This window comes from Temnothorax nylanderi, unplaced genomic scaffold (genome assembly GCF_030848795.1).
Source record: "Temnothorax nylanderi isolate EJ_2023f unplaced genomic scaffold, tnyl_v1.0 TNYL_tig0184_pilon, whole genome shotgun sequence".
Classification (NCBI taxonomy): domain Eukaryota; kingdom Metazoa; phylum Arthropoda; class Insecta; order Hymenoptera; family Formicidae; genus Temnothorax; species Temnothorax nylanderi.
In genome coordinates, this window is record NW_027249246.1 from 65306 (window position 1) to 137394 (window position 72089).

The 72089-nt window shown below is 43.0% G+C and overlaps 3 protein-coding genes, 1 long non-coding RNA gene and 2 pseudogenes across 4 annotated transcripts; 2 read left to right on the forward strand and 4 right to left on the reverse strand.

The window, feature by feature from the left end:
* Window positions 1-3100: 3100 nt before the first annotated feature.
* Window positions 3101-5952, reverse strand: LOC139778454 (uncharacterized). The gene is made up of 2 exons (XR_011719569.1): window positions 5701-5952; window positions 3101-3507 (listed from the first exon to the last, which is right to left on the reverse strand). It is a non-coding gene; the product is annotated as an uncharacterized lncRNA (long non-coding RNA).
* Window positions 5953-15111: 9159 nt separating this feature from the next.
* LOC139778463 (uncharacterized) lies at window positions 15112-15834 on the reverse strand. The gene has a single exon (XM_071716397.1). It carries the CDS (start codon window positions 15832-15834, stop codon window positions 15112-15114), a length of 723 nt encoding a protein of 240 aa, XP_071572498.1.
* An 8951-nt stretch (window positions 15835-24785) lies between these two features.
* Window positions 24786-26906, forward strand: LOC139778464 (uncharacterized). Its single transcript, XM_071716398.1, has 2 exons — window positions 24786-24915; window positions 25528-26906. Exons 1-2 carry the CDS (start codon window positions 24786-24788, stop codon window positions 26904-26906), a joined length of 1509 nt encoding a protein of 502 aa, XP_071572499.1.
* An 11497-nt stretch (window positions 26907-38403) lies between these two features.
* On the reverse strand, window positions 38404-40401 carry LOC139778465 (uncharacterized; annotated as a pseudogene).
* Window positions 40402-44155: 3754 nt separating this feature from the next.
* LOC139778466 (UBX domain-containing protein 7-like) lies at window positions 44156-49334 on the reverse strand (annotated as a pseudogene).
* Window positions 49335-52978: 3644 nt separating this feature from the next.
* Window positions 52979-53890, forward strand: LOC139778459 (uncharacterized). Its single transcript, XM_071716392.1, has one exon. It carries the CDS (start codon window positions 52979-52981, stop codon window positions 53888-53890), a length of 912 nt encoding a protein of 303 aa, XP_071572493.1.
* Window positions 53891-72089: the final 18199 nt, after the last annotated feature.

Sequence of the window (72089 nt, forward strand, 5' to 3'; positions counted from 1 at the left end):
GCTTATTCACTGTAATTTTGCTGGTAGTTTCGATAAGAGGTGAGTAATATAATATTTACATTACATAATTAAATTTGACGCATTTGATAGGCTAAAACACTATAAAATTAGATTGCAAAATGATTTTAGAAACACACGTTTCTTTTCTATATATTTTAAGGTTGTAAAGTGAAATGATTGAGTTTGATAATTTCGCGCCCAAAGTTGAAATTTTGAAACTGATTGAATTTTGGAGACTGATAAAATTTTAAAGTTGTTTTTGTAATTCATAGACAATAGGTATAACGATAACTGTGTGTTAAGAGTTACCAAGACTGTTTAGTTTACAATGTAAGGTGCTTGCAGAAAAAATCGTTGCTTAAGTTTTGATTTGAATTTATAATGATCGTTATTTGTTAACACATTCACTTATTTTTATATGTGGGTACTTACTAGAGTCTAGTAATTGCATTTGTCGGTAACTGTTACTTTTAAGTTAATTAATATCTTGCAAATATTTAATTTTATATATACGTATGGGGTATTTTCGTTAACAAATATATTTATATAAAAACTATATTTTATATATTTATTTATGTCGAATAACCTGATATATACGTATATATAAAATTAAATATTTGCAAGATATTAATTAACTTAAAAGTAACAGTTACCGACAAATGCAATTACTAGACTCTAGTAAGTACCCACATATAAAAATAAGTGAATGTGTTAACAAATAACGATCATTATAAATTCAAATCAAAACTTAAGCAACGATTTTTTCTGCAAGCACCTTACATTGTAAACTAAACAGTCTTGGTAACTCTTAACACACAGTTATCGTTATACCTATTGTCTATGAATTACAAAAACAACTTTAAAATTTTATCAGTCTCCAAAATTCAATCAGTTTCAAAATTTCAACTTTGGGCGCGAAATTATCAAACTCAATCATTTCACTTTACAACCTTAAAATATATAGAAAAGAAACGTGTGTTTCTAAAATCATTTTGCAATCTAATTTTATAGTGTTTTAGCCTATCAAATGCGTCAAATTTAATTATGTAATGTAAATATTATATTACTCACCTCTTATCGAAACTACCAGCAAAATTACAGTGAATAAGCAGAAAATCTTGCAGAGCGCAGTGTCTTCACATGGATGGCCGGAACGAACTAACAGCGCATTCGCGGGGGGTATTTCTAATTTTATTATATTCTTCAGTCTTTTTTACCCCTATTTCATATATAATTCCTTAAGATTTGGTTGATTAGAAATAATTGCAAAAAATTCGTCAAATTTGGTTTATTCCGGAATAAAATTAATATAAACGAAAAAATATAATTTAAAAAAGTTAAGGAAGGACAGGGGCAGATAGACTTACAGGAAGACAGCAAGAAGAAGATGCAGCCTGTAAACTTTATGAAAAACTTTAAAAAAGAAATTGTGCAAATTAGAAATTTGCACTTTGCTTCCTCAACAAATTGAGGTGTGCGATTTGGAAATTTGCACATAGCAAAGTCACAATTTTGAAGTGAGAGAGTAGGAAATTAGCAAATTGAATCCACAACGTATTGTTACGCGCAAAAAGGTTCCTCTATGAGGAAGCCAAACTAAAAATTATGCATCTAATAAAATACAAGGTTCCTCAGAAAGAAGCTTTAAACGCGTAACAATACATTGAATTCAATTTGCTAATTTCCTATTCTCTCACTTCAAAATTGTGACTTTGCTATGTGCAAATTTCCAAATCGCACACTTCAATTTGTTGAAGAAGCAAAGTGCAAATTTCTAATTAGCACAATTTCTTTTTCATTTTAAATTTAACCTTTTTATGAATTGAAAAAAGGTCAGCTTAGTAGCACAAGTGGAATTTAACAATTGACGCAATGTTAAATCGATATTAACTTTGGGAGTTCAGGATACATGGTCCATATATGGACTTTTGCATATGGACCTTTTTGATCGCGTATAAAACTGAATCTAATCAACTAAATCTTAAATTATAATAAGAAAAATAGGATCTTAACGATAATATCAATTAGAAATAAAGCCATGCGATCCAAGCCTAGGTCTTTTTGGCAGCCTTATATTAGTTTGTGAATACATATAGACTATATATATACACATATAAATTTTCCAAACTACTGCGCGCCGATTAATTAAATCGAGTCGATTTAATTCCGGGGAGGGAAGGGTTTTTAATTCTAACAATTACTGTGTTTTAAGTCCAAAAATTTAATCGGCGCGCAGTAGTTTGGAAAATTTATGTGTATATATATAGTATATAGTATATATGTATACACAAACTAATATAAGGCTGCCAAAAAAACCTAGGCTTGGATCGCATGGCTTTGTTTCTAATTGATATAAATCTTAAATTGTATATAAAATAGAGGTAGAAAAGACTGAAGAATATAATAAAATTAGAAACAGCCCAATATCTTAAAATTTGCGGAAGTTAGAGCAACCACAAACATTTCAACAAAAATTCTAAATTTTATTAGAAAAGAAAAGTTTTACCAATCATCGCCAAATTCAATCCCAACCTTCCTTACATGATACTCTATCGATTAAAAAAAATGCATCCCGATCCTTTCTAAAAAAAGGCATGTTAAGTCGATAGTCGAATTTATTGTTGCCGCTTTTCCGCGATGCTGATTGGTTTTCTCGCTGCGCTTACTTCATTTGCAGCTGTCATCGTATATTTTGACAGTTGTGTGTATCAAGAAATTAATAGTGTAATAGTAATAGCATAATGTTAAAGCTAAATAGCGCGCGCGAAGCGCGCGTCTGTGGTGCTAGTATCTAAAAAATTACGAAAGTTAGAGCCTAAACGGACAACAAAAGCGTCACACACACACACACACACACACACACACATACATACACACGAACATTTTGTACATAAGTGATTTTTCGACGTTTTAGATTAGAACATTCTAAACACTTTGCCAAAGATACCTGAAAACAAATTTTTTTCACGAAAGCAAAAAGTTTAATATATTTGCAACTTATATTTTATTATAAATTATAATGTATATTGAATAATAATAGACTTAAAGATACGCTGAAGGAAGGGAAAGGGAGCTGAAATAATTTAAAGAAAACAAATAATGACTCAAAATAGGATATTTTATTTGGCAGAATTATTAAAGAAAACCAACATTCGTTGCAAGGGTAAGGAAAACTGCCAAAAACCTTACCAGTTTTCATTAAAAAAAAAATACATTTTTAAAGTACAAAATAAACATATTTTATAAATATTGTCATAAATTAATATAAGTAGAAAAATTTGCAAATTAATACAGAGAAATAGCACATTTAGTAATAAAATAAAAATTATTTGTAATCAACATGTTACAATAAATTTTTAAAACATGTTTAATAACAGAAATAAAGAATAATTTACAAAACACAATATTGCATCTTTGGCTTTTAATCACATACTTATTACTATTTTATATCACATTTTTATCACATATTTTATTAAAAATATATAGATAATATATGAAAAATAAACTCTGAAAAACAAAATAAACATTTAATATGTATATAGTAATTAAACGCTGAAAAATAAAATAAAAATTAATAATAATGTGCAGCATGCAGAAAGAAAATATAGGCTAGATGGGCTAGATGTAAAAATTCAAAAGTATTATGCAAAATAATACAAAAAATATTAAGCATTATCAGATGTGCATTGATTGTTATATAAATTTTGCGCATTATGCAGTTCAAAATGCCTCGCGTCAGGTTGAAAGTTAATACAATTAAAGTTATTAGCTTGAAAACTTGATCGAATTACACAAATTGAAGAAAGAGTATTATTACACAATCGATTTCTTTTCTTACTTTTTACATCTGTAACGATAGAAAATATTCTTTCAGCCTCGGCATTGGAATGAGGATAACAAAGGACTACTTCAATTAATAATTCTAAATTTGGAAACAACTTTTTCCCGTCAAAATTTTTACATTGTAATATATTATTCCACATTTCATCTATTTGTAAAGAAGCTAACTGTATTTTTTGTTGTTCGTCAAAACTTGATGGTAATATGTCCCACTCGAAAGCTAAATCTGATATGTTAACATGTTCTACTTGCTTAGCAATATGAGTTAGATATTTAATTTTATTTCTACCTTCTTTATAAAGAGCAATTTTAGGATCTAGAAAACTTAACTGTTTAAAAAATTCATCGTTATAAGGTAGACGCTTTAGCATTTCTCGAACTGCCGTAACATAGAAGTCCAAACATTTCAATTTAATTTCTTGCGCGCATTCCAAAGATAATGTTTCTAAAAAACTGTCACATTCCGGTCCTATACGTATGTTATCTATATGTTGTACATTATTATCTAACTCTGAAATTGAAATATTTTCGACATTATCGTACTTTAAAAAATTGTCGGCTAATTGACGAATTACTCGTTGACTGCTTTCGTATAATTTATGGATTAAAATGTTACGCGATTGAAATAGTGCGTTAAAATTATTAAAATAATTTAATGCGTATTTGAGAAACAACAAATATGCTTTAATGGAATTATCATTTAAATATTGTAATATATTTTCCGCGGATTTTAATTTATCTTCTACTGTTGCTAACAAAAAATAATTTTTCAAGACTTCCCAATTTTCTAAGAGTCTAACAACGCACTTTTGTAAACAAAGCCATCTAGTTTCTGACAATTTTAATATTTTTTTTCGTTCAATTTCAAAAAAATCTTGGAATTCACCCAATATTGCACATCTCTTCGCACTGCCCGAAATGTAAGTGGCAACTCCTCTAATCAAATCTTCGCAAGAAGAAGGTAACTTTTTGCAAGCTTTACTGGCTACAATCGCGGATGAATGGCAAATACAATTCAGTGTTACTAAATTTGGAACTTCTACTTTAAGACGACTCATAAAAGAATTTTTACGTCCAATCATAACTGACGCATTATCGGATGCCATTCCAACAATATTTTTTATAGGAATATGTTTTTCTTCTAAGCATTTTTTAAATATTTCAAAAATTTTATTCGCGGAACAATCTCTTGCATCTAAAGATAATAATTCTAATAATTGAGTTGTAATTTTTTTATTTGAAGGTGATACATATCTAACAAGAAGGCACATTAATTTAGTATCTGAGATATCCGTACTCTCATCTATTAGAATAGAAAATTTACAAGTTTTTAAATATTTTACTATTGTCTCAATTTCCCGTTTTGCAGTGACATTTTTAACAATACTTGCGCACTTATTTCGACCTAGTGAAAAATCTTGCACAACTTTGGGATCTTTACAAGTATCTTTTATCAAAGGTGATAAATGATCCGCGAGTTGAAAGGCTATATTATGCTCGGCAAAAAAAGTTGATAATTTAATTTCTGTGCGTTTAACGTTATCTTTATGTGACAAACTATTTTCGGTATCAATATTATCAGCAGTCTTATAATTACAAGATTTTATGTTATCGATATGTCTGACCGTTTGTGAATGTTCAACTAAATTTGTTCTGCAACATCTGATAGTTTTATTGCATGCAATACAAAATGCTTTATTTTCTGCAGGATGAGGAGCTAACCATCCTTTAAAGATATCTTCATCTAGCCAGGCATTTTGAAATTCTCTACTTCTACGTTTCTTAATAGCTCCTTGACTAACAGAATCCATCATGCAGCTTGCACAAATATATAAATAAGTGTTATACTTATTAACTTACCTTGTGTAGGTATTGTTGGTCTCTAACCTCCTTCGACGAACCCGTCACTTTCGCGCCAAGACCCGAGACTTTTGCGCCCAACGGTCGCATTGTAGACAGTCGAGCGCGCGAGCTAAGTGAGAGCGACAAGGAGGGAGTAATATTCTCCCTCTCGCTCGGCACTGCCGAGCGCTGCCGACACACCGATAGACCGAGCGTCACTCTGTGTGCGTAGTGGAGGGGGGCGCATGCGCCAAAAACCGGGCCGGTATCACATCACTGCGTCAGCTGCCAAAGGGTCGATAGCACTTTTTCTCTGCGCACATAGCGCAATCGCTTCGTGCGATCATTTGGGTGAAATGTGCAAATATAATCTCATACAGCACAGGAACCTTTCAGAAATATCTAAGAAATGTTTTATTCGATAGAGTTGAAACATCTCATAAATATTTCAAAATGTTTCTGCAACAGCTCTGAGAATAGCTCTGGAATAGCAAAATGTTCGCGATTCTCGCAGCTGAAACCTTTCTAAAAGCGTGCTGAAAGTTTATCAAAATATGTCTGAAACCTTTCAGAGATACTTAAAAAATGTTTCATTCGATAGAGTTGAAACATCTCATAAATATTTCAAAATGTTTCTGCAACAGTTCTGAGACAGCTCTGGAATAGCAAAATGTCCGCGATTCTCGCAGCTGAAACCTTTCTAAAAGCGTGCTGAAAGTTTATCAAAATATGTCTGAAACCTTTCAGAGATACTTAAAAAATGTTTCATTCGATAGAGTTGAAACATCTCATAAATATTTCAAAATGTTTCTGCAACAGTTCTGAGACAGCTCTGGAATAGCAAAATGTCCGCGATTCTCGCAGTGAAACCTTTCTAAAAGTGTGTTGAAAGGTTTCAGAAATATATTGCCGTATTTTATTTTATTCGGGCGGTCACCCATCCAAGTAGTAACCGCGCCTAACGTTGCTTGACTTCCATGATCGAACGGGCTAGTGGCGATCCTCTGGTTCTGATGCTTCCTTTTAGCTTATGCTCGTATATAACACATCTTCAGTGTTCAAAAATTATTTATTAACTGGCAAATATTAGAAACAACGCAACAACAATTGATATATTATGAATATTAATATAAGATTCGTATATCATCACATAATATAATATAATATTAATAATTAATATCCGAGAAAAGCAAAAAGCCGCTCTACATATAAAGGGTGTGGTTACATCCCTTAGAATCGTTTTAGGGTTGCAATTACAAATTTCTAAATTCGTTTATTTACTCCTCCTATATGTGTATAAAGTTTCATTAAAAACTCAACTGAAAGGTTTGCAAAATTATATTTTGTGAAATGTTTCCGAAATAACTTAATTGAAAGTTTTCAAATTTATTGCATGAAAAAGGTTTCAGAAACCGTTCAACTGAAAGGTTTATAAAATCATTTCATATGAAATGATTCAGAAATAAATCAACTGAAAGTTTTCAAATTTATTGCGTGAAAAAGGTTTCAGAAACAGCTCAACTGAAAGATTTATAAAATTATTTCATGTGAAACGATTCAGAGATAAATTATCTTCATGTGAAAGATTTCAAAAACATTTCTATTGCAACATTTTATATGACATATTGCAGAATTCTTTCAGAAATGTTGCACATGAAATATGAAAGGTTGAAATGATTTTGAAAGCCTTCTGAAAGCTTTCTGCAACAATCTGTGCTGTATGGGATTTCAAGGACAGTGAGGCAGCAAAAAGCATGAAAATGCATAGAACGAAATGCAGTGAGATAATAAAAAATGTACTCGGTCTTTACTTCAACGAGTTGCTCAGCGGTTTTGGAACGGAAAATACAGTCTACTATTAGATGAGTCGAACGAGGTGTCCGTGATCAAACTGTTGGGTATTAGACCGTCGTGAGACAGGTTAGTTTTACCCTGATGACTAGTCATTGCGATAGTAATCCTGCTCAGTACGAGAGGAACCGCAGGTTTGGACATTTGGTTCACGCACTCGGTTGAGCGGCCGGTGGTGCGAAGCTACCATCCGTGGGATTATGCCTGAACGCCTGTAAGACCGTATCCTCTCTAGTCAAAGGTGGCAATGATATCTCTAGGAGTCTCGTGAGTCGAAAGGCTCAAAACAATGTGACACTACTAGGCGGCCGGTCCACGGACCGGTCGTCGCACGAGCCCGGTTTGCCGTATGGCGCCTTTGCCCGTCGTCGGGATCTCACCGCTACGATGGCACGGCGTCTAACGGTCGAATATGAGTTTCGCGAGTCCGATTTCGAGACTCGGAATCGTCTGTAGACGACTTAGGTACCTGGCGGAGTGTTGTACTCGGTAGAGCAGTTACCACGCTGCGATCTGTTGAGATTCAGCCCTCGGCTTGGGGATTCATATTTAAAAGCGCGTAGTATCGTCATATGCTACAGCGACAAACAGGGAAAAATAATTGCGAGTTTTCTAGCACTAACCAAGCTGGAAATGCGTGTAATGCCGAGGGTATCGTCAACGCTCTAAAGAAAACTCTCGAGGAAATAAAAATGAATTTCCGTCGCTGATTTTGATCAGGTGTCTCTGCCATTCATTGCAGCTTGCCGTGTCACATGTCATGACCGATACTCTTCCGCGAAATCTCTAGTTTTTAATTCACGAGACTTATAATTAGTTTTCAAAATCCTCTATGCGTCAAATAAAATACACTTAGCTTTACGAGGTGATGAACTGTGATGAACGCCCTTTGCAAATACTACAGATTTCCGAAATGGCTATTTATAGAAGCGGCTGTAGATAGAACGTTGCATCAGTGGCTCGAGTTAAAAACTCGATATGACGAAACTTTCAGAGAAATGCTATACTGCGGAGATTCTATACAACATGTATTGCGATGAAACAAACATGTTGTACTTGTTATTTTTGAAACTAATTTTATCTGAGATACAAGTTGTGAACAAGGCATTTCAAAGCGAGAAAAATGATCACATGAAGCTTTTAAACGATCTCAACATCGTTGTGCAAGGAATTTCGAGAAAACTCGTGTTGCCATCGTGCAAAGTAGATCCTCTGTTAAGTTTCATCGAGGATTATCTCGATCCTAAGCCGTACTTAGGACATTCGTTCGAGAAAAAAATTGAGCAGCTCTGGAAAGACGGAAAGATCAACGCTTACGACGAGCAAGGGATCCGTGAACGATGCATATTATTTTTACTGAACCTATTTAAGCAGCTTAAAACATCGATTGCCCGAGAACGTAGTTACCCACACAGCATAACATATTTCTGAAATATTTTGGAAATATTTTATCGCAAGATTTGAAATATTTCAGAAATATGTCATGAAATATTTCTGAAATATAAATATGTCTAGAAATTACAGAGTTTTGAAATATTTCTTGAAATGTGTTCAAAATTTTTGAAAATATTTTAAGGGGGAAAACCACTGTGACGGCCGGGAAAAATGCTATTTTCATGAATTTTTTTTGCGAAAAATAATAAATTTAATCAAATTGGTTTGTCATTTCTTTAAAGTAGGTACATATATTAAATATATTGTAAAAAAAAATTATTAAAAAATATTAATATTTGCGCCTTCAGCGTGTGGTGCCGTGTACCTCCGCAAAAAAAGCTGGGCGTCGCATATCTCGGTCAATTTTTATCCGAATAACTTGAAATTTGAACAGACTGTTTATAACAAAATTGTCTTCAGTTAAGCGTACGATTGTTTTGATTGGACAATTAGTTTTTGAATAACAATTTAAAAAATGTCAAAATTTTTGTCTAAATTTCGAATTTTTTTTAGAACTGCGCCATTTTGTTAAAAATTAATATTTCAAAAAATCCGTACGCTTAACTGAAGACAATTTTGTTATAAACATTCTGTTTAAATTTCAAGTCATTCGGATAAAAATTAACCGAGATATGCGACCGCCCAGCTTTTTTTGCGGAGGTACACGGCACCACACGCTGAAGGCGCAAATATTAATATTTTTTAATGATTTTTTTTTACAATATATGTAGTAACTGCGCCAACGTTGCTTGACACTGATGATCAAGCGCCTAGTAAAAATTCTCTGATTCTGACACTTTCTTTTTGCTTATACTCGTATAATACATCTTCATAGTGCTAAAAAAATCTTGTAATGATATATAACTGGTAAATATTAAAAACAATGTAACAAAAATTTTGATATGTAATAAATATTAATAATATTAATAATAGTGTGAGCCAAAGATATACAAGCTAAATAAAAGGGAGGGCTCCGGTTGCCTACAAAATGATTGCCTACAGCTTCGTTTGCACACACCATCCCGATTGCACACATTCCTATTTGTACACAGATTGCCTACAAGCATTATTGCGCACACGTTGCTTTGTCTACACGACCATATTGCACATATCGCATTGCACACAGCGCATTGTACACACGGCCGTATTGTAAGTTATTACATCGATGTACTAACTTCATCGTAAAAGAGCGTTTACACAGCATCTAACGTCAGTAGTTATAAAATCGATGTTATAACTTCGGCGTAAATCGGGCCGTATAAACATAGTCAATGCTATAGCATTGATAGACGGCTTCCGATAGGTTTAAAATCAATTGCCAGTGTTATTCCCTGTTCCTGTTGCCTGTACCTTTGTATTGTGCATTCAACTTAAGGTTCCTGGATACTCACCGCAGCCATATTGGAATCGTGACGTTAGTCGCGAGAAATGACACACTGAGAATTCTTGTATGCCATTTTTAAATAGAAAGATATTTGGATTAAAAAAAAACCGCTTCAGGTCGCTTTAGCACACTTCTAAAATAATCCAAAACTAACTTTTTCTGTTAACAGTTAATTAACAGTCGTAAAATCACTATATTTTGGGACTTTGTCATGTGAAGTGATTGTGCATGTGCAAGCTAGGTTTCAATGTGCAGCTATTACAATCATTTTACAGCTGTTGACTGACTGTCAGCAGAAAAGGTTAGTTTTCGGACTATTTTAGAAGTGTGTTAAAGCGATCTGAAGTGTTTTGCTTCCTCATAGAGAAAGCTTTGTTTTCGTAAACCTCGTATATGGACCTTTAATTGCGTATAAAACTAGGTCTAATCAACCAAATCTTAAACAATTATATATGAAATAGGGGGTGGAAAAGACCGAAGTAAAAAATTGTTTTTTTTAGTTTTTGATGCCAATGTGTTCAGAATGTTCTAAAACATCAGAAAATTGCATTTAAAAAAATGTCCGTGTGTGTGTGTGTGTGTGTGTGTGTGTGTGTGTGTGTGTGTGTGTGTGTGTGTGCGCGCGCGTGCGTGCGTGCGTGCCTGCCATACAAAATGTATTTACATGTATATAGAAATGTGTAAACATGTGATATATGTATATGAGGCATTCCATGCTAAATCAACCGAGGATTTTCCTCGACCATTTTTTATTTGGCTGAAATTTTTTGTGTTTTCATACTAAATGAAAGTAGCTTCCATGATTTTTTTTAGATTTTTATCTCTACCCATACTTAAGTTATAAATTTTTTCAAAAAAATGCAGTTTAAAATTTAAAATGCCTGTAACTTTAAGAAAAAAAAAGATATTGTAAAAAATGAGGTAATCTTTTTTTCGTTTTTTACTGTACTTTTCGAAGAAGAAGAAGTAGTAGTAGTAGTAGTAGTAGTAGTAAGAAAGTGGATGGTACCCCTAGAGTCCCCGACGGTACCTAGATCTTACTGATCCTTTGTACCTTCCCACTCTGTTATTTCCTAGGTATTTGGGGCCCCGAGCCTAGTACCAGGTTTATTAGGTCTGTCACCCTAGCACTTTCCAGATCCTGGGGACTTAGGTACGTTTGTCCACAAGTCTTGTATCTTTTGCATACAAGTGCCGGACAATGGCACAGTATATGCACGTTATCTTCTTTCTCTTCCCCACATAGGCGGCACTCTTTTTGTTCCGCGAGTCCGAGATTGAATAAATGAGCTCTGAGTAAGGTGAAGTGGCCCGTGAGCAGCCCCACCGCCACTCTTAGTTTTTGTTTATTCAGCGCCAGTAGTTTTTTAGCTCTACCTGGTCTGCTGTTTTTCATCAGAATCCTGGCCTGGCGGCAGATTTTCAATGTCTCCCACTTGGCCAAGTGTTCCCTTTTCAGACAGCTTTGATAACTTCTTTTCCTACTACGGAGGGTGTTCCCGCCACCTGGTCAGATGGTGTTCCCTTCTTAGCCAGTATATTTGCGGTTTCGTTGCCGGGTACTCCTTGATGCCCAGGCACCCATACCAAGGTGACTGTATTAAATCCACTTAGTCTCTCCAGCGCCAGCATGCAATCCCAAACCAGTGCTGATTCGGTAGTTGCTTTTGCTAGCGCTAGTATAGCTGCCCTGCTGTCCGAGCAGATATTTATCTCCCTTCCCCTTATGTTGTTGCTTAGGAGGTGTTCCGTGCACTTCAGGATAGCCAGCATCTCAGCCGTAAAAACTGTCGAGTGGCTTCCCACAGGAATACTCTCCCTATCGTCATCCTTCGGCCCGTAAAATCCCGCTCCAAAGCGGTCGTTGATGCCTGACCCATCAGCGAACCATAGATCCACATTGGAATCCCTGGCTCCTTTCGGGTCCGTCCATTCTTTTCTAGTTGGTATTTGTATCTTGAAATGTTTTACCAACTGGTATTTCCTTAGGGTTCTATCCTGTATTAGAGTGAAAGGGTGTTTCTGGAGAAGGCTGAGTGTTGTGTGTCCCAGACCTGTGTTCCTCCATTTTCCCTGACACTTCAGTCTGTTCCTGGTTGCATTTACCACGGCAAGGTCCAGTGAAGTCACACAGAGTGCAATTTCTAGCGCCTCCGTGGGTGTGATCTTTATAGCCCCTACTGCAGCCCTTAGGTAACTACCTTGAAGGCTTTGCAGAAGGTTCTTTGCCTCCATTTTCCTCGTTCTGGGCCACCAGATCACAGACGCATAGAGCAATCTCGGCAACCGCCCTGTATATCCATAAGACTATACTAGCTCTAATGCCCCAAGTCTTGCTGATGGCTCTTCTACACATCCACATGCACGAGTAGAATTTCTTCCTGCTTTCTGCGAGGTGTACCTTCCAGCTGAGTTTGGTATCTATAAACAGGCCCAAATACTTGACTGATGTTGTGAACGGGATTGCCTTTCCCCAGAGTTTAAAAGGCTCGATAGGTTCTGGTTTATATTTCCTGGTGAAGATCATTATACTGGTCTTTGATGAGTTAACCATCAGACCTTTGGCCTCGCACCACTTTTGGACGATTTTTAAGGCATCGCTCATTTGACCCCTTAAGATGTTTAGAAAGGATCCTGTGATGACTATAGCTATATCATCCGCATAGCCATAGGTCAGGAAGCCCTTCCTCTGTAGTTCCATTAAGAGGTCGTTGACGACAATGCACCACAGCAGGGGGGATAGAACCCCTCCCTGCGGGCATCCTTTGCCTGGTTTGTCACTAACGCTAGTGTCGTTGTGCATGACCGTTAGGTTTCTCCCCGCCAGCATATCCTCCACCCAATCCACTAGCGGTTCCGGAACTCCGTGTCTGATCAATGCTTCTTTGATAGCTATGGTCGAGGTGCTATCAAAAGCCCCTTCGATGTCCAAGAAGGTTCCAATAACGTATCCTTTCGCTTCTAGTTGTGTCTCTATTTTGCCCGTCAGGTGGTGTAGGGCGGTCTCCGTGGACCTGCCCTCCCTGTAGGCATACTGAACATTGGCTAGAGGGTGATCCATTAATGGTCCGTTCTTGAGAAACCTATCAATCAATCTTTCCAAGGTCTTTAACAGGAAAGATGTTAAGCCAATAGGTCTGTAGTCCTTAGCCCTGATGTGTCCATTTCCGCCGGGCTTGGGTATAAAAACCACCTTGGTGGCTTTCCATGTCTGGGAGACATGCCTTAGGGCAATGCTTGCTCTACAGATTTTGGTCAATGGGCCTATCATTACTCCCAGTCCCTCCTGAAGAAGTATTGAGTGTATGCCGTCCGGTCCCGGTGCCTTATAAGGCTCTAAGGAGCGAACTGCCCACTCCACTGCTTGTGGGTAAACCACTTTTGCTGCCAACGCCCATGCTCTGGGCTTGTAAGTAGCCCTATGCTGTTGTTGGTTTTCCATGGCTGAGGAAGACTTCTGAAATCCCGGGAAGTGGACCTCCATAAGATGGTTCAGAGTCTCCTCAGTTGTTTCGGTAAATTCCCTACTAGGGAGCTTAACCTTTAGAGGCCGGGGGTGGTCGAAATATCGACCACCCAAAAAACACAAGCTATTTGATGTTTTTAGGCAAAATTTGTGTGTTGAATAAGGGAAAAATAGTAAAAAAAAAACTCTTCAAGTCCTTTTCCCGGCCTCTAAAGGTTAAGACAGCTCCACTGTGAGTTGTTCTTTTTGCAGAGGATTTTACACAGTCTGGATGCTTTTGGAGCACTCGCAATTCTTGCGCAAAAGTTCCTCTACCCCATCTTTTTCGCGTTAACTATCGTTTTTTTGTAATTCTGCTAAGAATTCCTGTACTTTTCCCAGGCTCCCGGCGTGTTTATGTTTTTAGCCCTATTGAAGAGCCTTCTTACCTCAGCCCTGAGTCCCGATAGCTCCCTGTTCCACCACGAGACTCCGGCCGAAGCATTCCTCGATTCCAATGAACAATTTATTTCAAAGGATTCCCTGATGGCATCACTCATAAAGTTTGATGCAACTTCCAGTTTGTTTTTCTGGGGTTTCTCTTCCATTTTTCGTCTTTTTGTACTCGCACAAGGTCAAAACGGATCTGCCTGTGGTCGGACCCTGAAGGTTCATTTGAGACCCTCCATCCCACCACCAGATCCATCACACCCCTTGTGCATAGTGAGATATCTATCACTTCCTGTCTTCTAGAGTCTAGGAAGGTAGGTTCCGTTCCCCTATTTAAGATTTGTAAGTTAGTGTTTATAACGAAGTTGAGTAGGCTTTCTCCTCTTGAGTTTATGTCGGTGGTTTCCCACACCAGATGGTGTGAGTTGGCATCGCACCACAAGAGTAGTTCTAGCCCCCTTTCTTTCGCATAAGCCACTAACTCTACCATGTTCCTCTGGGGGGGCAGTTCTTCCGAGTCATAGGGCATATAAACAGACCCCATTATCAGATCCTTGATCCCCCGTCGGCCATTTTAAGTTTCAGTTTTACAGCGAATAGTTTGCCGTCACTGAATTGTGGTAATAGACAAGCGTCTAGTCCTTTTGTCACAATGCAGACTCTCGGTCGTTCTGCACATTGTCGGCTTTAAATAACTTACCACAAGTACCCAGACCCCTAATGTGTCCCTTAATGAGCCACGGTTCCTAGATAAAAAATAAGTGCTTTGTGTGCATCTCAGCTGCGCACCTGGCTAGTACCGCCGAGGCGCTTTTGGTGTGATGCAAGTTAATTTGAATGAAGGGGATACTCGAGTCTGCCATTTTTAGACAGTACCCGTCTCATCTTTCTTCTTACTTGACGCCCCTCCGCGGTCACCTCCAGGCAACTTAACCGTCGCCTGGCCGAGTCCGCAGAAGGGTTTAAAGTTGAGCGCTTTAAGAGCCCTCAACGCTCCCTCCCCAATAAGAGCAGCGAAGTGGGTGCTCGCAGCATCCCTACTCTCGCTGCCCCTCGCGACCACCCAATTCGCAGCTTGGAGTCCTTTGTTCTGCCTGTCAAGTAGCTCTATCGCTTCCTTGACAGGCATCTTGGGGTCCTCTACATGCACTACAACTCGATGTCGCCTAGGCAGTTCATCGAGTCGCAGCGCACGCAGCCGAACTCCGTTTAAATCTATTGCCGAAGTTAGGCTTCGAAGCCACCCTTCGGTTTCTATATCGGTGCAGTTAAAGATAACTGCACCGTCCCTATCTGAGGTGCCCTTGAAGGTGGGAGCTTTAGTACCCATCGCAATGCTAAGGATACTTCTTCTCCCCTTTTCCTCCAAGAGAGCAGCCTCTTTGTCGTCCAGCCTACGTTCAGGATACTCCATGGGAACCATGGCCACCCTAACTAGGCCGGATGTTGTCTGGGCAAAAGTCCTCTGATCTACAGCGATCTTAGGCCCCTTGCCCAGCTGTGCAGTGCTGGAAGGACTGGGTGTGCTCTGTTCCGATCTGAGCCGCTTGCACGACACAGCGGATGCTCGCTCCCCCGTCTCCTGCATTGCTGCAGAAGCAGAGTTCGGTTCTGGAGCAGGCTTTTCAGCGCCGCTCCTCCCCTCTAACTGCTTCTGTTTTTTTGTAGCGACGGAGGGCCGCTCTACTAAATTTCTTATTCCGGCTGTTACCAGCTTGTGGTTGGACCTTATCCGGCTCCTTCCCCAAGCTGCCCGGTCTAGCTTCCTCTGGTCGTACGTCACCTAAGGTGGCTACGCCCTGGAGGACCTCCTCATACTCTGTGTTTTTTTGCGTGTTTTTGTTTTGATTTTGATTTTCCATTTTTTTTATCCTACGAGTATTGCGGTCGCGCGATCTCACCCGGGCAGAACCGCGAATGCCCGGGGCTTGGCTAAATACTCCTGGAGGACGCCCGGTATCCGGGAGGCACCGTTCGTGACGCAGCCCCCCTCTGCGCCACGCAGCCATCAGCACGGTCGCTCACACCTTGGCTTGGGGGGTTCCTCTTAGTCGGGCGCGCCCGGCTACACCCCTGAGCGGGTGATCCTCGTGCGCGCCCTTAAGACAGAGCGGCCACCCGCAGCCCCCGAGAACACTGGGTCCGCCGAGCGGTCCCGCCGTCCCCCGCGTCCCGCGAACCACGCACGCTCGCCCCGAGGCTACAGATCTAAAGTAATTCAATAATAAAAATAAGTAAAAATGCAATTAAAAAATAGAAAATATTTGAATTTTCTCTTTATCTATAGATCGAAATTTTAGGATTGCTGTTTATAAATTTATCAAATTTTTTGATAGCCATCGGTAGAGTCTATCTTATTTAAAAAAAATTATTTTCGAAAAAATAAAGAAAAAATCCCTTAAGAAATCGAAGTTATTGAAATCCCATCTTTATCAATGACTTAAAAATTTTGAAACTAAGTCTAGAATTTGTGGAATTTAAAAAAAAAAAAACAAAACGGTTGAATTGAAAAAAAAAAACATTTTTTACTTAAATCCTAAAAAAAAGACAGTCATATTGTCCATTAAAAATTTTTTCGATATTTTCTTCGAAAAGTACAGTAAAAAACAAAAAAAAAGATTACATCATTTTTTACAATATCTTTTTTCTTCTTAAAGTTACAGGCATTTGAAATTTTAAACTGCATTTTTTTTTAAATCCATAACTTAAGTATGGGTAGAGATAAAAATCTAAAAAAAAATCATGGAAGCTACTTTCATTTAGTATGAAAACACAAAAATTTCGGCCAAATAAAAAATGATCGAAGAAAATCCTCGGTTGATTTGGCATGGAATACCCCATATACAAACACATTCAATCTTTCGTTATCAAACCTCAAATGAATCCTGATTCAAACGGCCTTTTAAAACAGAGGGGAAAGCAGCAATCGTAGTTAAATATTTAACTAAATCCAATGTTGATTTTATCGTCACGTGAAGACCTTCAGCAGTTTGTCTCGTCAAAAAATTTTTCTCTATGATAGTACCATCCTGTATATGTTGCTCCCAAGCATTTAATTTTTCAAGAGATTCCTCTAAAATCTAAGAAATTAAATTTTTACTATAATACCAGCTTTTAGTAAATGCATAAATAACTAATATAAATTATAAAAATATCAATCAATCAATTAATCATCTTTATTTCGCTCCCCTTCCGGGGCTGGAAAGGCGTTTTTTCAGTAAAAACGTTCCCAAAAACCTTTACAATTTATCTTATTTCCCCGACCTGTTCATTGAACGACCACATAACTTATTTCCCTTCTCTCCCTCTTCCATCCTTCACCCCTCTGGCCATCTCCTTTAGCTTTCCCTAATCAGTAGGGGAGACTGGGGCTAAACAGTCCGTTTTTTTTCGGTGCCGATTTTTAACAACAAAATAAATAATTGTAGTTAAATGTGGTATATTACTGTAAAGAGTGAACCTTTAGCTACAAAATTTATATAGGAAATTTTTGTATATGTTGCTTTGTTTAACCGGTATAGAGCAAAAACGACAACGGTGGAAAAATTGAAATCTCAAAAATGCCGGGGTATAACAGTCTGCACTGCATTTTCGATACATACGTACATCTAATCCTAAAAAATAATAGGATACATTTTAATAATTGTTTTTTAAGAAAAAAATATAAAAATTTATTTAAAATTTTTATGCGAAACATTATTAAAAAATAGTTACGAGGGTTCCTCTTTCCGCAGAAGTCACTCGCCCGACTTGTTTCACTTCTCGACGTCCGATGACTCTATTCGGTGTCTGAACGGTTGTAATTCCCGTCTCATCCATATTCCATATGCAGTGAGCCCGAAAATGTCTTGGAAATGCACCCGGACTGCTTACTGACTGATTAGCCCCAAACACAAGTTTCAGGTTTGATCGCCCACGAAATATTAGACATCAACGATAATGAAAAAACTACACTGGATTCGTGTTCAGCATGCATTACTCTTTATAATCACGTACCTCGAGATTTGGAGAGCAAATATTATTGCAGATATTACAAAATTTCCACGCGCAGAAAATGTAACTTTCACCTTCCGAAAACACGTTTGCCCTCGTAAAAATCATAACACGGCAGGTAACCTGCCGAAACTCCGTTGGTCACATGGGTACTATAAGCAGCGTTTACAATGTTAATAGCGAGTTCGCACAATATACAGGTTCCGAGATATTTGATTAGACGTATTTACCCCGTAGACGTTTTAGCCCCGGTCTCCCCTACTCCTCTGACTCCCTCCATCCTGACGCAGCTCTTCTCTTTTATCCGGCTCCCTCCTTCCAGTACCTGACGTCTTCCTTCTTTCCTACTTTACCTTTTATTCTAAATATAAAATAGAGATTATTCTTACAGTCTTACAAACTTACCTCCTTCTCCTTCTCCCCTCCCTCTCCCTTAACGCTTCTCCCATTATCTCCCTTCATCTCTCCTTTCCATCCTAGATTCCTCCTATTCTTTTTTCTTCCTATCTGCTTCGTCCTCGTCCGTACCCATTAGAAGATTCTCTTCCATCCTTTTCGCTATTTCGTCCTCCGCGGTCCTCTTTGGTCTCCCGCTTTCCTCTCCTTTTCTCTCTTTTCTCCTTTCTTTCTCCTCTCTTTCTCTTACCCTCGTTTCCACCGATTTGTCTTCGTCCATTTTCACCCTCAATCTGCTCCCTTCCTTTCTCCTTCTCTAATCTTTCTGACTAACTTACCGCTGTATTAGCCTGCCTTCTTCTTCTCTCCAGCTCTGCCATCCATTTCTCTCCCTCTCCTTTACTATTCAGTATCCTTTTGATTTTCTCGCCAATTCCCTCTAGCTTCTCCTCCTTTTCTCCTCTTGTGCACCACTCTAACACATGATCCCATGTCTCCGGTTCTGTACCACATATTCTACAGCTTCTTTTCTCTATTGGTTCCCAATATCTTCCACCTCTCATCTCATTACCTAGCCTAAATCTCGCTATCCTGATCATGGACTTCTCTTTCCCTTTTTTCTCTAGGTATTCTGGCCTTCTGATTTCTGCTATCTCCCTGTACCACCTGTTATATCTAGACTCTCTTACCCTTTCATCTCTCTCCTGACTCTGAATGTCTTTGTCTCTTCTTGTTAACTCCTCTATACTGCTCCAACCTTCTCCTCTTTTCCTTTCTATCTCCTCAGTTGCATATCCTCTTTTTTCATAGAAGCTCCTTTTCTTTTCTTCCCATTTTGCCTTTTCCTTCCTGACATTCCCTTTTATTTCTTTCCAGCATTCTCTTGCAATCTCATTTCCCTCTCCCCTTTCCAGTTTTTCCTGGTATTTCATCGCCCTTTTACCAGCACTTACTCTCATTCTGTCTCTCTTGGTTTCCTCCCTTAGCATGTATCCGGGTGTACTCCAGTCTAGGTTCAATGTCCACCTTATATACCTTTTGTGCATTCTTTCTATTTTCTCTCTCTCTTTCCATCCCCACACTTCTGCTCCGTATAAAGCTATGCTTGCTACCAGTGAATCGTATAGCTTAATCCTTTTTATCCAGTCTCCTCCAAATAATTTTTTTCCTATTCCCCAAACCTGTCTCATTGCTATGGTAGCTTTTCTTACTCTTTCGTTTATATGCGCCTCCTGCCCTCCGTTCTTTTGGAATGTGTAGCCTAGATAGCAGAATTCCTTTACCTCCTCTTTTTCTTTTCCCTTCCATTTCCATTTCGTTTTCTTCATTTTACCTCCTCCCTTCCTGAATCTCATTACCTTTATTTTCCCTACATTCACTCTCAGCTTTTTTCTGTCGAAATATTTCTCCAGTCTTTTCATCATCCTCTTCATCTCCTCTTCGTCCTCTGCTATAGCTACTATATCATCTGCATATGCTAACGTCCAAAATTTCATTCTCCCTACTACCACACCTCCATCTTGCCCCTTCCTCATTGTCTCCTCTAAATCCGCCAGCAGCAGTATGAAGAGCATAGTGCTCAGCGGACATCCCTGCCTGATTCCAGAAGCATGATCCCTTTTCTCCCTTTATTCTTTCTACGCTTCTTGTCTCTTCGTACAGGTCTTCTATCCTAGTTCTCAGCTGTTCACTAATCCCTTCTTTTTTCAATACTTCCCAAATTTTTTCTCTGTTTACGGAGTCGAATGCTGCTTTCAGATCAATAAATGCTGCCACTAGCTTCCCTCTTTATTTGCTAACAGCTCTTCCAATTATATAGTTCAGTGCGTATATATTTTCCATTGTACCCCTTCCTTTCCTGAATCCTGCCTGTGTTTCTGGTAATATTCTTCTTTCTTCCGCCTCCTTCTCCAATCTTTTAGCCAAAATTGCCGCGTATATTTTGTAGCTTGTATTCATTAATGTTACACCTCTGTAATCACTTCTTTTTCTTCTCCTTTCTTTACTATTGGTACTATTATACCTTCTTTCCAGTCTTCTGCTATTTCTCCTGTCCTCCACGCTGTATCACATACCTCCTATATTTTTTCTTTCAATCTCTTTCCAATCTCTCTCTCTCTAGGCGTGTGAGTATGCAAAGACGTGTTGTATATCGCTCCGCATTTTAAGAACATTTTCTGCTGCCTACTGCCCTCCGGGGCCTTCTTGTTCTAGTGCATGGATTGCAGAGCTTGTTTGCTTGCCATTTCTTTCTGCTTTTGAGCTGGTCACGGGATTCTCAGAGGTATTTTCCTATATTTCACGGTGGATCTCGATCGAATTTTTCTGGCTCTTGGTTTCTCTTGACGGAGTCTGAGTGAGGGGCGCATGCGCTGACACCTCCTATTGGTTCCTTCGGACGGCATGTCGAGCACGGATAGGACAAGGGACTTGACTTCTCCCACCCATGCTGACTCCGACGGCGGCGGGCAGTGGAAAAACATAAACAAGTCGAAAGGTCTTCCTCGTATATCATCGGCATCGAATTTGCCAACAGCGGCGGACGTATTACAAAACACGGTTTTAAATGCCTCTAGGGTTAATGCCCTGAAGCAATCACTAAACAGGCATCACGACTATGTATCGAGGCAGCTTCTGTCGAGTAAAGAGTCTCTCGAAAAGAGGACCCAAATTGATTCTGCCTTTCGCGCTTGTAGAGAAGCGTTTGATGAACTTTCGGTGGCATATCTTAATATGATAGAATGCAATTCTCTGCAGTTTAACTTTGCGGAGACAGTTAAAAGTATTGTGAGCGATGCCTTGTCTGATGCCTGTGACAAATTGACAGCTCGTTTGAGCGCTAACGCTACGTCAACCGACCGGGGGAATGCCGGTGCTTCCTCTGTGCCCTCTTATGCGGCGGTAGTTTCTGAGCAATCGCGCGTGCGGATGGCTCGCGGCTCCTCTATTGAAGTGCCACGCACCACTAACTTGATAGTCACGCCTAGGGAGAACTTCTCCACAAAGTACAAAACGTCTAGGGAGACTAGGGACGCGTTACAAAGGACCATCAAGCCATCCGATTACAACCTAAAAGTCAACAGAATCACGTCAGCTAGGAATAACGGTGTGCGAATTGAGGCACTCTCTGTGGATCTGCCGAAGATGAAAGGCTCTCGCGAACTCGAAGACGCGGGTCTCAGACTTGAGCAGGAGGGTAAGGTTGTAACCGAACGGTATAACATTGGGTCACGGAACGCTCTTTATGCCCTCTAAGTCATCGGTCGCCACTCGGTTTGTCCTCAATCCACCGAGAAGGTAAGTATTTATGAGTGTATGGTCAACTAATTTGTTTAAACAATCCCCTTTTCAGATTCTCGACCGGGGTGCCCATTCTCCATCGTCTCCTCTCGGATCATCGACGCTCATCACCAGCCTAGGTATACGTAGTATCGAGATGGCTTGCCACCAGGCTAAGTCCCGACACCGTGGTAAATTAAGTTAATTAATATTTATTATTTTCAGGTTTTCGGAACGGGTGCCTCATCCGTGTCGCCGGCCCATGGATCATCGCTGTTGAACGCCCGTCAGGACCCCCGCGTACACAAGATGGCTGACCACTGCTCCCCCGAGGTAAGTATAAGTACCGTGGTAAATTATCTTAATTAATTGTTATTATTTTCAGGTTTTTGGAATGGGTGCCTCATCTGTGTCGCCGGCCCATCAATCCTCGCTGCTGACTGCCGACCAGGATCCCCGCGTACACAAGATGGCTGACCGCCACTCCCCCGAGGTAAGTATAAGTACCGTGGTAAATTAACTTAATTGTTACTATAATTTTTCGAGATTTCGCCGCTGGTGCCTCATCCCCGATGTCCACTGGTGTAGCACCGATGATAAACTCCGACCCAGGTCAACGATTATAGAAGATGGCTGACACCCGTGCAGGTAAGCATCAGGTAAGTAATCGTTAACTCTTTTATTTTCACATATGTAGTTTCCATTTATTCATAATCTTCGTTTTACACAAACAGGTTTTCGCTGTTACAATATCCGCGCAAGATGGCGGTCGCACGTCTCGCAAAGTGCGAAGTTTCACTTTTCGGTTCACTCGGACCGTTCGCCTTTTGTATCGGCGACAATTAACGCGTTTCGCGGGCGTTCCCGTTGGTTTCGGACGCTGTGGTAAACTAATTATCGTAATCCGGTAGACGATCGCGAACTTTCCACGACACACCGAGATATACGCGCGAGAGAGATGTTACCTTTACGAGCGCCCACGAGAGACTGCCTCGAGGAATATTCCGTTCGCAGGCTCCCCACTTACGGTCTTTTCCCCTTCCATCGCGCCACGGCCGCTTTCTCTTTCCGGAATGCGGGCTACGACGCAGTAACATCTGGTGTTTGTCTGTTCTGGCCGCGCCAGATGTTCGCGGTGGAAAATTCCACATGCGTCCCCTTAATGATAACATGCTCTATTACCTCCCGGGTAGTGGCTTCCCACTACTTACAATATTCGCGTTTCGTCGACGTCGACCTGTGCGCACGAGTCCTCTGACGTTTCTATACGGGCACCCGGACCGACTTCTCGACGAAGATGTCCAGGTGCACTTCGCGGTGCCCGCCGTTGGCGGCGACCCCCGGTGCCCGCTTCCGCGACCCTTCCCGTCTGTATTCCGGCCTCGGTTCCCGTAGCCGGCGCCTGGGTATCGTTTTCGCGGACCGTCCCCGTAACTCTCGTCTAGGAGTTCGGATCGCGACGGCGCCTGGTCCATCGGGTGTACCAGGTCTCCCCGACACGGCACCGCCGGTTTTTCCTCGGAGAAGACGTCTGTCTCGCTACTTCGCCTCCTGGTGGTCGGATCGCAACGCGGTTTGGCTGTGCCTATTTCTCGCAGTGCCCTGACGTGGCACCGATGGTTACCTTGTTCCTAAGTCCGCCCGATCGGACCGCTCTTTACCGCGGTTCCGTATTTCGCCTCCCGGTGATCGGATCGTGGCGCGGTTCGGCTGTGCCTGTCTCCCGCGATGCCCTAACGTGGCACCGGTATTTATTTTACCTCGTTTGGCTTTGCGTCGCCTCACGGGGTTACCTCCGCGTGTTTCGGGAACGAAGATTGTGTGTGGCTCGGCGCTATCTATTCTGCGCTGCCTTGCGATCCACGCGCATCAAATCAATTAATGTTTACCGGCCGAGCCGAGCACTTTCGTGCCAAACGGAACTAAACTATCTGTGGATCGTCAAATCAAGCTTACGTGCTAAGTGGGCCGCAGCCCAGCGATTGTCATCGCGCAACTTATATCTATCCTACGTACTATCGCGCCGGACGGAGTATGCAAACATAAACAAAACTTTATTATACTCTAGTTTTCCGTCCTCGGAGCGCTTCGCGCCTCTTACACTCTAGTGGAGGGCCTTCCTCTCGTCCTCCTGGGGTTCCTCCTCGGACGACGGACTATGGAATTCCTCCGATTCGTCCCCTTCGTTCGGCGCCGCCGCTTGCGGCCCCGCCGTCACCGTCACCGTCTCGCTCACGGTGACCGTTGTCCTCTGCAACGTGATGGTGCAGCCACTGGGTCCCGCTGCTCCCCGGAAATCGTCCGCCCTGGCGGACGAGGCCACATCTCGACTGATCGCGGTTGGCTGGGCCACCCGGTAGCGCGCCACCGTTCCGCAGGCCCGTGGGTTTTCTTCCCACGCGCTGAGCCGCAGGCTCCCTCGGGATACCGCGCCCGCTCGCCACGCTTCGTCCGCGGACAGCCGTCGTAGGACCACCCGCGGCTGGCCGAGGAGCTGTCCGTGCCCCTTCTTAGTGCACGGCTTCAAGGTAAACCCAAGGCTGCTGATGCGTGGAGTGCCTTGCGATATGTCCAGGGAGGAGATTCTGGAGGATTTGGTTACCCTGATCTTGGGGGATTTCGATGCACCGGAGGTCAAGGTCGTGTAAATTTTTCCTCAGAAAGACAATCGACGCACTACCAACTGCGTGATCGAGGTCACTCCGGACATCCGCACTTCCTTATTGAATGACAAATTTATATTTATAAATTACTATGCCTGTGAGATCACCGATTACGTTAGGGTTCTTCAGTGCTTCAAATGCCTGGCCTTCGGTCATTTTGCGAAGCATTGTCGTTTTACGACTTTATGCGGTCATTGTGCTGGCGGTCATGAGACTAAGGTCTGCACCGCTAGAAGCAAAACACCTGAATGCGGAAATTGCAAGCGGTGGTTGCCACAAGCGGATCGACATCATTCCGCCCTGGATAATAAGAACTGCCCGATTTTACGTAAACGAATGTCGGAAAGGATTAGCAGCATAAACTATGGATAAGCCTGCGCATCACTTGCGTCTCTGTCATGTTAACTGCCAATCATTGCTTGCACATTTCGACGAATTTCAGTCCTTTTTCAATGATTCGGGGTATCACATCATATGTCTCTCTGAAACCTGGCTTAAGCCTCACGTACCTGACCATCTGGTTTCTCTACACGGCTACCGTCTCTTAAGATGTGATCGCGTTGGCAGGGCTGGAGGGGGGGTTGCTATCTATGTGCCTGTCACTTTTCATGCGACGATTCTGCGTCAGTCCGAGAACATTTGTCAAGGAAGACCAGAATACTTGATTGTTGAAGTCTCAATCAATTCCTACTCCAAGGTCTTGCTTGCTGTCGTATATAGGCCTCCTCATAGTGGATTTCTATCTGACTTTTTTAATGCATTTTCCGACCTGTCAGTGAATTACAAGCATTCTGTAATATTTGGAGATTTCAACGCGGATCTCCGTTCTGTTACCTTCGATTCAGAGCAGATCTTATCGCTCGTGCGTGCGGCAGATCTTTTTCTCGTGCCTTTTACAGCCACGCACCACACACGTACTGCCTCTACTCTACTTGATCTGTGCATTATAGATGAAGCGGACAAACTAATTCGGCACGAGCAGCACGATGCTTGCTTTTTGTCTGCGCATGATCTCATTGGAATCACCTACGACATCAAGATCGAGCGTGTTCCTAGACGCACCATTCGTGTTCGTGACTTCCGCACGTTCAACCTTGAGGACTTTTTAGCCGAATTGGACGCCCAGAATTGGGAGGACCTGTACACATCTGACAACATCGACGTTAAACTTGGGATCCTGAATGACTTTCTTCTGACCTGTTATGACAAACATGCTCCTTATCGAGTCATCCAACCGAAGCATTTGCCTGCGCCCTGGCTCACGCCTGAAATTAAGTCGCTAATGAAAACCAGGGACATATCAAGGAGAGTTTGGAAGAAGAATAGAACGGATGCCAATTATGATCATTTCAAGCGTCTGAGAAATCAAGTTCAGCTCGAGGTGCGGAGGGCTAAAGCCGAATATTTCTATAGGGAGTTCCACTACATTAACGAGCCTAATCTTATTTGGAAGAAACTCAGACATTTCGGCTTTTTGAGAACTAAAGCTGTGGCTGACAAACCCGTTTTTGATGTCGACGAGTTGAACGACCATTTTACGGGCGACAGGATTTCTGATCCCGGTACCAGTGGGACTTTCCACTTAGGCGAAGAGGTATACAAAGACTCTAAATTTTATTGGAAACACATTGTACCGAGGGACATTAGTAAGGCTTTCCGTATGGGCCGATCGGAGGCGGTGGACAGGGATGGACTTCCCCGTAGTTTGGTTGTGAGGGCGCTTCCTTGCATTCTACCGGCACTGACTCATATTTTTAATTTCTGTCTGACTTACGGCGTTTTTCCGGAGGTCTGGAAGTGCGCCAATATTTGTCCGATTCTTAAGGTGAAGCGCCCTGCAGAACTTAACGACTATAGGCCCATCTCAATACTATGCGCAATGTCCAAAGTCTTGGAGCGCATCGCGGCGGATCAAATCGTGAGTTACCTCGAGGATTGTGACATCTTGGATCCCTTTCAGTCGGCTTACAGGAGGAATTTCTCCACGCAGACAGCTCTGATCAGAGTCCTGGATGACGTTAGGATGGCCGCGGACAAGAGAATGATCACTGTCGCAGTATTCTTTGACTTCACAAAAGCATTTGATAATGTTTGCCATCGACTCTTGATCATCAAGCTTAGAGATCTGGGTTTCTCTTGCTCTGCCTTGCGATGGCTCTGCTCATACCTAACGAATCGGGAGCAGGCCGTGCGCGATCCCGTCACCGGTAGGCTATCATCTGACAGATCGGTTCGTGGGGGGGTGCCCCAGGGTTCTGTACTGGGACAGGATACTCTTCGTACTCTACATGAGGACCTTTGGGATTGTACTGAAGCACTGCAAATATAATTTCTATGCTGATGATCTCATGATCTATCTCCACACAAAACCTAGATTGCTTTGTGAGGCTATCTCTCTCATCAACGAGGATATTTGTAGGGTTCTAGGTTGGGCAACGGACAACATGCTCACGATTAACCCCAGGAAAACTAAAGCGATGATCATGGTAACACTGCGATATATTAGTGACCTGGAGATGAGTGCCTTACCCCACATTATTGTTGACGGCACTACTATTCCTTTCTCGGATACGGTGGAAAACTTGGGTGTCACCATCACCAGTACACTTTCTTGGACCGAGCAGACCACGAAGACAATCTCTCGTGTGAATTCGGCGCTTTACCAGCTAAAGCTCGGCAAACATCTCCTGCCCATTTCTCTCCGTATTAGGCTCATCATGGCTCTTATTTTTCCTCTGTTTGACTACTGCTGCTCGGTCCAAACCAATATCACAGGAGAGCAGGACCTACGCTTGCAGAGGGCCTTCAACAAATGCTTCCGCTTCATTTACCAGGTCAAGTGGGACGAGCATATAACTCCCTATTTAGCCAGACTTGGTTGGCTAAGAATTGGTTTCCGACGTTTGTACTTCGTGGGGAACTTGACCTTCTCCATGTTGCGGAAGAAGAAACCTCAGGTCCTGTACAGTAATTTCGTATTTAAGCGTGATATAGCCTTGCGCGATACTAGGGCCCTGGGTAGCGCTCTTAACCTCCCGCTGTGCCGCACGGAGTTCTTCAAGCGCTCCTTTTGCTCCCTGGCTGCTGAACTGTGGAATGACATTCCTCCCGACATCCGCAATTCTTCTTCCATTAGCGAATTTAAGCATAAATTTTACGAGTATTTGCTCCGGCAATCGCTGCAGACTCACAATTGAGCATATGTAATACTTGTAGTTACCTTGTTGTTTTTTTTATATGCTCATTCTTTATATATATATATATATATATATATACACTTTCTTTTTTTTTGTGTTTCATCGTTGTATGTTTTGCGCTTTCTGAATTTTGCATATTGTGTAACAATGTCTTAGCGCTTTAGGGGACCTGTCCCAGAGCGTATAATAAATGACGATTAATCAATCAATCAATCCATATATCCATACCTCATTTGGCAATTTATCCGTACCTGCTGCTTTTTTTTCTTGTCTTTTTCACGCGGTTTCACAGTTACTCCTTTTAATAGCGCCATGAAATGTTTATTCCATTGCTCCTCCGTTATTTCTTCGCAAACTTCTTTTATACCTTTCCTTTCTCTGTTTATAAATCTCCATACTTCCTTCTCGTTAGTTGCTTCTCTCGCCTCTTTCATTAATCTCTCCTTTTCGATCTCTTTCTTCTCTTTTATTTTCTCCTCATATTCTTTTTTCTTTAGAGTGTACCTCTTTTTATCTACTTCTCCCTTCCTCCATTTAACTAGTTTCTCTCGTGCTTCTCTTCTTAGTCTTACACATTCACTATCCCACCATCCGTTTTTTTTTCTTTGATCTCTGGTCTTCTCTTATTTTTTTCCAAACAGCTGCCTGTTTTACTGCGTCCTTTATTCCCTCCAATATTTCTTCTATGTTCCCACCCTCTATTCTTGCCTCTTTCATTCTTTTCTTGTAACTTTCTGTTCCTTCTTTTGACCAATATATTATTCTCTTGACTTTTTTCTCCCCTTTTCTTTTCTCACTAGTTCCTTTTACCTTTAATATTATGGGCTGATGATCAGAATCAATAGCATCTTCAATCTTTATTTCCTCAGTTTTCTCCCAAATTTCCTGGTTTCCAATTATATAATCTATTACTGATTCGCCTCTCCCTCCTATAAAAGTGAACTCTCCGTCCTTGTCTCCCTTTGTTCCGTTCATTATTCCTAATCCTTCTTCCTCTACAAACTCCAATAGCTTCCTTCCTTCTGAATTAATTTTTTTATCTTTCGATTTTCTTTTTTTTCCTATTATCTCTGTTAATCCTCCTTCTTCTCCAGTTCTTGCGTTAAAGTCGCCTCCTATTATTATTTGCTTCCCTAAACCACCATCATTTGTATATTCCTTTATATGCTTTATCTTCTTTTCAATATCATTGTTCACATATACCGCTATAATTCTCCACGTACCTTCCTTTGTTTTTGGTTTTCTTTCCACAATTCCTTCCTCCTCTCTCTCCTCTATTCCATCTGCGACTAATTCTTTCCTAACGCCTGTTATTATTCCTCCTCTTGCTCTTCCCTTCTTTCTTTCTTTCGTCGCTGACTGACATTTCCACACATATTTATCCGATAACCTTTTTTTAACTTTACACCATTCTTTTTGCTCTACCCATGTTTCTAACATAGCTATTATATCCCAGTTTTCTATCTCTTTCCAGAATTCTTCGTTTTTCCTCATTAATCCAGCTATATTCCAGAAGCCTACTGTCATTGTGTTCACCCTTTCCTCAATTTGCTTGCTCCCTTCCTGCCTCGCGTTCCGCATCTCCTCTCTCTTTCTCCTGTTCCTTAGGCCTTCTCCTTCCTTATCCTCTTTCCTTTCCTTATAGCTTCCGAAAATCACTCTTTTCCTCTAACTTTCCTTTGCTTTCGTTCCATTTCAACTCTTTGTTATCCACCCACATCTTCCGGTAGCCAATTGTGGTTCTCTTTCCTGCCTCTCTTTCTTCTTTTGCTATCCTTCTTATTTCTTTCTGTATCTGTCTTTCTACTTTAGTGAGATCGTCATCCAAGAAGGTTTCATATTTCCTTCCTAACTCTTTCCTTTTTGTTATTATTTCCCTTTTGGCTTCCCAGTTCCTACATTTCAACATCTCGTTTCCTATCGTCGCTCCTTTCACAATTATATTGTTTCTCCTCCTTCTTCCCTCTGCCATTTCCATATTTTTTTCTATCTCCTTCATTTTCCCTATTAAATCTCTTCCTTCATTTCCCTCTGTCCCACTCAGGCCTACCTTCTCCACTTTCGCCTCCAGGCTTTTTACTCTTTCCTCCAACGACTTTCTTTGTTGCTCCCATATTTCCTCTCTCCTCTTGTATTCTTCCTTCAACCCTTTTATTTCATTTTTTATTTCCTCCTTATCTTTTTTTCTTTTCTTCTCCTGTTCCTCCATTTTCCTTAAAATTTCTTTTAACATCTCCTCTGCTGCTATGTTCTCTTTTCCTTCTTCTCCTTTTTTAATCTTGGTTGGCAGTGATCTGTTAACCTTTTGCTGCGTTAAATTTTTCCAATATTTTTTTTTCTGCTCTAGCTGTTTCTTCCTCTATTTCTCCTCTTTTCCTTTTTTGAATAAAGTCTTTGATTGATCCTAGGCTATCTGTTTTCCCTCTTATTTTGGATAGCTCCTCCGCCTTCGTTGGCCTGCCTGTTGCTTTCTTTCTACTCTCGCTTTCTTTCTTCTTCCCCTTATCGCCTTGCTGCTTACACTCTGTTACTCTTTCCTTCTCTATCTCCATCCGCCACCTTTACAATTTTTACGCTTGCTAACTCTCTCTATGCCTATGCTTTCTTCTTTTTCTTACTACTTTTACCTGTTCCTTCCCTGTTGGTAAATAATAGCTATTCTATGTTTCAATGTGTTTACCGTTCTTTTCTCTTCTATATCAATACTAATTTATAATGACCTGCCGTTTTTATGAAATGGAACGCGGACTAGCTCGCCGGATCGGGGTTCGATGGGGAAGGCCCAGAGACAATAATCAGATATTTCAATTCACACACAACTGTTTATTCTATATTAGTCAGAAAAGAGTACTTGCCGGGTGCCACGCGGTATTACATCGGTTTACGCGGGAACACGGGATTATCTTGGTTCATACAATGATACGCTGGTTTAAACGGAACACGCTATCGCGCTTGCTTACGCGGGCGCAACAAATCTCGCGGCCGGATACGAGCGCACGACGTGGTATCTCCAACGATGTGCAATGCGCACGGCGCGGTCTGACAACGGGGCGGTATTACATCGGGGCCGAACGCGGTATTTACAGGAAAAGGTGCAAGTGCACACGGCGCGGCATTACAATGAAGACGGAACGCGGTATTTACATAAGAATGTGCACGGAAACACGGCGCGGTGTTACAGCGAATGTGGAACGCGATATCTACAACGAGGGGTGTGAATGTCTGCAGCGCGATATTCACGGTGACGAGATGCGCGTCGCGGTGGCAAGGAAGGAGCGGTCGGTCAGGTGCAAGCTGGCCGGTCGGTCGGTTCAAGAGTCCGGAGCTCCGGTGACAAGAGTGCTTGTCGCGAGGCCGAGTGTTCTCGACCCCGCTTGGCCGTCTCTTTTCGCCGCGACACCGATTTTTACACCCCCCCCCCCGAAGCGATAGCTTCGGTGGAGGGGGAGGCCGATCCTCGTGCGAGCCGCGCGGCGGTCGGAGCGGTGCGGAATTACGCGCGCTTGCACTCGGCGAGAATCGGCTCCCGTCGGCGTTCGTCGGGACCCCGGGGGGATATCGGTGCCGCGAGCCGCAATCGCTCGCGCACACGATAATTTTGAGCGAATTAAAAAGGTGGGCGCACCGCGCTCTATCATTGCCCGATGGATGGTCGGGCGGCGTCCGGCGGGTGTTAGCCGGGAGACGATGCGTTTGAAAAGGGGTGCATCGTTACAAATTTATGTCCGCTCGCGCGCCACCGTATCATCCCGACTCTCTCCTATTGCCACTCTACCTAACTTTCTTCCGTGCCGTACCCGTCACCTTTCCCTTGCCACTTTCCTTTCCTTTATCTCTTTTTACCTATTCCTCCCCTTTTCCACTCTTTCACCTCCTCACTCTCACACCTCCACTCTCTCCCGCTCGATCGCTCTCGCCTTCTCCAACCTCCTCCAACCTACCTTTCTATGCAATTTTAACCTCGCTCACACACACACCTGTCACTAGCACTCTCTCGCTAGCATCGGAAACGGAAGTCCTTATAAAAATATAATTATTGACTAATTATAAAAATTTTAATGTACTTTGTAGTCCGCGTTTTCAATAGTCAAACCTTCAGAAAGTTTATTTCGATTTAATGCATCAAATAAGTTGTTAATCCACTCACAAAAGTTTGCAGTACTATCGCATTTCTCTAATTCAAGTAAAAATTTTTTATAGAATCTCAAACTATAAGCCATTGATTTACTAAAAACCTTGCGACGCTATTTTTTCTATCCGGTCGTGAGGTTGTTAGGCACGACTACCGGGCGTTCCACAAATAGACCGGGTGGCGGAGCACCCTCAAAATTGAGATACACACGAAATTCTTGGGCGCCAGGTGTAGAGAAGGCTACACCACCTTTCCCGCTTAATTTACTCTACGCTGCTCCAAATAATCTAAAGTTGCTCCCAAAACTCTAAAGGCTCTCAACACTCTACGTTACTCCATATACTCTAACGTTGCTTCTGCCGATCGCGACGGCTGCTCGTCCTGCGGTAGAGGGTCGTAGTTCGGCTGGCGGCCGGGTCTAGGGGAGGTTGGCTGTGGTTAGGCGACATCGATACACAGAACAAATTCATCCATACTTAATGTACTATATAATATAGAATCTTCACATATATCGTACAATCTTCAGGGCCGTTTACCATGCTTCATCACGTAAATACGGGTTAGGGTAAAAGTCGCGGGACGCGTGATAATATTTACACCGCGGGAGTCACGTACCGAACGCGTGAATCCTGCGTACAATGGCTCCTTCGGGTTGCCGCGGTCTGCCGTACACACGCCGATCACGTGAGACGCTAACGAGGATCCGCACAATGGAACTGGAATAAATATTATCCGCCGAAAGTCCGTCCGGAACGATTACCCGCAATATTTGGCCTTCCAAATCAAAGAAAAATAAGTGTGACGTTAGGTGTTCCATTAGTTTCTTTCTTATGGCAAAACATGCTCAAATCATTGAATACATCACGGAGTCACCTCTACCACGTCACACCGATCAGATATAATGACTCTATTTTATACCCGCAATGAACGATTGCCCGAAAAATACGGCACGCGCAATCGAAAGGACGCGGAATACAAGACGCGCGAGGAACGATTCTCCTCAGCCCATACCGCACGCAAGAACCGAGTCTACGCAAAGACTATACTCGCAAGAAAATATACGCAAAAGAATAATGCCGGAGTAATACTCGCAATTATAGAATGTACGCAACAGATTATACACGCAAGAACGGAATAAACGCAATAAGGTTATCCGCCAAATATGATACACGCAATGAGATTATCCGCAAAATCTGCGGAACGCTGATCCTCGGTAGGCGGTTCACGCCGCGAGCGCGTGATACTCTCGTACGCTACACCCCGGAGCGCGGGATACTCTCCCTAATCTACTCAAGGGCGACCATCGCGACGTACAAGAACTCTCAAAGTTGTCCGCCCGCGATAACACCCGACGAGAACGCGTAATTCCTGAACACCCCCGACCCGCGATTCCGACGCCTCACACTTTAGGTACTGGGCGCGGTAATTAACGCATCGGAGTGCTGGTGCGCCCCTGAATGAATCTGCGGGTCGAGAGCCCGCCCCGCCTGATCTTACCAATACGCCAAGACGGATTTTAACGAGACGCAAAGACTAAGTTTACCGAGAACGCAAAAACTAATACTACGAGTGACTGTTGAGTCGATCCGCGAGGTTCAATCGCGCAACACGCACAAGAATCGTGACGCGTGGCCGGTGCCACGTCGTCGATCGTCGGTACTTTATTACACGCAAATCACATACCAAGATTGTCGAGTCGGGAAGAAACGGACGCCCTTTACTATACTTACGGGGTGGCAGCGGGCGGTATATGTCTGACCCGTAGAAACGGAAAGCGATAATCCCGGCGAGGGATTCACGACAACGGCGCGTAGGCGGTAAACCCATGGTATAAAGAAAAGAGGTATGCTTTTTAGGCAGACCAAAAGTCGATCTGTTCTGCGCAGACATGGCGGTGGAACAAGTCGCCGACATATTGGATTTTGACAGTCCATAAACAGAACGGAATCGTAACTACAGACCGTATTACAAAAGATGTAAATATGCCTGTGTGCAGTGTTAAGGGATGTAAAAATAGGTACGAGAATGTGAAAGAAAAGAAAATACGTTTCTTTTCTTTCCCGAAAGACGAAGACACTGCAGCAAAGTGGACAAAAGCATGTGGTAAAAGTGTTAACCTTAAAAGTGGTAAGTACTTTTTAACTAGAACGTGAAAAATATTAAAATAATTTATTACCTATGTAAACATTTTAATTATTACAGCTCGAGTATGTTCCATACATTTCGCACCAAATTCTTATAAGGAAATCCCAGAACATTTAAAATGCTTAGGTGATAATTATTCAAAGGGAATACGTACACTTTTACCAAATGCAGTACCGACAGAAAATTTGATTTTTGAGGAAGCAAAAGGTGTCTTGAGAGAAATAAACGTGTATAGAAAAAATGCAGAAACAATAGCTAAAACAATAGTTAATTCAAATATAAGCAGAGACAACGCTGAAGATATAAATACAGAAAATGTATGCATTGAGGTTTCAAATGACCAAAATTGCAAAAGCATGAATATTTCCACATCAGTCAATAACATAATCAATGAAAATGTCAGGTACATACGTAACTACATACATAGAATATTTATAATTTTTTCCTCCTACTTTAAAGTGACAGTATTTTTTTATTTGTTATAATAGTGTTTCAGATAAAAATGAAGTAACAAAGGATTGCGAAAATTTGTTTGTCAGTGTTTCTGATAGTAATAAAATTACTTTAAGTAATGTAGAACGTTCACTTAACATGGCTGGATGTAGTGAAAGTCAATCAATTGTACAAGATCATCATGAAACTGTCAGGTATGAATATAAGAATCTACATATTTAAGATTATTAAATGTGCCACTATTCGGAAAAAATACATAAAATAAAATAAATTTTATTAAAGATATTTTAATCTTATTTCAGGTGTCAAGAAGAATTGGCAAAAAAGAATAAGGAAATTAATGCACTTAAAATAAAATTAAAGCGTCTTGAAAAGCGAACAAATATTATTATTAAAAAGAAAGTTAACGAAGTTCTTAAAAATGTTTTTACATCAAAGCAAATAGAAAAAATTATGAACCCAAATAAAAAGCGAGTTAAATGGAATATAGAAGACATTTCCTCGGCAATATCGTTACGGAGTGTCAGTCCAAAAGCATATAGATATTTAAGGAAAAATAAATACCCACTTCCTGGACTATCTACTTTGCGAAAATGGGCAACTCGCTTAAATCTAGATGAAGATATTTTGAAGGATGTGATAAGTATTATAAAAGAGAAAGGAAAATCTATGTCTGCTTCTCAAAAAATAGTCGTTCTTAGTTTCGATGAGATTTATACATCGCAAAAAGTAGAGATTGAAAAGAAAAACGAACGAGTCGTTGGGCCACACAAGACCTGCCAAGTGGGGATGGCTAGAGGTTTATTCGACAAATGGAAGCAAGTAATTTATTACAAAGCAGATCAACCTTTAACGCTGGACATTGTAAAAGATGTTATTTCGAATTTGTACGATGTTGGTTTCACTGTAGTAGCAGTTACCACTGATTTGGGATCTTCAAATAGCAAAGTTTGGACACAACTAAATATTGGCATAAATGACTCACAAAACTGTTTCTTTTTGCATCCAAAAGATCAAAATCTTAAAGTTTTTGTATTTGCCGATGTCCCTCATCTACTGAAGCTTGTGAGGAATCATTTATTAGATAATAGCTTTATTATAAACGAAAAACGTATTACTAAAGAATGTATAGAAGAAATAGTACAGCTGCAAGAAAATAAAGACTTGAAAATTTTACACAAAATATCGCAAAATATTTTGGATGTCTCAGGCGCTAATCGTCAAAAAGTTCGGTCTGCTGCAAAAGTTTTGTCTAAAAGTACGGCGCGTACAATTACATGGTATCACCAAGAAGGTCTTTTGACTAGTGAAAATTGTAAAGAAACAGCAGAATTTGTAGAACAGATAAACGATTGGTTCGACCTTCTTAACAGCAAATTCTGTAGTAAAGGAAAACCTAGTGAAACACCTTACAGATGCAATTTAAAGGAACAAAATGAACTTTTACGTAATGTTACGAATGTAATGCGTAAATTGAAAGTACAAAGGCATAATACTTTACTGCCATTTCAGAAAGGAATAATACTGAGTAACACATCGCTTGAACAATTGTTACCATATTTACAAGAAACTTATTCTAATGATTTTAAAGTAAAGTTTATTTTGACAAACAAATTAAACCAAGATTGTCTAGAAAACTTATTTTCATTCCTTCGAGGAATGGGAGCTACAAATGACCAGCCATCTGCCTTAAATCTACGCTATAGGCTACGTTGGTATATACTCGGAAAACATTCAGCTGATATTTTGTCTGAATCTTGTAACACTCAACCAGATTGTGACGTGACGTTGGTTGATTTTAGTGATCTAAACAATCCTATGATGCAAATAGCCTTAGAAAATCCCGAAAATGGTAATGTCAATGAAGAAGACGATAATCTTTTCAAAGATCTGCAGGATCAGCATTTGGTTTCAACAGATTTCTATGATTCTGATTCTGATAGAGGTATTTTTATTTACAATGTTAAAAATATTGATGCTACCGAATAAAAAGGACGGTCATTATCCCGTACATGCTAGATGCAAAAGAGAATATTTCACCGGTGCATCCATGGTGTAAGGAAAAGTTTACACCATGGATACATGGCTATTTTGCAAACGTATTAATTATTCTTGTATAAATCATGTTACATTCCGTTTCTGTAGATGATATTCCCACCGATGAAAGAACTGTCGTTCAAGAAATAATAGAAGGTGAAGCTCTTAATTATATAGCTGGATATGCCGCTCACAGATTTCGAAAAAAGTATCCCCATTTAGGTATACCAACGCGTCAATTAGGAGTACATCATAATTCATCTGATTGGATTCAATTTTTGTCGGAAGGAAATTTGATGTACCCAAGTGACGTTCTTATTTATACCGCAAATAAGATGAACAAAATCTTTCAAGAATTTCATGGATCTTTCTTGTCAAAAGAAGACAGGATTTTCAAGAGCGTCACAAAACTTGTTCAAGAAAAAATTAAAAACAAATTTCATATTCCTGAAGAAGTTATAGAATGTCTTGTTCGAACAAGAACTTATATTAGATTAAGAGAGATAAATAAAAAACTAAAATCTGACGTTACTAATAAGCATAGAACAAAAAAAATTACAAAATTTTTTAAGTAGTTTTTAAAAATAAATTATTTAGCAAATTGAGAGTTATCTCGCCAGTAAGTGAAAATAATTCAGCTTAGGTGTATCTTCATTCGACCCAACTGGCCAACTTTATTAAATAGCACGCTACGTTTCGACCTCGGGTTTAGGTCCTTATCAAGCGTTACAAGTACAAACTATTAGTTAGTTAGGCATAATGCCTGCTACGCCACATCTAAAAACTAATGATAAAAAATATTACGGCATGTGACATATATAGTTCACAGTTAATAAAAATAAAGTGCTTACATAATTTGTTCGTGCTATTTAATAAAGTTGGCCAGTTGGGTTGAATGAAGATACACCTAAGCTGAATAAATTATTTACATATTTGAGATTATTATACCGTCTTTTTATTTACCTATTTGTACTATTACAAAAAGAATTTTAATATATTCTTACTACATAATTTATTTTTTTGTTTTGTTTTAAAAAATTCAAAAATACATATTTTTTATTTGACTTAATTTTTTTATATTTTAATACTATGTATATATTTATTAATAATTTACTTGCTTACCATCATTGTTTTATTTCTTTATTAATATATTCAATTAGAAAAATAGTTTTCAATTTTATTGTAGCTTAATATTTGACGCTTGTTTATGCATAGAAAATTGTTAAGTATAAAACTGTGTTCTCCAAAATTACTGCCAGCGCTGAAAATCTATAATTTCCGTTACGTGCACTATAAATTTTTAGCACTGGCAGTCAATTTTGGAACACAGTCATAATCTCAAACTTGTTTTCGAATTTACCGATCATTTAAAAACGCGGTCTATTCTCATTGGCTGAGAAAGCAATATGAAGGCTACCTGTTCCAGATCGCTGATTGGCTAATAGAATGATGCGTAAGAGCATACCTCTTTTCTTTATACCATGGGTAAACCAATCTATGCGTCTCTCTCAAAATAACGCGAAACGGTACTCGACTCTCTGACCCGCTGTTCCCCGTTACCTGGTGTCCGGGATCGCTGGTCGTTTACATCCTCCTTCGTCCTCCCTTCTCGATCACGCTCTTAGGGCCGCCGCCCTCGCTTACTCTCCGCGAAACGGGCAGGTCCTCGCCGGACGTCCGCCTTAACTCACGATCGACCCAACAGTAACGAGATCCTTTCCGCGGCTTCGATACGCGGCCCCCTATAAGTGGGGAGCTTCGCCGTGCCGGCGGATGGCGCCACCCTGCCGATTTGGGGCCGCACGGCCGCTTCCTCCTGAAACTAGATAACTAGACGACAACTGGCGATATATACAATCGGACTAGACGACCCGCGTAATACAAAATGTTCGGGTGGCGTACGCGCCGCAGGTACAGGTGACCGGCACACGGTGCAACGTCACAACCTATAAAAATGATGCGTATATAAAAATATATTGCAGTTCTTAACTATTGGACTGTTCTGTAAAATATTGTGTTAAGATAAGACGTTAAATAAAATACTGTTAAAATGTTTTTTACTTGAACAGCTAAGCGAACTCTCATTTTAGCTGAGTTAGTAAGTATTAAGTGATTAGCTGTTATTTTAGGACATATTCGCATTTGAGCTGGTAGCGATTTATCTTTATTGTGTAATATTTGGAAATAATCCCATTTGACAGGTTTTTTATTAGAATTGAGTTAGAAAGAAAAAACGAAAGAGATTAGATATTTTAGGCTTTTGCGATGTTGATCAATACTTAATTTGACTTCCGAGTTTGCACAAACTCGGAGGCCAAATCGAATACAAAAGAGATTAATTACATTTTAGAAAAACATTAATATTTCTTTCATTTTCTTAAAACTCTCTTTATAGTGTATTATACATATTAAGTAACATACAATTACGTGAAAATTGAGATTTTATTTTACCTGTAATGACGTACCCACTGTATAATCTATTTCTAATAGTTTTGATAAGGTGTGGTGTATCTGAAAAAATATATATATACTACGTCCATTTACAGTTGAATGATTAAAACTATTGATTAAATTATCTTTTTTTCCAGATACACCCACAGTACTCCAAAATTTCCTATTTGTTGCAGCACCATCGGTAATTACACCGTGAATTTTAACATCGATACTCTCTAATAACGCAATAGCCTATAATATTAAAAAATAAATAACATTACATTTTGCAATTTTTTGTAGAACTTTGATAAAAAAAATACGACATATGTAAATAAATTTGCATTGCATCATATGTATCTTAATTATAAGTTACATAAGTACTTCTCTTGATACAGGTCCCTTAGAAGCAAACACTGCTACTGGTTGGGAATAAAAATCTGCAAGTGGTTAGAACATTATTACCAATCCATGATCTGCTTTATCATCCAGGTTAAATGATGGTATCCCTTCACTTCCAAAATCAATCAATCAATCCTGTATATGTGAGATTCTTAGAGTCCACATTAATAGACTTTCTAAGATGTATTTCATCGAGCAAAATTATTCCATGTTTTTGTATTTCTTATTTTCTTTTTAATGCTAATTTAAACATTTCAAAAAATTTTGTGTCGAAACCACATGGAGTATCAATAACGTGTGTGAAGCTAGCATCACAAGTGTTAGCATCTCACAAATAAACTGCAAATTAACTTGCATCCAGCATAGTTCCACAGTTTCTGATAGGTTTTAACAATAGTTCTGATGAATTTACTATTGTTGTATATCAACGCTTACAGCAGAGTTGAGCAGAGCTTTATTAAACACGACTTGTCTCTAGTGAGAACAGAACAGAACAGAAAGATACATAAACGGAAATGAAAGAGGGCGCTCTCTATCGTACAATGGAGAGCAGGAATGAGTTCCGTTCTCGGTGCAGAGCGGTGTAGATGAGCGCGCTATCTCTAGGTGGGTTACCGACCTACTTACAGTCACGGTCGATAAAAGGTTCAAATGCAGAACCGCGAACGCGTAAAAATGGTCAGTCACGCTGAATTGCTCGCGCGTGCATTTAATTAAAAGAATACAATTTGAAAAACACACAATTAATATTTATTACATACAATATAACAATCATAGGTGATTATGTAATTATAATTATATTATGCATATCTGTAACTATTATTCCACCGATTAAGTATGTGTTTACTGGAATAATATAATTACAGATAATATGATAATTATAATTACAACATAATTACCTATAATTATTCTATTGTATATGTAATGCATATGTATATATATATATATATATATGTATACGTATGTAATACACATATATAATACCCCACACAGCACACTTTATCTGAGGGACGTCCTACAAACATCATTTTGGGATATCTCAATAACCGTAGGACATCCCAAAATGGTCTCAGATATCCGGTGGATATCCAGTGGATGCACAAATGTCCGGCTATTTAGATCTTGCAGACATCTTAGATGACGGTCCACAGGATATCCGAGGCAGATCGAAAAATATCGCAAGATATTAATTATACACTCGCGATATCGTATGGATATCGTATGGATATTTTATATACAATGAAATTATGGTTTAACCAGAAAGGGGATAATCGTACAATCGTGGACAGAAATATTGTTTCTCTTTTGTGATAAATTTCGGAATGTGCATTCGTCTTGTTTAATAAAAGAATTCTTCCATTGAAAAATAAATTGTAAAATTAAATGAACACATTCCGAAATTTATCACAAAAGAGAAACAATATTTCTGTCCACGATGTACATGAAAAAATAAGTATATTGTACATTGCATATTAAATCTTTATTTATTAAAAGAATATAGTTTTTAAACAAAGTAGGGGAGACCGGGGCCTAACCGTCAGTTTTTTTTCGGTGCCGATTTTTAACAAGAAAATAAATAATTTTAGTTAAATATGGTATACCACTGTAAAGAGTGAACCTTTAGCTACAAAATTTATATAGGAAATTTTTATCTACGTCGCTTTGTTTAACCGGTATAGAGCAAAAACGACAACGGTAGAAAAATTGAAATCTAAAAAATGCCGGGGTTTAACCGTCACACTGCATTTTCAATACATATACGTACATCTAATCCTGAAAAATGATAGGATACATCTTAATAATTGTTTTTTAAGAGAAAAATATAAAAATTTATTTAAAATTTTTATGCGAAACGTTATTAAAAAATAGTTACAAGGGTTCCTCTTTCCGCAGAAGTCACTCGCCCGACTTGTTTCACTCCTCGACGTCCGATGACTCTATTCGGTGTCTGAACGGTTGTAATTCCCTTCTCATCCATATTCCATATGCAGTGACCTTGGAAATGCCCGGAAATGCCTTGGAAATGCACCCGGACTGCTTACTGACGGATTAACCCCAAACACAAGTTTCAGGTTTGATCGCCCACGAAATATTAGACATCAACGATAATGAAAAAACTACACTGGATTCGTGTTCAGCATGCATTACTCTTTATAATCACGTACCTCGAGATTTGGAGAGCAAATATTATTGCAGATATTACAAAATTTCCACGCGCAGAAAATGTAACTTTCACCTTCCGAAAACACGTTTGCCCTCGTAAAAATCATAACACGGCAGGTAACCTGCCGAAACTCCGTTGGTCACATGGGTACCATAAGCAGCGTTTACAATGTTAATAGCGAGTTCGCACAATATACAGGTTCCGAGATATTTGATTTGACGGTTCAACCCCGTAGACGGTTAAGCCCCGGTATCCCTTACCTCTAATTTAAAAAAAATACAATCAGTAAAAATAAAAATACATATTACACGAGTCTGAAAAAGCTTTCGACCCGAGGTGCACACGATATTTTTCACAACACCTTTACGAAAATGTTCGACTTCCATGCCTGTAGAAAGGAGCGAGAGTGGCCAATTTCACGCCAGGGCTTACTTTCCTCCCTAGGGAAGAAAATTTATACTTTTCACCCGGTATAGCGGGCGGAAAGTAAGCCCTGGCGTGAAATTGGCCACTTTCGCCTCTCTCTACAGGGATGGAAGTCGAACATTTTTCCGTGGAGGTGTTGTGAAAAACATTTTGTACACTGTACAAAAATAGAGGTACATATATAAAGTACTTTTAAACTTTAACCCTTTTTGTAAAAAAATAACAGCAATAAATGTAATGTTGCTGATTACCACAGGAAACATACGGTCTCGGCTTTTTCACAAGTGACTAAGTCCTTTTTTTTACGTTACACAGATATGTCGAAACAAAGTATACTTTTACGTGGGGAAAATATTTAATTATGCAACAAGGATGGTCTTGTTCAAGAAAGAAAAAAAGAACGTTAGAAAAGGCGCTATTAGAATTTTTACGAAGGAACAGTTGGTTTTTTTCTCCTCCGCCCGAGACCGTATGTTTTCTATCGCGCTACAATTAAAAATGTATTAATATACCGGTTATAACAATAGCGGCATCGGGGGGAAGCCTAGTGGTTTCTTATTGTCGGCGCTTAATTGCGGGTTAAAACATATTTGTAGAATGATGAGCTCGCCCACGTGTATGCTCGCACATACATAATATTCGCCTTTTTTGTGCGCTTGATGTTACCGGAAGCAGCGACGGTAAAAATAAACGCGGCGAAAAGGGTTACAAAGTGAGCACACCTCTCTCTTTCTCCCGTTCATAAAAGAGAAATAATGATATAGAACGCACGGTCGGTCATTCGTTTCCACGAAAACAGTCAGTTTTCCCGCACTATTATGCGATAAACGTTGCGCTGACGCCGAGCACGATAATAAAAAATAAAAAAAAATAAAAATAAAAGGACATTGCGGTAACACATACATAGCATTGGATAACGCCCAGTTTAATGCTTGTTACTTCGAGTGTCATACGTGATAGAGAGAATTGCTATAGAATAATAGATTACTGCCTGTTTTATGTCACATACGATTTCCTTATAGAATATTGCAGTGTTCTCGAACTTTAAATCACATAGTGATTTGAGTACATATGAAGTACATATTTAAAACTAGCGAAAATAATCGTTTTCTTAAAAAGGATTGCACATAAGTAAACAAAAAAGAAATAGGAAAGTATGCATTTTTTACATGTCGTGTATCTAATGACGCTTATTTAGAACAAAAGGATAGGAAAATGTATTATAGTCACACGACTTGTTGGAAAGATTTAAAAATCTGAGTCCTCACTCGTAAGTTATCGTTTGCACAGAAAAATGTACTTACAAATTAAGCGTGATTTAAAATTTGAGAACACTGCAATCGTTCAAACATCTCGTGAATACATTTTCAATTGAATAATACATTAAGACAAACAATTTTTACAGTTCGAACATGCAATTATCTTGTAAGTTATGTCAGACAGTAATCTCGATATTTCGGATAGAAGATAATTAAAATAGACTTTATAAATTTTGTTAGAATGCATCTCGCGTTTAGAAAAGTAAACAAATAAGCTGCTCCTCCAGACACAACGTTTTAAATGCTCCGATAATCTAAATGTGAGTAGTTCTAAATGTAAGTATATCAGCTCGTTGTGCATTAGCTGAAAAACGTAAGACGAAAGAAAAATAGGCGTTCAACGGTCACTGTAAAATTGATTGCGTGTGACATACACTTAACTAAAGGTTCTTATTTCCTAATATGAAACTTTCCTTACGAGAATAATACCTATCCGAAATAATACTTAATATTTTGCTAACGCGATTATCTACATATAACACTAAAATTAAAGATTTTTGGTTTCTTTTTGCATTACGCTAAACCATATTTCAAAATGTAAAATTTAAATACTAAAACTTTCTCTAATTTTATTTGATCAGCTATATTATTTCGTTTTGGCGGCGTTTTCGTAGAAAAACTATTCCACTCCTTGGAAGAGTCAGATGTAACTTGTGAACTTTCGGGAGATGCATGTGTGCTTAATGCATCATTTAAATCAAATATCAGACTGTCCACAGTAATATTTTTGTAAGTTTTCATACATTCTCCCGTTCTAGGATCTACAATCACCAAATAAGGATATGCCATTACTTTGTAAAAATCTATATAACGTTTCCCGTCCAAAGTGTTAGACAACACCTAAAATTAAAAGCAACAAATGTAACTCGATGAATCAGAACGTCAACTATAGAAAGTGACATGATATTCAGGTGACATGACATACTTGCCACAAGATAAAGTGATCCTTCACAATTTCTTGGATATGCTCGTTGGACCACACGTCTCTATTGAGAATCTGACAAAAAAATTCCTGTGGATCCTGAACATTGACGAGCAGCCAACGATTTAAAGTTTTTGCGTGGTCCCGTGCTTCCATGAAGGAGCCTAAGAAGAAAATATCGCATGGTGGTCTAAATAGATCTTCCAGTCGCTTCGTTTTCTTTTGAGATATATGCTTTGTGCCAGTTACTCTGCGAGTCATCTCTTCCTCTTGTCGTCCTACATTAATTACCAACATGTAATAATAATAATAATAACTTATTAACTTCAACTTACATGCCAAGAAGTAGATTTGAAGAAACTTGGTTTAAAAACTTAACATCCTCATACCATCCATGCAACCATCCCACTTAATACACCTATTCTTAATTGTCCAGTACGTATACATATTCTAATTGATATAAGTTTTAGGACAAAATGCGTACGGGTTTCTGCCGCAAAATCACGGAATCTGTCATACACGTTGTTCGACAATTGTGGCAATGAACAATATCGGCTCCGGAGGCACTAGCGTCTCACGCGTGGGTAATATAGGAGCCCTCACGGGCGGCTCGGGATCCGCGTTCTCGGTCTCCGGCGGTCTGCCACCCTCGAACATCAGGCTAATTGCCATCTCCACGTTTCCATCGGCCAACGTCAGGTACTGCTGGGCCGTCGCCTCACTTTCGCCTAAACCAGAGGACACAAACATGAAAAACGCTCGGGTACGTCGGAACAGCATAATGTGCCTAACATTTACACCCTCGGCATTGTCGCGATTCACACACGGACTCGAAGAAAAGCACTGTCGCACTCGTATTCGCGATGCTGTCTGAGTCGCGCTATTTAACCTGAACGATAATTCTCGCGCTGACGCACGGACGATGTAACACTTACCCGTCACCTCGATCACTTGGATGATTGGGCGGCGATACCGCGCAAGATGAATGCCGATTGTTGACTTTGAACACTGAAGGAAAATAACTCGTGTCGCGATCACTCGTTGTTAACGTGCACATTGACAAGATGTCCGACCGCCGACGTCCGACTTCGTGTTCGTAGCTTCGTGCGCTTCGTGCCCGATCGACTCTCATCGGGGCGACTTCGGCTCGCCTATGCGCGCGCATCAACACGCCGCCTTCGGACTTAGCCGATTCGGCGTCGTCGGTGAAAGCAACACGCCGCGAGCGGATTTTATCTTCTGATCCGTATTAATTTATATATTCTGAGTAGTATATACGAGAATTTACGAAAAATAATATACTACTGTGAGATATTACAAGTACATCCTGCAAATTTACAAAAAATAATGTATACATATATCCTAAAGGATATATATCCTTCAGAAGATCTCGTAAGATATCTTATGCAAAGCCAACGGATATGGCAGAATATTTAGATATCGTGAGATCATAATAGGATATCTCACGATATCCTATTGGAATATCCCGGGATCACCTGCTGTGATATCTGTGGGATCGTATTTGGAAATCTGGACCAATTTGGGATATCCTCAGGATACAGTGTGCTGTGTGGGACATATGTATATAAAAAATTGTTTTGCAATATTTTATAATTTTTACGATGTCGCATTATTTTCAGTATCTTATTTATAAGTAAATGAAATATTAAAATTAAATTAAGTAAATTAAGGATTAATCGGATACAAAATCTATTTTGTAATATTTTATGAATTTATAGATTCTTCTAATTTGAACATTAAGTTTATAATGCGATTTTTATCCATTTTTGCTTTTTACAAAATGTAATTATCTTCTTCCTAAAATTGAAATATCTTCTTATAAGAAGAAAATATTTTTATATGTAAGTGATGGTATCTCGTGTTTATGGTAATTGGAATTATTTTCTGCGAAAGAGGAAGCCATTTTTCATGTGCTATGGAAATTGTGAAGAAATATATAAAGTCTGCGATATTATCACGTTGCTGTTAGCCATTATTTTCACAAATATTATATTATTTTTATTATCTTTTTTATATAATAAATAAACTCTCTAAATTTTTTCGAGTGAAATATCATTCTAATCGAGTGAAAATTCATTTGAGCAAAGAGTGAAAATTGAACATATCTTATCGAGTGAATATTGACTCGGTATGTTGAGTGAATTAGATCACTCGTGCGCTCGAGCGAAATATGACTCGTGTATTTGAGTGAACTTGCACTCCATTGCAGAGTGCCTTCTTCAGGTCTAATTTTGATGTTCGCTCGTTTTTAGAGTGAAGTTTTACTCTCATTCGAGTGTGCAACATCGAGTGATTTCTTACGGTAATTCACTCCCTCACTGGGGCGAAGCAACCCCAGCAAACATGTAACGTACATGTTAGTTGTAATTTCCTACTCAACAATATAAATGCAATATAACATATGTATTATATTGCATTTATATTGTTGAGTAGGAAATTACAACTATAACCTGTACGTTACATGTTGCATTGTATTTGCTGGGAAAGCTTGAGAAAATTACCTAAAAAATTAGTTTCCTAAAAAAATGAGTAGAAAAGCATTATAAAGAAATTTTAATGTAATCAAATTTACATAAATGACATAGCACTTTGAACCAAAATTTTTATTTATTAGGAGAAAGGGCAGGCAAGGCTAGTTACAGATTACATCCACTTGACTTTCGGGTTTATTAATTTTCAATTAAAGTAAATACGATTACAAAAACGATTTTAAAAAGAGTTTTCAAAAAGTTTATAAAGTAAAAAAGTAATCTTAAAAAAGTAATCTTAAAAAGTAATCTTAAAATTAATGCAGGTACAAGAAACACAGAAACTTAAAATCTTACGAACGTAAGCTTATACTTTGCATTGAATGTGCAAAGTACAAAATAAAAATGAATACAAAGCTTCAACATTTTAATTCATGGATTCTTAATCCAATTCTGAATCAGAGCTGAAAAGACAAAGTAAGAAAAGATTTAGTATTTTCTTAAAATGAAAAATTAGGTACATGAATAATTAAAGCAATTATGGAAGCTTACTCAAACATGGTCTCTGCTGATTCTGACTAAATTTCTACTGCACTTAAAATACAATTTAAACTGTCGCAGCAACTCTTGGGGGTATTAAGTCCATTGTAGAGAATGGATTTAAAAAAGTTGTAGAAGTTTAGAAGAGCGGCTGCATAATGTACGTCAAACATGTAGTGTAATTTAAAGCCTGTCAAAGGCACGCAGAGGATTGTTTCCTACAGGAAACAAATGACTTTCAACTTGGATAAATAATGGGCCTTTCCTTTGGTCCATGTTTGTGCAGCATAGTAGAAATGGCTGCTTGTGCAAAGAGCCTCTCTCAGAGATTTTAGCATTTATATCTTCATTTGCCTGCAAAAAGGAAACAAGAGATATTCAGAGATAAACAATAAACGTGTTATTTCAATCTGTTTGCTAAGATTTACTTACACCTATGAACTGCAAGAGGCTTGGATGTGGAACTGAGTTGATACGAGCCACCTTAAGGATTAATCGGATAGAAAGATATTCGTAACATAATATATGTTGCCGAGATGTTTCGAGATGTTCCTTGTCTTAATATTTCGTGGTTCTGAAAAGAACCGATTGTTTTGCTTGGCCCTGGAGCGAATTTTAATAATTCGTCCAGTAACCATTTCTCTCGATCACCTGATGCAGTCGTCGATCGATGGACTGACGAAGATTGGTAAAGAATTCAGGTTCGTCCCGAAGCGCTTCCCATGCATTCCTCGCATGCTCAAACAGAGCTTGTCTGGTTCTCCCATGACCAGGATCCCACGTATTCACAATTTTAGCCCAAACATTTTCTATTAAATCGAGATCCGGAGATTTAGCTGGCCAATTAAGGACGTTCTCCGGTCCTTATACTAGAGAAAATCGATTTTCTTTAGATTTTCTTGAAACTGTGAATATACGTTAATTTAGGTGTGCTTTATGCGTGGTATAAATTTCAGTACCTCTTCCGGTATAAAAAATAAAAATACTAAGCCTCAAAGTTTCAACTTTTACTAATGAAAAGGTTTTCCAGGCCAAACGGTAAGAGATACGATGTTGGTCAAAAGGACCAAAGTTGCTCCTCTCGTCGAGTTCTATAAGGAAAAAATGCCAAAATTAAAAAAAATTAAATTAAAAAATTTTTTTTGGTAAAAATTGAAACTTTGAGGCTCAGTATCTTGATTTTTTATACCGGAAGAGGTACTGAAATTTATACCACGCATAAAGCACACCTAAATTAACGTATATTCACAGTTTCAAGAAAATCTAAAGAAAATCGATTTTCTCTAGTATAAGGACCGGAGAACGTCCTTAAGAACCACAATCTATGGATGTTGTGCGAACCACCTTCGTACAATGTGGGCATTGTGAACGGCAGAATTGTCCTGAACTAATCGAAATATCGGTACTTCTTCTGCTGGGAATATATTTCGGACGTTGAGAAGCATAACGTTTTCCAAAATATCAATGTATTCCACAGCATTCATATGTACCGACGTTTCAATTAATTCACCTGGACCATATGCACTAATCCACCCCCACATTGCACAAGTGATGCGGCCACTTTGCTCTTGAGGAATAACATACCTCGGATCAAACCTGTGATCATCGGGTCTCCAAACACGAAGACGCCGATCAACTGCAGAACAAAAGACTTTTTCGTCTGTCCAAATAGTGACATCCGATTCTTCCACAGATGTCATTATCTCTTGCAACGCAAAAGCAACGCGATCTTTGCGATGTCTTTGCGTAAGCGCGATTTTTCGTGTAGCACGACGACAATGAACATGGGCTTCATGTAAACGTAGTCGTGCTGTCCATCGAGAATCGGTAACTCCAAGTCGTTAATGGCATTTGATACCGGAAGAAAAGGATTTAAATCTACCTGGTTGACTAAAGCATTATTTTGTTCCACAGTTGTTTTTCGTGGTCCGTGATTATGCTTACGATGATCACGCAGAGCTTCTTCATCACCTTCTTGCCATGCACGAATCCATTTTCTTACCGTCTTTTCGGAACATGGAATTATGGTGCAAATCTCTTCGAGATTTACACTTCCTTGCCACAAACCGATTATACGGCCACGCTGGATTTCGCTCAACATTACTGCACCAAGTCGCAAGACAAAATGCTGACTAAGGCAACTATGCACAGAGCTTTTGTTTAATGTCATTTGACAAAAGACGATCGCCACGTATTAGCGTCTTTTATTTGTTGACTCGACCCGATTCGGTCAGATCGAAAGTTCGGTTTGAAACTCGATGACTCTAAACTAGCATAACAGAAAGCGTTCCTTAACATCGATCAAAGATTCTTAGCATTATTGTGGCAGATTTTAATATTTTATTATCATTTTTCCGATCTTTTAATCTGACCCGAGTCGGGTCGAGTCAACAAATCGGAAATCGAAAACGCTATATGTTAGTGCACGATAGATCATATTATCAAAAGAAATGGCTATTGGACGGATTATTAAAATTTGTTCCAAGGCCAAGCAAAACAATCGGTTCTTTTTAGAACCACCAAATATTAAGACAAGGAACATCTCGAAACATTTTGGCAACATATATTATGTTACGAATATCTTTCTATCCGATTAATCCTCTATTTATTATATAAAAAAGATAATAAAAATAATATAATATTTATGAAAATAATGACTAACAACAACGTGATAATATCGCAGACTTTATATATTTCTTCACAATTTCCATAGCACATAAAAAAATGGCTTCTTCTTTTGCAGAAAATAATTCCAATTACCATAAACACGAGATACCATCACTTACATATAAAAATATTATATTTTTTTCTTATAAGAAAATATTTCAATTTTAGGAAGAAGATAATTACATTTTGTAAAAAGCAAAAATGGATGAAAATCGCATTATAAACTTAATGTTCAAATTAGAAGAATCTATAAATTCATAAAATATTACAAAATAGATTTCGTAATAGATTTCCGATTAATCCTTAATTTACTTAATTTAATTTTAATATTTCATTTACTTATAAATAAAATACTGAAAATAATGCGTCATCGTATAAATTATAAAATATTGCAAAACAATTTTTTATATACATATGTATTATACAGGGTGGCCCATTTTAAAAGAACCAGGCAAATATCTCGAAAAATATGAAAGATACGGAAAAACATTTCAGACAAAAGTTGTTTGGTTCGAAGGGGGACATAAGATAGTGCCATTGACGTGACCTTAGATAGTTATTTGAAGGTCACATGAAGGTCACTTTCAATTTCTTAAATAAAAACCCCTTTTTTATTACATATTCTTATAGCTTATGTCAAGAGCTTTCCAAAACACTATAATAAAGTATTTTTTTATCAAGTACTTTTCGAGTTATGAGGCTTGAAAAATACAATACCGCCGGCATTAGCATTACCCAAAGTGTACCACGTGGAGGTTGCACGGTCTGATTTACACCTCTGTTTTGTGTGTGTGTGTGTGTGTGTGTGTGTGTGTGTGTGTGTGTGCGTGTGTGTGCGTGTGTGTGTGCGCGTGCGCGTGCGTGCGTGCGTGCGTGTGTGTGCGTGCGTGTCCGTGTGCGTGTGTGCGTGTGCGTGCGTGCGTGCGTGCGTGCGTGCGTGTGTGTGTGTGTGTGTGTGTGTGTGTGTGTGTGTGTATCAGAGAATAATGTCAACAGTGTCGTTCGAAGTATAATCCGGCATTTTGCGTATATCTTGGCCAGCTGAAGAAGGATACTAGTCACTAGCAATTACGCAAAATTTTGATAGGATGTTTATCAATTACACAAGACACAACAGACCTTTATTATTTCTTAACATGAAGAATAGATAGAAGGAGGTCGAAGTTGCAAAAGGACCCCGCACAAAAACCTATGGAAATGGGTTCTCGGCGAATTTGTCTCAAACTTTGGGAAAATGCTGTTCATGTCATCCTGATCAAAATTTCTCATGGCAACAACTCTCTTTAAAGCAGTATTTTAGTTCCAGGAGACCTCAAAGATGGATATTTTATTACGCGATCACAGATGATTTCACCCATTCAGCTTTCAGAATAATGATTGTGTGCGTGTGCGTGTGCGTGTGCGTGCGTGTGTGTGTGTGTGTGTGTGTGTGTGTGTGTGTGTGTGTGTGCGTGCGTGTGCGCGTGTGCGCGTGCGTGTGCGTGTGCGGGTTATGCGATACACACACGCACACGCACACGCACGCGCACACGCGCACACGCGCACACGCGCACACGCGCTCACGCGCACACGCGCACACGCACGCACACGCACGCACACGCACGCACACGCACGCACACGCACGCACACGCACGCACACGCACGCACACACACGCACACGCACACACACACGCACACACACACACACACACACACACACACACACACACACGCACGCACGCACACGCACACAATCATTATTCTGAAAGCTGAATGGGTGAAATCATCGGTGATCGCGTGATAAAATATCCATCTTTGAGGTCTCCTGGAGCTAAAATACTGCTTTAAGGGGGTCATCCCGTGTGACGAGTTCAAAAAATCGAATTTTTTGCATATATTGAATCTATAACATGTGTAGAATATGTGGGCAAAGTGATTTTTCCAATATTCGAAGTCGTTGGAAAGTTACAGCAGTGAGAAGGCAAGGTGTTTGAAGCGCGCGTTCGAGGGACGCTACTCTCCCTAAACACACTTTCGAATAACAGTTAGTTTAGTCTTGGCTTGTCATTGAAGAGCGTAACAGGTACTGAATCTGTTCAAAAACTATATTTACAGTGCGAGTTATTATTTCCTCCCTAGGGAGGAAAGTGGTTACTTTCCACCCTAGGGAGGATTGGCCACTCGCCTTCGGCTCAGGCGGCAAACTTTACACTCGTCTGAAAAACGCTACTTTCAGACGAGTGCACTTGCTGCACAATATACTATTTTGCAATTAGTGACAAAAAAGGAAGCAAATTCAGTCATCGTCATGCTGAAAGATTGAAGAAACAAAAGTTTCATGGAAATCGCCACTCGTTTGAGAATGACACAGAATTCACATCCGCATCAGCGAAAAAACTTATAGGAAGTATGAACATGGAGGTGCCCGTAGCCTCAAATTTTTTATATTGTATTTTCGAATTTGCATTTGTGTTTTCTGCTATTTCTTCAAGTGTCATATGCAAAGATTGCAAAAGTGATGTGACTTTTACGCAATCAAGCTTACGAGGCTTGGGTTTCAAAATTATTTTTTCGTGCAAGTGTGAGAAACAAAAAACGATAAACTCGTGCCCTATGGTACAAAATGCGTGTGAAATTAATCGACCTTTTGTTTTTGTGATGCGCTTGTTAGGCATTGGTCATGAAGGAGTGAATCTTTTCTGTAGCCTAATGGATATATGCCAAGGTATCGGAAATTCAACATATACCGCACTCTTGGAAAATATTCACACAGCCGCATCTGCAGTTTTCGACTCTGTTCTATCATTTGCTGCTATACAAGAGAAAGATATGAATGAAAAATCTAGGAAGCTACGAGACGAATTGACAGTTTCCGGCGATGGTACTTGGAAAAAACGAGGTTTTTCATCTTTGTTTGGTGTTTCTACACTAATCGGAAAGTATTCCGGAAAAGTCTTAGATGCAATGGTCATGAGTAGCTTTTGTGGTGGATGCAATTTGTGGAAAAGTAAAAAAAATAGTGATCCAGCAGCGTACGAAACGTGGTATGCATCTCATGAAGCTAAATGTACCATAAATCACACTGGAAGTTCCGGTAAAATGGAAATCAATGCCATTGTACAAATGTTTTTGCGATCGGTGGAAAAACATGGCGTGAAGTATCTTACATACGTCGGTGACGGCGACAGTAAGACATTCAACGGAATTTTGAACGCCGAGCCATACGGAGATACATTGGTAACAAAAAAAGAATGTGTAGGGCACGTTGAAAAAAGAATGGGTACGCGACTCCGGAATGTAAAAAAACGCAATAAAGGAATCGGTGGAAAAGGCACTGGAAAACTGACAGATAAGATCATCAACGAAATGACGAAATTTTATGGATTGGCGATTCGTCGACATGCAGATTCTGTTGAAGAAATGAGTAAAGAAGTTTGGGCTACTTTCTTCCACAAATGTTCGACAGATCGAAATCCGCAGCACCAAAACTGTCCAGCAGGTGAAGACAGTTGGTGCAAATGGCAGCAGGCTGCAGCTAAGGGCGAGCTCAATAAATTTCGTCACGATAAGCCACCTTTAACACCAGAAGTCCAAGCAGCTATCAAACCAGTTTATGAAGATCTGTCAAGAGAAGAACTGCTGACCCGATGTTTAGGAGCAGAGACGCAGAACAGTAACGAATCTTTAAATTCGTTGATCTGGACTTTTGCTCCTAAACATCTCCATTCAGGCGCCAAAATTGTTGAAATTGCAACATTTTTGGCGGTTATCATCTTTAATGAAGGGTTTCAAGGTGTAGTAAAGACCCTTAGTACAATGGGCTGTCTGATTGGCCGCGAAGCTCACGCTTACGTGCATCGCCGCGATGAAGCACGAATCGCTCGCTCCGAGCGGCGCCTGAGCGATGTCGTGAAACAAGCCAGGATAGAAGCCAGAGAGGAGCAAGCAGCTTTAAATGATTTTTATGAGCAAGAGGAAGGAGTTGTCTATGGACCAGGCATAGCAGATTAGTGGTGAGTCAAGATTTCATGGTGTATTTCGTATTTGAACTTTTAAACGCGTTTTTCTCGAAACTGCATTTTTCTAACTGGCGTCCATAATATCTCAAAAACGGTTCGACAGATTTCGTTCCAATTTTAATGGTACATTCAGCACATGTGTAGTTATCGCCGGAACTAGGATAATTGAAAAATGTCAAGCCGTTATTTTTTTATGACAAAATAATCACAAAAAATCATGTTATTTGTAAATCAAATTTTTGAAAACGTGTAAAATATTCAATTTTCAATATTTTCAAATAATCCTAGTTCCGGCAATAGCCATAGCTTCACAGATTAAAATACTGTTTGATTTTTTTATTTCAGATAAGCCGATCAGCCTGAATCATGGACGCCGCTTGCAAACTTTTTTTCGACATGAGTGCCTTTACAGTGGTATAACTCATAATTGAGTGAGAATTTTGGCCTAAAAAAAATTTGAGTTACTGCTGAAATGTTAATAAATAAATGGTAAAAAGTTTGAAGTTCTATGTTTTTATTGTTCGTCAAAAAAATCCCGAAAAAAGCTAAAAAACGGCCGTCACACAGGATGACCCCCTTAAAGAGAGTTGTTGCCATGAGAAATTTTGATCAGGATGACATGAACAACATTTTCCCAAAGTTTGAGACAAATTCGCCGAGAACCCATTTCCATAGGTTTTTGTGCGGGGTCCTTTTAACATCAGTTAAGTTAACCGTGTATTTTGTGCGGCAGCAACATTACAGAGGGTAGAGAACTGTTTTCGAAGTCGGGTAAATTTGTGCATTAAAGTAAACGGCCAAGCGGGGGAGACGGCTGGTCTAGTGGGTAGAGCGCCAGATTTGTAATCCGGAGAGCCGGATTCGAATCCCGCTAGGCGGATGAGAATTTTTCTCAGCAAAACGCTGCCCCCCTATCTGGCGCATAGATCTCGTATGATGCAGTATCCCTAGATGGTAAACTGGGCTCCGTTTTCGGAAAAGACGTTAAACCGTTGGTCCAAAAAGAAAGAGGGTTAAAGTGAGAGGAGAAAGGGTAGTAGAGTAAAGGTTTGGGTAACGTTCCTTACAAAAACGACTTGCAAACCCTGCGGGGATAAGCAATAAAGATAGTTTATGAGTTTTTTTTTATGTAAACGGCCAAGCATTTAAACATTTATTGGCCTAATTTCTACTCAATACACACACACACACACACACACACACACACACACACACACACACACACACACACACACACACACACACACGAAATGTATACACACACAAGAGGTATGAATATTGACGCGCAACCTCCATGTCGTACACCTTGGATAGTGCTAATACCGGCGGTACTGTAAATTTCAAGCCTCGTAACTCGTAAAGTACTTGATAAAAAAATACTTTATTATAGTGTTTGGAAAAGCTCTCGAGATAAGAATATGTAATAAAAAATGGGGGTTTTTATTTAAGAAATTGAAAGTGACCTTCATGTGACTTTCAAATGACTATCCAAAGTCACATCAATGACACCATCTTATGTCCCCCTTCGAACCAAACAACTTTTGTCTAAAACGTTTTTCCGTATTTTTCATATTTTTCGAGATATTTGCCTGGCTCTTTTAAAATGGGCCACCCTGTATATGTGTATTACATACGTATACATATGTAATACATATGCATTACATATACAATAGAATAATTATAGGTAATTGTTGAGAATATGTACATTTGTGCTGGCTATAGTGGCGAGCGAGTATGTGTGAGCACGCTTGGTATGTGCAAGTAGGTAGGAGAGGGAGTTTCGGTTCGAGCGTGCTCGTACGAGTGAAAAGGGGAGAGAACGATTACAGCTGTTGAACTGTAGGCACCGCGCAGCACAGATACCTGATCTTCACAGAAATAAGTTTTGTATTAAATAATAAACACTTTATTATACCAAATTAACATGGTATCAGAGCGTGGTTCAAAGAGTGTGCTAAAATAAAGTGTGTCGTTGTTGAGAGTTCAACGGATCACCATGGGAAACGACGATTTCAAGATCCCAGTATTTGATGGAGAGAATTATCAAATGTGGAAAAAAAGGATTGCAATGTATTTGAAGATGAAGAAATGTGAAGAAAACATAACAAGAGAGAAAACGGCAAGTGACAAAGAGCAGTGGGATGAAGCTGATTTAAAAGCAATCAATTACATATACAGCTCTATTTCGGATAGACAAATGGAGTTCATTTGTAATGAAACGACGGCTTATGGAATAATGAAGAAGTTTGATCAAATATATTTGAAAGAGTCTACAGCGATGCAAATTGTGTACAGAAATAAATTGGAAAGATTGAGACTGAAAAATTATAGTGATGCAGCAACTTTTTTTCTGGATTTTGAAAAGTGCATTAATGATTTGAAAAGTGCGGGTGCTACAGTGACAGAAAAAGAGAAGTTGAATTATATATTGAATACGCTGCCAGAGTCGTACAGCTATATAGGCGACCTTATAGACACGTTAAAGGAAACCGATCAAACGGCAGAATATGTGAAAAATAAGATACAGATGGCAGAGATGAAGAATAAAAGTAGTGAGACGAGTAACAGAAATTCAAGCGTCTTCACAGTTAATAAAAACCAACGCACGTGCTTCAAGTGTGGAGAAGTTGGCCATATACAAAAAGACTGTAAAAATGGAGGACAAACGGCAGGCAGGGGTTCGTCTTGGCCCTCCAGGGGGTGGGGGGCGACCCTCCGGAGCCCTTAGGGGCCCGGGGGAGCCCTCCACTACGGGTTTTGCGAACCCGGAGTGCCCGAGCACACCAGTACCGTAACCTACGGCATTCCCACGGGTCTGCCGTGGGCCGGGGAGTTCCCCCCGGGGAACTCGCGAGGCAGACTACCTCTATAAACAACTGTCCGGCCGGTCGGGGCCGTGAGGGAAGAGCCTTTGCTCTCCTAACCGACATAAGGGAAGGAAAACCCTGACAGAAAACCGGGGGACCGGCTGCCCTGCTTAGGAGTCTGGGTCAGGGCGGAGCGGGTTGTCCGGGGAAACCCGGACGTAATTCCGGGTCCCGCCCACCTGGATTCCAACGGCCGGTAGGGGATGGCGACCCTGACTGCAAACGCCCGGTCGGTCGGAACCGTTAGGAGGGAGTTTTTACTCCTCCCGCCGACCTAGAGGAAGGAAAACCTCGATAAAAAACCACGGGGATTGGGGGTCCCTCATCGGCCATAGCACGTCGGTGCTCCGGAAGGTTCGGTGAGGTAGCAGGTTTCCCTTGGGGAGTGAGGTAGCGGCGGGGGTTGCTCGCCCTGCCCCTGGGCTGATTACGTGGGTGTCGGATTTCTCGGGCAATGGCCCGGTCCGGCACTCGCGCGGTCCGGGGGTCCGGCGGGCGCACCTCCCGTCCTACGTCGCCCCATCCCGGGGTTGGGCCACTTACCCATTGCACGCCGGTGCTCCGGCAGGGGGGTGGCTCGGGGTGTCCCTTGCGGGTAGGGGTAAAGTAGGCCGCGGTTCCCTTGGCGGATGGGTCAAAAGGCCCGCGCTCCGTCTTCGGACGGAGGCGTCGCGACTCCGGTCGCGTGCGCTGCGGGTCTTGATCGCCCTCCCTTGGGACCGCGAAGTCCCACTCCTCCTAGGAGGGGTGGGAAACCGCCTCTCATCCGGCTCAGTACGTGGTGCTGGGTTCGGTGGGGGGCAGGCCCGCGCGAGGGGATTGCACACCAGGGACGTGGTCCCACGGTTTCTCGAGCGCGGAGGGTCGTCTCGGGCCGCTCGAAAGTATTTCGAGGTCGGGGCCGGGGCGACCTGGGTGGGAGACCCGTCGAGCCGCTCGGACGTATTCCGAGGTCGGGGTTGGCGGGTCTGGCCTCCGGACGTAAAGACCGGAGGGGCGCGTGCGGAGGCTCGCTGACGGATGACTGCGACTCCTGGGGGGCATCCTGTGCCCTGGCCTGTCGCGGGCGGCGGGCGGGGGTGGGGACCGGGATCAAGACTCTCGGCCGGATCCGCTCCCCCGTCGGGCTTAGCGCGCGGCAGGCGTATGGTGGGGTGTTCCCCTACCCTAAGTCCGCCAGCGAGCGATTGGGGCGTCGGTGCGGAGGGCTTCCTCGGCCGGCGACCCCGGATGTTCTGCCGGCTCCCTCGGCGGGAAGGGCGGTGGAGGGGTTGCAGCCTCCTACGCCCGGAACGTCGGGGGAGTCCCCTCCCGTCGTGGCAACGCCCCTCACGGTGCCCTCGTTGTCGGAGGCGAGGGACCCCCGAAAGCCCGCGGTGCGTTAGCTCCTTGATGGACTGCGCCCGCGGGGAAGTAAGGGGCAGGGACCCGTCCCGATGCACATTCCGGGATAGCGGTGTAGTCTGTCCCCTGGGGGAACTCGGGGCCCGGCCGGCGGCATGGCCGGTCGGTGAGGGCATGCCCTGACAGACGGAGCCGTGAGGGGCAAGGAAGGAGATAACCTAATGCAGCAAACACCTTTAAGTGCCCGGGGGGCGGAGGCTGAGGGTCGGGATCGAGGTTCCTCGGCCGACTCTCGGCGAGAGAGTGGGAGGGAGTCGTCAAGGCCGACGGTGTCGGCAGAAAACAGGAGCGGCTCAAGGACCCGGAGTAGGTCCAAGAGCAAAAGCAGGACTACGAAAAAGTCCGCGAGGAGACCAGCGAGCGCGCGTAACAAAAGCGCTCCCTCAGGTAGCGGGATCGGGGACCTCCCGACCGTAGCTGTTTCGCTGGAGAGGATTGGAGCCGACACCGACACGCTTTTCGCCAAGTCGAGAGATTTCCTTGACAAGGTAGGAGCCACGGAGGACGCTCAGGACGACACGGTAGTGGTGGTCGACGATGACACCACGGACCCCGGGAACGACCCTTCGGATGCCGAGGAGGAGGCATCGGAGTCGTCGAACAGGGAAGGCAGCGCGGCGGGATCCACCAGAGGCAGGGGTAGACCCGTCACGACAGGAGACTTCGCGACAAAAAAGGTCGCGTTGGCTAAGAAGGAGTTTGAGAGGGAGCGGAGGAGAATGCAAAAGTTGGATGATCCCTCCATAGCCGCGAACCTCTCAAAGACCAGGAAGATCAGGGAGAAGGAGAGACTGGAGGAGCTAAAGTCAGCTCCGACAGTCGACCTCCCTGAGAGAATCCTAGAGGCGGTACGTAAAGTAGACAAGGTGTGCTCAACCGCCAGCAGCCTTAAGGGCACGGACAAAAAGCATCTGAACGATGCCGCTGCCACAGTAACGGCGGCCATAACACACATGGTCAGCCGCCTGGGCAGCGACGGAAATCAGATGTCGAGAGATATCGAGTTGGAGGAGCTCCGCGCCCAGGAGAGGCCTCTGGCACAACGAAAGAGGAAGAACAGGGAGAAGGATGGGGCAACTCGACAGCTACAACTGCTGCCACCGCCGCCACCTATCCCTGTTCCAACACCGGAGATTGTGCGGGAATCCGAAACAGTGGTTCCCGACGCAACTCTGGTGGCAGAAGAGGTAAACATGGACCAGACGGCGTACGAGCACATGCCCCCAGCGTCGACGTCAGTCCAAACGCAGGACTCCAACACGGGGCCAGAGGAGAACACGCAGCCTGTGTACATTTTAACCAAGGAAATCGAGGAAGATGCGGAGGCGGAGGACTCTGAGACGTATTAAAAATGTCTCTACACCGCCTCCTACAGGCCAATCTAAACCACACCGCGGCTTCACAAGATGTGTTCATTCACACGATAATGGAGCTGGGGTGTGGCCTGGGAGTGGCGGCAGAGCCGTACCGGATACCGCAGAACCACGCGTTGTGGGCGGGAAGCCGGTGCGGCTCGGTAGCGATCACCTGGATGGGCACGAGCGAGCCCGTCGCCTGCTCTCGCGTAGAGGCGGGCGACGGGTTCGTCATCGTCAAGTGGGGTCGTGTACACGTTGTTGGGGTATACGTATCCCCCAACGTCGATGCGGCCACATACGAGGGGACTCTGGAGAATCTGAGAGCCTCCCTAAAGAGAATTCTGCCTCAACAGCAAGTAATAGTGGCCGGGGATTTCAACGCCAAATCGGTGTTGTGGGGCTCCCCGGCCACGAATGCTAAAGGCAGATTCCTAGAGGATTGGGCGGCGGGTCTGGGCCTCGTGCTTCTCAACACGGGGAACACACAGACCTGCGTGAGGCGGGGGGGGGTCCATAATAGATCTGACTTGGGCCAGCCCCCACCTAGCCCACCAGGTGAGGGGATGGAGGGTGGCCGAGGAGATAGAAACGCTATCGGACCACCTCTTTATCGAGGCGAGTCTCCCGGTCGCTCTCCCGGAGGTGCAGGCCCGCCGCAGGGAGGCAGAGGAACGCTTCCCCAGATGGGCATGGCGGAAAATAGACAGGGACCTCTTCAGGGCGTCCATCCACGCGTCATTATGGATAGAAGACGTCTTGGGAAGGTCCGACGACGTGGAGGAGCTGGCGGAGCGGGTCGGGAAGCTGATGGCGGATGCTTGCAACGCCGGAATGCCCCGAGTCCGCCCACAGCCGCGCAAAACTGCCTACTGGTGGACGGAGGAGATCGCCACTCTTAGGCGCTCCTCCGTCCGAGCCAGGCGAGAGTGGATCAGGGCCAGAAGAGTCCAACATCGCGATCCGCGTCGCATGGAGGCAGCGGGAGTGGAGTATTGCTCCGCCAAGCAGCTCTACTCCCTGGCCATCAAACGGGCCAAGGACCAGGCGTGGGAAGAACTCCTGGCGGAACTGGACCGGGACCCATGGGAGCGCCCCTACAAAATGGTTCTCAACAAGATGAGAACCTGGACGCCCCCGGCAACGGAGTCCATGGCCCCCGAGTTTTTGGAAAGAGTGGTGGACATACTCTTCCCGGATGATCCCGGGGAGAGGGAAAACGGCGGCCCACCTCCACCGGAAGTGGAGTGGGACGAAGAGCTCGGGGTGTCCATGGATGAGATGCGGAAAGCCGCTAAGCGGCTAAAGGCAGGAAAGGCCTCCGGTCCGGACGGAGTCCCAGGAAAAGCGTGGTCTTTGGTCACGGGGGAACTGGCAGAGCACTTGAAGGATCTTTACACGAAGTGTCTCAAGCATGGCCGGTTCCCCAGGGCCTGGAAGCGGGCAAAATTGGTCCTCCTCCCAAAACAGGGAAGACCCGCCGACCAGCCGTCGGCGATTTGCTTGTTGGACGAGGTCGGTAAATTATTCGAGCGAATACTAGTCGACCGACTCGTCCAACACCTGTTCCGGACTGGTCCCGACTTATCGCGGGACCAGTATGGCTTTCGAGAGGGCAGATCCACCGTCGATGCCATTAAGCGCATCATGGCCCTCTCGAAGGCCGCGGCGGAGGCCGGCAGGGTAGTTCTTGGCACATCGTTCGATGTCAAGAACGCGTTCAACTCCCTGCCGTGGCCGACGATAAGGAGGGCGCTGGAATATCATGGCGTCCCTCCTTATTTAATAGCCGTTTTATACGACTATCTCCGGGACAGGGAACTGGCTTACGTCGACCAAGACGGCGTGGTCAAAATCAGGCTGGTCGTGCGGGGGGTTCCGCAGGGGTCGGTCCTAGGACCACTCCTGTGGAACATAGGGTACGATTATGTGCTCCGTATCGTCCTCCTCCCGGGGTGTTGGCTCAGCGGGTTTGCTGACGACACCTTCCTGGGAGTCGAGGGCGATACATGGGAGGAGGCCATTGCCAAAACTAACGTCGCAGTGGCGGCAGTTGTGGCTGCTATGAAGGAACTGGGCCTAGAGGTGGCTCCCCAGAAGACTCAGATAGTCTTCTTTTACGATAGGAGGAAGACACGCAAATTGGGGAGATCACCGGCGGCCCAGATTAACGTCGAGGGGACCCGCGTCCCCGTGGAGGCCAGTATGAAGGTACTCGGCCTCTGGCTGGATGGCACCTGGAGTTTCGGCGAGCATTTTGCTCGCCTGACTCCCCGGGTATTAGGCGTGGCGAACGGTCTCGCCAGACTCATGCCGAACCTGGGAGGGGCGAGCGGTAGGGCTCGCCGACTGTACGCCGCGACCGTGCACGCCGTGGCACTCTACGGCGCCCCGGTGTGGGCGCCAGTAGCGGAGAAGTCGCGCCCAATACAGCAGCGACTGAGACAGATGCAGCGCTCCATCGCGCTGAGAGTGTCACGTGCGTACCGCACGGTCTCACACGCGGCGGCCACGACCCTGGCGGGTCTCCCCCCATTGGTTCTCGCAGCCCGACAGTACGCCGAGGTACACCGGCGTACAAGGGAGCTGCAAGCTGGGGGACCTCACATCAACCCCAGGGCTCGTGCGCTGATCAGACTCCAGGAGAGGACGGCCCTCATCAGGCGCTGGCAGGAGTATCTTGTCAACCCCGAGTGGGGACAGAGGACCGTCGACGCCATCCGACCCCATCTAGCAGAATGGCTGGATGGACGGAGACGCGGGTTATCGTTTCACGCGGTGCAGGTGCTCACCGGGCACGGTTGCTTCGGTGTGTACCTGCATCGTATAAAGAAGGAAGCCACAACTAAGTGCCACCACTGCGACGAAGAGAGGGACACGGCGGACCACACGCTGAGCGAATGCCCGGCGTGGAACGCCCAACGCCGCGTCCTGCAGGGGGAGGTCGGAGCAGACCTCTCCCTCCCGGCTATTGTGGCGGCAATAGTCGGGGACGAAAGTAAGTAGCGAACTTTCACTGCCTTTTGCGGGCAAGTGATGTCAGCCAAGGAGGAGGCAGAGAGGATCCGCCGCGGAGAAATAGATCCCCGCGACTAGGCGGACCCTCTCTACACCAGTCGTGGTTATTGCGGGTCTCTCGCAGGCCTGCACTCCCTCCTCTGGGGGGAAGACGCCACGGCTGGTAAGTATGGGGAACGCCATCCGACGTTCCAACCGGATCCCCTACCAGTGGACCCTTAAGGGCCCAGCTGGCTTCCCTGCCACAGGGGAGAAATGCCGTTACCAACAAACGGCAAGAGAGGTACCGTACCTCCGGGCTGCCCGTGAAAAGACAGCTCAGAGGACGGGAGGCTTGACGCCACGGCTGGAAACGTGGCGCCGAGCAGAACTCCCACAACAACGGGAGGAGTGGCGGGGGTGAGTGGTGCCACCCCTGCCACAGTTAGATAAATGAGCTCTTTCAAGAGTAATGGGCCAAAATCCCACGAGAGGTCAGTCCAGTCAGGACTCTGCGTTGGGGGCGACCCGGAGGTATTTGTAATTAGTTCCCGGGCGTCCCCTTAGACGCATAGGTGGCACCCTTGGGGTTTTAGTGGGTAGGTCACGGGAGGCTAGGACCCACGTGGAATCCCACACTCCCCTCGTCCTCTTCCAGGAGGGCGAGGGGGTCTTCCCCCTCCGTCACCAGAGGGGGCTGCCGGGCCACATACCGGACCTGTCAGTCAGGTTCAGGAACCCGGCAGGAGAAGATTTCCCCAAGTAAAAAAATCGTCTTGGAGCTGAACGCGAGGCTATAGAGGATCAAGAGGTAGAGGTGGCTATAGAGGACAACATCGACGAGGAACGAGTGCGCATAATTCTCAAGTAGACGCAGGCAACGGACAAAGCACGAGTCGCTGGAACGAGCCGAGGGAAGAAGAAAACAAAGGCTCTTGGATAGCCAAGGTCGAGAGAAATACAGCTAATGCGTATAATAGTAAGGTAAACAATAGACATTGTAACGATATCGAGTGGATATTAGACAGCGGTAGTACGGATCATATCGTAAACAATGACAGTTACTTTGAGAATTTCGAAATTTTGAAAAGTCCAATAGACGTATATTTAGGAGATAATAAAACCGTAAAGGCGACTAAGATAGGAAATATTGTAAGTTACTTTGATGCTTTTGGTAAACAGACTGAAATAAACATGAAAGGCGTATTGTACGTTAAGAATATGAATTTGAATTTGATAAGTTTTAGTAAAATAACGGATAATAATAAGATAGTCTCGGAAAAGAATTTGGCAAAAATATTTGATAAAAATGGAAATATGATGGCAGTGGCAGAAAAAAGGAATGGGTTGTATCACATGAAAAGTAGAGTTAGAGTAAGTGATTCTACAGTTAATTATATAAATAAGAAAGGTAGCAACGTGAGTTCGAAAGAGAAATGGCACAGGTTGTTAGGGCATGTAAATTTTAAATACTTAAATGTGTTATGTAAGAATCAGCTGTTAAATGGTATACCGAATGAACTTGATGGCGAATTCTTGAAATGTAAAACATGTATAGAAAATAAAATGCACAATGTACCGTTTAAAGATAACAGATATAGAGCGAAAGAAATATTAGAGATAGTTCACACTGATGTTTGTGGACCGTTTCGAACAACGGGATTTAGAGGTGAAAAAGGTTTTATAGCATTTATCGATGATTATAGCAAAATTGCGCGATCATACACCATAAAATCTAAAGCTGAAGTTAGTGAGTGCATTAAAGATTACATTAACGAATGTGAAAATTTAACCGGTAAAAGAGTAAAATATTTAAGATGTGATAACGAAAAAGAATTTTTAAATAATGAAGTTTTTGGATTTTCAAAGAGTAAAGGGATCGTAATTTCGCCGTGTCCCCCATATGTACATGAATTAAATGGTGTTGCGGAAAGATTTAATAGGTCAATAATGGACATGTCGCGTTGCTTATTAGATGAAGCACAAGTAGATAAAAAATATTGGCCGGAAATAGTTCATGCGGCAACTTATTTAAAAAATCGCACGTTAACTAATACAATTGAGAAGAAAACACCATATGAAATATTTTTTGAAAAAAGACCGGATGTATCACATTTAAAAATATATGGGAGTCAAGTGTTTGTTAGGAAGCCGGAACAAAAAAGAACGTCAAAATGGGATAAAAAGGCTGAAAAAGGAATTTTACTCGGGTATAGTGAAAATGGTTATCGAGTATTAATAAATAATAAAGTGATCGTAGCTAGACACGTTGAGGTTATAGAAGAAACGGAAAAATGTATCGGATTAGATTGTGACGAGTCAGATGTAGGTACTAGTTCGGAAAATGAGAGAAAGTCTGATAGCGAAGAATCTTTAGATGAAACGTTTGAAAGTCCAATAAATGATAAATTAAAAATTAAAGAAAATGAAAATCAACTTAAAATTCCGAGAAGATCAGAAAGAATTAGAAGCTGTCCTGATCGTTATGACGAGTATAAAATGAAAAATAGAAATATTGTCGCAAATTATTGTAGAACAGATACTCCTGTTACATTTGAGGAGGCGATTCAATCCAACGACAGCAAAAAATGGATAGAAGCAATGGATAAAGAAATGAATTGTATAAAATTGAATAAAACGTGGGTATTAGTTGAAAATAAAGGAAAAAGGGCTATAGATGTAAAATGGATATATAATAAGAAATCAAATGGTACATATAAGGCTAGGTTAGTTGTAAGAGGATTTCAACAAACAGATGAAGTAGATGACATATATGCTCCAGTTGCAAAAATGCAAACGTTAAAAATACTTTTGGTATATTGTTGTAAAATGGATTTAAATATCGAACAAATGGATGTCGAGACAGCCTTTTTAAATGGAAGAGTAACGTCTGAAGTATATATTAATCAACCGAAGGGATATGAAGACGGAACCGGTAGACTGTGTAAATTATTAAAAGCGTTATACGGTTTGAAAGAGAGTCCTAGAGCGTGGTATGAGTGTCTCGATGAATTTCTGTTGAAATTAGGATTTGAGAGAAGTAATATTGATTACTGTTTGTATATTTTAAAATCAGATAAAGATACAGTTTATTTACTTATATATGTTGATGATTTGTTAATTTGTAGTAAAAATGATGTATTGATAGAGGAAGTAAAGAAAATATTGTCGGAAAAATTTAAAATGAAAGAACTAGGAAAAATAAAAAAATATCTAGGGATTTTCGTAGCGTATGATGTGTCCCGTAAAGTAATGAAATTATCTCAACAGGAATATATTAAATCGTTAGCTGTGAAATACGATATAGAAAAGTGTAAAGCGTACAAAACACCGATGGAGGTAAACTTAAAACTTGAGAAATCTGATGAGTGTGAAAGAAATATTTTGAGAATATTGAAATATTTGTATTTGACTCGAGATTTAAGTTTACTGTATAATGGAAATAAAGACACAGAGATAGTTGATTGTTATGTAGATGCCGATTGGGCAGGTGATAATATTGATAGAAAGTCAACAACTGGATTTGTAATTAGATTATTTGGAAACATTGTATGTTGGAAGTCGAGAAAACAAAAATCTGTAACTAAAGCGTCAACGTTTGCTGAATATGTTGCGTTATTTGAGGCTGTAACCGAAATAAAATTGATAACTGAATTGTTAAAATTGTTTAATGTAGAGTGTAAGAAAGCTGTTAATGTATACGAAGACAACTCTGGTGCAATTAATATAGCGAAGTATGGGAATTTCACGAAAAATTCGAAACATATAGAGGTTCATTATCATTATGTGCATGAGAGTGTGAATGAAGGAAAAATAGATATTATAAAAGTTGATTCGAATGATAATGTTGCAGACATATTTACAAAGTCATTGAATAGGGAAAAACATGAAAAATTTCGGGAAATGTTGAATGTAGTATAAGTACTGACATGAAGATTTTGAATGTTCTGTAATTACAGCACAAATGTAAGGAGGCGTGTTGAGAATATGTACATTTGTGCTGGCTATAGTGGCGAGCGAGTATGTGTGAGCACGCTTGGTATGTGCAAGTAGGTAGGAGAGGGAGTTTCGGTTCGAGCGTGCTCGTACGAGTGAAAAGGGGAGAGAACGATTACAGCTGTTGAACTGTAGGCACCGCGCAGCACAGATACCTGATCTTCACAGAAATAAGTTTTGTATTAAATAATAAACACTTTATTTCACTCTTTCATTTAAATAAATAAGTTATAGATTATTTATCTAACCACCAAATTAACAGTAATTATGTTGTAATTATAATTATCATATTATCTGTAATTATATTATTCCAGTAAACACATACTTAGTCGGTGGAATAATAGTTACAGATGCATAATATAATTATAATTACATGTTTGGATCCGTATTCCGAACGGCGCGCCTACGAGAGCGGTAACCCGTTCTGCGCTCTCAAGCCCGCTTTGGGCGGGCGCGGAACCACCCCCCTCCAAGCCGCGAACGCGAGTAACACCTGTCGCCGCGGGGCGGCAGTCCTTACTCGCATTTAAAACACAAACGGAAGAGTACATAAGGGCCTGCCCATAAGGAAAATTATCTTCTTTCGCATAGATACTCCTCCGGGCGTTATATATACACCGGGTGTCGAGACTGCGATCGAGACGACGACCAAATTCCGCTCCATCCTGGAGCGAGCGGAATCCGTTTACGGTTCTTCGGAACGAAGTGCGAGAGATCACCAGCGCCTGCTTGTGAACTCGGTAGAGTCCGCCCCTCCCACCCGCCGAACAGGATACGTTCGATCCGTGGTGGTGGCAGCAAAGGGCCACTCTGCCCGAGGTTCCAGCAGAGGACGCCGACGACCACGACCAAGGAGGCGAGCCCTCCCCACCAAGACGACCAGAGGCCAAGGAACCGGCGCCTCCACCAGAGCCGCGGTGGCTTCTGACGCGGATAAGCTTCCCCGAGTCGCATAGGAGACTCACCCGCCCACCAGGGCTGAGCCTAGCACCGGGTGACCCTCGGGCACAAAGCCCCTTACCGCCGGATGCCTGGAGGACCGTAGGCACACAAATTGAAAAGAAGAAGAAGAAGAGGAGCAGCGAACCGAAGACCAGCGAGCCGGCCCTGCCCTCCCCTGTGATCCCGGAGTTACCCCTCGATCGGGCCCCCACAACTCCGGGAAAGGAAGTAGACGCTAACAATAACGAAGGCCTCCCTGATCAATCACTAACATCTAAACAAGCAGCAAGGCAAAAGCTCTTGTTTTAGACTTTTTGAGAAGTCCGGCGCCCTTGTGAGCCGGCATAAGATAATCTAAAGTCAATCATGAAGCACGATTCACAATGTACCTTTTTTTTTAACGTAGGGAAAACTCTCATGAGTACCGCCGCCCACGCGGAAGGGCGGACGGTTATGCCGGACTCTTACCGGCTAAAAACCCTACGTGTGGCCTACCTTGGGCGTCTCGCGGAACCCCCCCGGGAACTGATTATTATTGCATCCGGGGGGGCTCCCACCCGACCCCAACTAGGGGTCCCTACTCCCCGGGGACCGGCGAGAGCGGGCAATTACCCCGACCTCCCTACCAAATCTTCGGGCCCCCGCCGCGCGCGTCGATAATGGCACACGGGGCGGGGGTGATTATTTTTCTACCGCGGCGACAGGTACCACAATCCCCGCCGCCGCGCCCCCTAAGGTTTTGTGTGGGGGTGGAGTCGGGGCTCGAGAGTCCGCGCTCGAGCCCCGGTCCCCGCACGACCTCGGGGGAGGGGAATACGGGCCGAGACTTCCGTGGAGAAAGCCCGGCCCACCCCCCCCCCCCGAGGCCGCGCACTCGGGAGGCCCGGATTCAAGGCAAAAGCCCCGGATCCGAGCCCACCGCGACGACCCGGGGGAGCACAAGTGATGGAAACCCCTTGGGGAATCCACCCAAGCCCCCCCGGACCGCCGCCGTCCTACTAACCTGACGGGCGAGGGGAGGAAGCCCAAGGGCCTGCCCTCCCGTCGTCCATCTCTATGTCCGGACAGGCCAAGGCCTGATCAGACTCTGGAAGAGGAGGAGCCGCCGCCCGGCTCCCTGCCAGGTTAGCCGGCGGCCCTCGTCCCCCACATGCCTCCCTCTGTTCACGGTGGGCACAGCCTACCCCCCCCCCCAGCCGGTGTTCAGCTGGAAGCCCCGAGTCCGCACACAGCGGACATCTCGGATCTCCTGCAGTGCAGAGGCTGGCCCGGTGGTTGTCCTGGCCGCAGCGGTAGCAAGCACCACTACGATCAACCGGGGCGGTGCACCTAGCCCTTACGTGACCTACGCCGAGACATCGGTAGCACCGCAAGGGGCGGGCCTGGAGCAGCTCTACCCGAGCCTTGCTCCCTCCCACCGTGATGCCACCTCCTTCCATTGCTGCCCTAGCAGCACCCATTGGACACTGGGCCCACATCGTGCCCTGGCGGACATTACCTGGCCGCAGAAGATCAGGAATGCCCGCCACTTCATTTTGCTCCCGACCACAGCCGCCACCATGGCCGGAAGAGAGAGGTCATTCCCGACCTCTCCCTGTAAGGCACGGCGCTGCACTCCCCCTTCTCCCCCTCCTATTGCGCCCCACGCGGGGCGGCATCCGGAGCACCGCCGCAAGGCCGCAGCCGCCGTCGCCACTCTTCTGGCGGCGGCGACGCTCTTGGCGACATTACATTGCCGCAGAAGGTCAGGAATGCCCGCCATCTCGTCTCCTGCCCGACCATAGCCGCCACTATGGCCAGGAGGGAGAGGTCGTTTCCTACCTCCCCCTGTAGGACACGGCGCTGGTTTGCCCACGCCGGGCATACCTCCAGCGTGTGCTGCGCCGTGTCCTCCTCCTCGTCGCAGTGGTGGCACGCTGCGGTGGCTTCCTTCCCTATTTTGTGCAGGTACCTACCAAAGCACCCGTGCCCGGTAAGCACCTGCACTGCGTGTTACGACAACCCGTATTTCCGACTGTCTAGCCAATCTGCCAGACAGGGCCGGATGGCGTCGATGGTCCTTCTTTCGTATAGGATGGGATCCGCGAGGTAGATTTTCCACCTCTCCACCAGGGCCATCTTCTCCTGGAGCTTTATTGCCAAACGTGCTCTGGGCAGGTCGATGTCGTTTCCCCCCGCTTGCAGCGCTCTCACGCGTCTATGTACCTCGGCATATGGCCGGGCTGCAAGCACCAGTGGGGGGAGTCCCGCCAGAGCCGTCGCCGCCGGATATGACACCGTCCTATACGCCCGTGCCACCCGGAGGGCTATGATCCGTTGGGTCTGGCGTAGCTTCGCCTGGATCACGCGGGAACCCTCCGCTGCCGGTGCCCAAATCGGGGCGCCGTATAGCGTCACGGCGTGGACGGTCGCGGCATATAATCGGCGAGCACGACCGCTCGCCCCTCCCAGATTCGGCATCAGTCTAGCCAGACTGTTAGCCACACCTTTAGCTCTGGGAGTCAGGCGAGCAAAATGCTCGCCGAAGCTCCAGGAGCCATCCAGCCAGAGGCCCAACACTTTCATGTTGGGCCCCACGGGAATACGGGTGCCTTCCACCTCTATGTGGGCTGCGGGTGGCTTCCCCGCAGACTTGTCACAGAAGAACACTGCCTGCGTCTTCTGGGGGGCCACCCTAAGCCCCAGTTCACGCATCGTTGTCACCACAGCCCGCACCGCGACGTTTGCCTTCGCCAGGGCCTTATCCCAAGTGTCGCCCTCGACTCCCAGGAATGTGTCGTCGGCAAAGCCGTTCAACCAACATCCCGGGAGGAGGTAATCATACCCCAGGTTCCACAGAAGTGGGCCAAGTACTGACCCCTGTGGAACCCCCCGCACGACCGATCTGACCTTCACCATGCCGCTATGGTCGGTATATAGCAGCCTCCTGTCCCGGAGGTAGTCATAAATGACTGCGGCTAGATAAGGAGGGACACCGTGGTAGTTAAGCGCCCTCCTTATTATTGGCCACGGCAGGGAATTGAAGGCGTTAGCTACTTCAAAGCTAACGCCCAGTGTTACCCTGCCGGCCTCCGACGCGGCTTTCAGGAGGACCCGAATGCGCTCGATCGCATCTACTGTCGATCGGCCCTCCCGAAAGCCAAATTGGGCCTCCGACAAGTCGGGCCCAATCCGGGACAGGTATCGGACGATGGCGGTTTGCTAGAACTCTTTCAAAGAGCTTCCCGACATCGTCCAACAGGCATATCGGCCTGTAGGCTGAAGGTTGGTCGGCGGGCTTGTCCGGCTTTGGGATGAGGACCAGACGTGCCGTCTTCCAAGTCCGGGGGAACCGGCCGCGCCTAAGGCACAGTGTGAATATTTCACACAGGCGCCCGGCCAGCTCCCCGGTTGCCAGGACCCATGCTTTTGCAGAAACTCCGTCGGGCCCCGGAGCCTTCCCTTGTTTGACCCGTTTCACGGCTTCCTTTAGGTCGTCCACGTTGACCCCGAACTCCTCGTCCCATTCCACGTCCGGTGGGGTGGGACCGTCGTCTACCCTCTCCCCGGGATCGTCCGGGAAGAGGGTCCCAATCACCTCTTCCAGGAATTCGGGGTCCATGGCTTCCGTCGCCGGGGGCGTCCAGGTCCTAAGCTTGTTTAGGACCAGCTTATAGGGACGCCCCCACGGGTCTTTGTCCAGGGCCTTCAGGAGCTCCTGCCACGAGCGGTCCTTGGCCCGCTTTATTGCATCGGAGTAGAGCCGCTTGGCGGCGCGGTACTCTACCCCGGCTACTTCCATTCGCCGTGACTGCCGGCTCCTTCTGGCCCTCAGCCACTGGCGTCTCGCTTGGACGGAGGAGCGCCTGAGTTCGGCTATCTCCTCCGTCCACCAATACGCCGCTTTGCGTGGGTGAGGCCTGGATCGGGGCATGCTGGCGTCGCACGCCGCATACATAACGCTCCCGATCCAGTCAGCGACCCCATCCACTTCGTCGTCATCCGCCACTGTGGCGGAGTCGTCGACCCACAAGTAGGTAAGAATGGACGCCTGTAGTATGTCGGCGTCCATCCTCCTGTGGGCCCAGCGGGGGAAGCGTTGTTCCGCCTTCCTGCGGCGGGCCCGGATCTCCGGGGGGGGGGGGTGGCCGGGAGACTCATCTCGATAAACAAATGGTCCGAGAGAGTCTCGATCTCCGTGGCCACCCGCCATCCCCTGACCCGGCGAGCAACAGAGGGGGTTGCCCACGTTAAATCAACAATGGACCCCCCCTGATGCCTCACACAGGTCTGGACGTTCCCGATATTTAGGACTATCAGTCCCAGGCCCGCCGCCCAATCCTCTAGGATCCTGCCTTTACCGTCAGTGGCCGGGGAGCCCCACATTTCCGACTTGGAATTGAAATCCCCGGCCACTATCATTTGACAAGGCAGGAACCTCTCTAGAGCGACTCTTATGTCCTCCAGGGCCTCCTCGAATTCGGCCATGCGCAGTCTCGGGGGAATATAAACCCCCGCGACGTACACGTGGCTTCATTTGACTACTACGAACCCGTTACCCGTCGTTACTCGAGAGCAGGCAACGGGCTCGTCAGTCTGCCTCCATGTGACGGCCGCCAAACCGCACCGGCTTACCGCCCACAATGGGTGG

What these genes read in the sequence shown, in the direction of transcription:
- LOC139778459 (XM_071716392.1), top strand. Translation starts at nt 52,979, where the DNA reads ATGGAAATCAATGCCATTGTACAAATGTTTTTGCGATCGGTGGAAAAA.
- LOC139778463 (XM_071716397.1), bottom strand. Translation starts at nt 15,834, where the DNA reads ATGCAGGAGACGGGGGAGCGAGCATCCGCTGTGTCGTGCAAGCGGCTC.
- LOC139778464 (XM_071716398.1), top strand. Translation starts at nt 24,786, where the DNA reads ATGAGACTAAGGTCTGCACCGCTAGAAGCAAAACACCTGAATGCGGAA. An exon ending in CCGATTTTACGTAAACGAAT is followed by an intron (nt 24,916 to 25,527) that starts GTCGGAAAGGAT and finishes TGTGCATTATAG; the next exon opens with ATGAAGCGGACAAACTAATT.